This window comes from Salvelinus sp. IW2-2015, linkage group LG9 (genome assembly GCF_002910315.2).
Source record: "Salvelinus sp. IW2-2015 linkage group LG9, ASM291031v2, whole genome shotgun sequence".
Classification (NCBI taxonomy): domain Eukaryota; kingdom Metazoa; phylum Chordata; class Actinopteri; order Salmoniformes; family Salmonidae; genus Salvelinus; species Salvelinus sp. IW2-2015.
Genome location: NC_036849.1, coordinates 27982601 through 28054661, shown reverse-complemented (window position 1 = coordinate 28054661; position 72061 = coordinate 27982601). Strand labels below are relative to the sequence as shown.

The window sequence follows — 72061 nt, the reverse complement described above, 5'->3', positions numbered from 1 at the left end:
GAGAAAAAGAGGGAAAGAGGGAAACCTAGAAAGAAAGAGAGAAAAAGCGAAAAAAGAGAGAGGGGTAACAACACTCCCTCCTTTTACATGGGGATGGATGAGTGCTGGCCGCTCCTATAGAAAGAGAGCGAGAGAGAGAGAGGGGGGGGCATCAGTGGAGGCACCCCTCCTCAGGAAAACTGTCTTGTTTTTACTTGAAACTATGTGCTAAGAATAATACGGACGGGGACAAATGTTGGTACGGACACGCACCGCTCCCTCGTCATCTTTTTATGTTGGCAAAGTTTCTAACTCTCCCCCTCGACTTGGACAGATTCTCCCTTTGTTTAATGGTGTAGATGAAAGAGGATTATGAATACCTACGTTATGGACAAGTGCCGTAGTTCCCCCACCGCAGTGCCAAAACACTTTGATGAAAGACGTTTGTGGTGAGGAACTTGCTGCAGGTATTTTGCCGTTTTCATTTCTGCTCTGAGACGGAATTCAGGCTCACATCTTTCGCCTTGGCAGGGAAACGGAGGGGAACCAAGTTACTCAGCTGAGGAGCGCCAAACCTTTGATTTCACTGAGAAGTGTAAAAAGTTACAGCGCACCAGCTGAACTTGTATTTTGGCAGAGCCCCGTTTCTCTCCAACAACGCCATATGTTTCAAATGTTCTACTGAAGCAAGAGGAACAGGTGCCTGGGTTCTTGCTCACGCTGTCTTCTGCCTGTCTGGAAATGTTTGCATGTTGAACACTTCTCATCTGTCTTCCATCTCTTCCTTTATAAGACAGGGCTCTCTGGTTCACTGCCTCTCTGCCCATTTTACAGCCACTGGAGTCAGTAATGGACACCTTCAGCATGGAAAGAAAACACAGGCCTATCCTCTGTACTGCTTCTCCCTGATAGGACATCAGTGAATCAACTCCACGTTTTTTCAGCAGGTCATTTCGGAAGATTCTGTTACCTTTCAAAAATCAGAGAGGCCCAGGCCAAAGAGAGGACAGAGAGAGAGAGAGAGAGAGAGAGAGAGAGAGAGAGAGCGAGCAAGTAAGATTGAAGGAGAGGGAGGGAGGGAGAGCAAGCAAGATTGAAGGAGAGGGAGGGAGGGAGAGAGCAAGCAAGCAAGATTGAAGGAGAGGAAGGGAGAGAGAGAGAAAGAGGGTGAGAGATAAAGAAAGAGAGCGAGGAGAGCTGTCTCTCTAGAACGAAGGGATCTAGAGAAAAGAGGAGAGGGAGAAAAAAAGAGGAGAGAGAAATAAGGAGGAGGAAGTAAGTGTACAGCTCAGTGGATAACACAGGGATCATACCGTGTCCATATCAAACTCCATTGACCTCGTAGGCCTGTGACCAATATAACACAGCTGGCTTGCATGTGATTCAATTAACACAGCTGGCTTGCATGTGATTCAATTTACACCAGGCTGGCTTGCATGTGATTCAATTAACACAGCTGGCTTGCATGTGATTCAATTAACACAGCTGGCTTGCATGTGATTCAATTAACACAGCTGGCTTACATGTGATTCAAGCAGCATGACAGATATCTTTCTGATGGGCATTATTTTATTTGCATATGAGTCGGATCAACCCCTCACGATGGCATATACTGTAGACTATAGTATGCATAGCATTTTTTTCTGTGTGAAAACTTTGGGAATTAAGTACATATGACAAACTCACGGAGGAACTGTTGAAGCCCATATATATTTCACAATTCAGGAAAACATATCTTATCCAATTCAACATATCCTGAGTCCTGATTCGTTAAGTATTAAGTCAGAATCCAGTGTCAAAGGATTGAAAATTTTGAAAGAACAACTGAAACATTTACTCACACTTGTCTATTTATAAAGACTGGCCACTTCAGTGCTCTGAAATAGACACAGATAATGAGTCAGTCAGTGCTATTTCTAAACCATTCCACCCGTTATGTAACATTGATTAGACTTGTCTCCCATTACCACCACCTGCACTCAAATTGTTAATATCTTGAACGCTTTCACATGTTACGGCTCAAGTAGGTAAAGGTCAATCACATTTTTTGGAAACAGGCCCGGGGACAGTTGATACACTCCTAAAGCCTCGTGGATGGATTAAGATGGAGACGAGGCAGCTTCAGACTAAGGGTATTTCCAAAATGGCACTCTATTCCATATGTAAGGCACTACCTTTAACCTATGAGCCCTGGTCAAAAGTAGTGCACTAAGCAGGGAATTTGGGACGCATCTTAACTGTGTGACTGGTAGAGTGAGCACTAAGCCAGAAGTGAACATCAGAGGCACCCTGCTATAATTTAATGTGCACTGCAGACCAAACATGTATATGTTGCTGGAGAGGAGCAGAGTCTCCTGGGGCATTGGTCTGTTGGCGTTTCATTTTAAGTCCCTTTCATATGGTCAAACTAATCGCAGAGACAGACGAAAGGTGAGGGGGGCGAGGGCCAGAGGAAGGGTCACAGATACTCAGTGATGGCCGTCGTATTTCGGATGGCTGGGCGCCCTTTGACCCACCCACCAGAGTATCATGGGTAGAGTAAACCATGTGTAATGGAACTACAAATATTAGCTCTGAGAGGCGAGACGAGACGAGGCTTAAGGTACTTGTGTTGTGATAAATTCCAATGTTACCACACAATCATTCTTTACTCTCAATCGATATGTCATAACATTGTTATTTAATTGCCTTTTCCCCAGGGCAACACGTTGTGGAACATTTATTTCCCTTGAATTTGCAATGAAAAGCTATTCAGAACTAAAGGGCCCGGTCAAAGAATAGAAGTTGGTACAGCATCCACATTTTTTATTGCCAATGATGTTATATAGAGCATGTGAACCCTGAACTTTAAAGTAGTCTGCAAGGTTGTGATATAATCATAGATTCATAATTGGCAGTGGGTTACATAAGTTAAATTCCTGTGCTCAATGCCTCCTATAATGGCAGACCGAACCAGACGTCTTCTCACTCTTGCCCCGTCAGCCGACTATCATGTTCGGATAGGTTCCTACTTGAAAACCTATTGTTATGCAATGGATTAGATGGTAATGTATACTGTAGCAAACAACAGGAGTTGAGGACATGAGGTGAAGCACCATGGTCCAGTTACGGTCGGCTGCCATTACCGTCTCTCGTGTTGGTCAAGAGGCTGAAGGGTTATTTGTTCAACCACAGAGTAGAGTTGTAAAGTTAAATAAACTCCCCGCGAATGAGGGCCCCTCTGCCTTTCTTCTCAGTGTAGAAACGGTATGAAACAAATGCGCCGTTGAGAAGACATTAGGCTGTTTATGGTTTATTAATGGTTTCTGAGGAAGAGGCAGTTCAAGCGTGACTGCCCGTTAACTACCGTATAAAACTTCCACATGTTTAGAACATCTGGAGAATTGAAAGTAAACAATGGGAGACAAAATACTTTCAACATTTATTATGTTTTCGGTCCAAGCCTGTGAAAGCGGGAGTCATGAGCCTCCATGAGCATGCATGCAGCTGCCCTCCTGCTCACCATGTCCGCACATGGTACACCGGAAAGCTCTGCCAAAATAGCCACTGTATTAAATTATGTCGCCATAATTCTAAATGGTACACATGAATCTAACTTGATAATCATTTTCTGTGTGACATATGGTCAGTGGAGTGCTATTCAGTGCAATATTTAGAGAATACAGCCTCAAATGTCAATGTTTATGGCTTAGGTAAGGACATGGTTGAGTTATTATTCATTAGTGCAAATAATAACACACAGGTCATTCAGGTAATGGTTTCTAAGAACCACACAATAGAATACATGGGAGTCAACATGCAAGATGTCCATCCCTCACGAGTTCTTGGAATAACCCTCATGACCGTCATGTGGAATGGACAATAAAATATTTACACTAACATAATTATAGAAAGTGATGCAAAATGTGGTGGCTGAGCATCGTAGGTTTTTCCTCTAGTCTCATCACAATATGTCAAAATAGTTATGTAAAACCACTTCCCTATTTGTCTCTTTGGTGATGGTGACATATTACTGTACTTATAGTATGTCAATATAATCACATATTAGTTATATGATGTGCACGAGACATCCCAGTAGAGTAAATACTGCACATTTTCAAGACTGAATTTGACCAACAAAATTTGACTAACAAGTGTCTGACATTATTGTTTAGGTGGTATACATTTCCCAATCTAGGTCTAGGGTCAGAGTCAAGAAAACACTGCATTTGTATACTAATGTACATTATAAACTGGGTTGTTGGAGCTCTGAATGCAGATTGGCTGATAGCCGTGGTATATACCATGGGTATGACAAAAAAATGACTTTTTACTGTTCTAATTATTTTGGTAACCTTTTATAATAGCAATAATCGGGGTGCCAGGTATACGGCCAATATAACAAACCTCCTCGGGCCTTATTGCTTAATTGCACAATAATGTTGTGGCTGTTCTGATGCATTCAGAATGCCGTTTACATCTATTGTTGAATTAACAAATCAGGAAATAGAACTATAACTCAGGCTCAGAGAGACACACCAGCACCATATCCAAGAAATGCTTCAGATCTGATATGATTTAGCTGTAAGTCATATTTACTTACAGCACATGACGTAACCTTGGGCACTTTCTCTGCCAGTACCTGTCATTCACACGGTCTCCGTCTGTCCTGGTTATACACCAAGGTACAGCGGCACACCACCAAGACCTGACCCTATTGACGGGCTGGATGGAATGCTGAAACCCACCCTCAGCTGTCAACTCAGCTCCTTCCTATGGGGAAATGGTAGCACTGTAGTGTCATTTCTACCTAGTTTGGTTCACACACAACTGGGAACATTTCCACATGAAAAGGAAGTCAAAGAAAAAGCCTCAGTATTAGAGAATGAGGAAAGTCATAAAACTGTTCTACATCTAAATGAATCGAATTTACAAATACATGTGTACGATCCTAGTTCTGTTATTAAATTCACATTCAAATTAAGCTATGAATTAAAATTTGAAGGGTAACAATATTTCACAGAAATACATGGTGTTTGATGTGGTCAAGTCATTAAAACAGGGATATTCATGCCCACAAATGTTTTCTGCCAACTAAAATATCATGACAATATTTCCATCAAATGACTGTGGCTCCTTTCCATTCAGAGCTACCAAAGCATTTAAGAATTGACTGAGACTTCATCTGTTTTGTCTTTGATGTTTTTCTCATTCTTCGCTCCCTGTATTTTTCTTTCCCCTTTCTCACTACTTATATCCTTTTATCTTAAATACCTTCCTATACAATGGGATTCTTCAATGAAAACACCTGTGCAGACTGAGAAAACAAGCAGGTCTACGCTATCTGATGCTTCTACCATCCCGGCAGTGTCCCTGCACATACTCTGTTCCAAAACAATCAAACCGGGTGCACTACAGTCTGTAGTTCCCATGGTTGGGAAGGTAACCAGCAATATCCAATGTCTATATCGATGAATCTCAGACTTCTGTAACCTATGTGAAGTCTACAGTCTATGGCCTTGTTGGAATACTCTTCAATTGCATAATTTTTTATTCCCTTCCTTGAAGTAATCACTGATCTCACAAAACTAGAACAAGAAAATACCATCATTTTGGGGATAGGAGGAAGGATTGTTGACAAATAAATAACATTTTTGCATAATTGAGAAATAATTAATTGAAGTTGTATTTGTAAAAACATTAGTGACATTTTGGCCTTACCCAGGACTCCTTTAAGACTCCATAATGTTTCATCTGTAGGTGCTACAAATGTGTGTCGTTGTAAGGGGTGCGTACCGACGGCAGAGAAGTCAGACGCAGGAGAGCAAAAACTGTGTTTTCTGTTTCCAAAACAGAACAATCAATAAATGGGTACATAACCCGACGCACACCAGGACAGACGTACACATACACTTACAATAAACAATACCGGACAAGGACATGGGGGGGAACAGAGGGTTAAATACACAACATGTAATTGATGGAATTGAAACCAGGTGTGATGGAAGACAAGACAAAACCAATGGAAAATGAAAGGTGGGTCGGCGATGGCTAGAAGGCCGGTGACGTCGACCGCCGAACGCCGAATGCCGAACGCCGCCCGAACTAGGAGAGGGACCGACTTTGGCGGAAGTCGTGACAGTCATATTAAGCTTTACTGCTTGCTCTGTAATATGAGTAATATTTTGATTTCAATAAAACAAATCTTACATTCATAAATGCATATTGAAAAATATAATTTTTTATTTGGCAAATGTTTCTATATATTGTTGAACATAATATACTCTATGGCAGTGGTCACCAACCWTTTCTGAGTCAAGATCACTTCGCAGTCAAAAAACATGGCGAAATCTACTGCTCAGATTTTGTTTTTAACATGTAACATTAACCTAATAAAAACAGTTCTGTGGGAATGATGTTTCAGCAGTAGGCCTAATACATTATCACAGAATATTGGCTATATGCCTGGCCTGACAATATTGTTTATATCAGACCATATTATATCTCAAAACTCGAGCTTTGATAACATAATAGATCAGTTGGTGTAGCACTTACAAGGCACTGCAGACCACAAATTGAAACAATTAGCTTTTTTATTTTATGGGACTGATGGTACCTGCATCTGATGGTCATGGTGCTTTGAAGTTTACTCGGGGGAAAAAAAAGAAACGAGGTCAAATCATGACATCAGTGATCTTCTGGATGGAAAAACTCGGAGCTCTAGAAAGATGCCAGAATTTCCGACTTGGAATTCCGAGTTGGATAACCTTTCAAAAATATTTTTCTCAGTCGGATTTCATTTTTTTCAGAGTTCCCAATTGTTTTGAACAGGGGGACATTATTATTATTATTTTTTATCCATTCGCATAAACGCTCCAAACAGCCTACCCGACCGCTCGGAGGCGTCCGCATGGTCCTAAAGCACACTTTTGCTTCRTTTTGTATCACATTCCAATGTAAACGGTTGCCAACCACTGCTCTACAGGCATATCAAAGTTCAAGAGTGGGATCTCTTCTACTTTTAGAATATGATCAAATGTGTAAGCATTACCAACAGAGTGAATGTGAAAATGGATTCAAAACACGGTGAACCAACAGATCCTCCCATCTCAGGGCTGGGTGTCTCAAGCACTGCACACTGTTGGATTGCATCCTACCTTGCAGTTCGCTCCTACCAGGTGAATTGGAGATGATCTGAGTTTGCACCACACGCTCTCACTACTGATATTCCCCAGGGCTTGGTTCTAGGCCCTCTCCTCTTTTCTCTATACATCAAGTCAGCTTCGTCATATCCTCACATGGTCTCTCTTATCATTGCTATGCAGATGACACTCAGGTGGCGAGATGCATCTCTGTGTGGCTGGCAGACCTCAAGCTCAACAAAGCTGCTCTTCCTCTCAGGGAAGGCCTGCACGCTCCAAGACCTTTCCATCGCGGTTGACAACTGCACAGTGTCCCCCTACCAGAGTGCAAAGAACTTTGGCATGACCGTGGACAACACCCTGTCATTCTCTGCAAACATCAAAGCAGTGATTCACTCTTGCAAGCTCATGCACTACAACATCCTTAAAGTATGACCCTTCCTCACAGAGGAAGCGGCGCAGGTCCTAATCAAGGTTCTCTGTTGGCTGGACTCCCTGCTTGTGCCAGTAGATCCCTGCAACTTATCCAGAACGCTGCAGCAAGCCTGGTGTTCAACCTTCCCAAGTTCTCCCATGTCACATCGCTCCTCCTCACACTCCTCTGGCTTATAGTCGAAGCTTACATCCAATACAAGACCATGGTGCTTGCCTACGAAGCATCAAGAGGAACTGTCCATCCCTATATTCAGGCTATGCTCAAACTCTATACCCCAGTCCGAGCACTCCGTTCTGCCACCTCTGGTCTCTGGCCGTCCCACCCCTACACGGGGTCAGCACCCACTCAGCCCAGTCAAAGCTCTTCTCTGTCCTGGTACCTCAATAGTGGAACCAGCTTCCCCCTGAACAGTCCCTGCCCATCTTCCGAAAACATCTGAAACCCTACCCCCTCCAAGAGTATCTTAAATGATCCCCTCCACATAGAAAACCGAGCACTGATATTGAGGGAAAATTGACTTACTATGACTGTGATATGTGGTTGTCTCACCCAGCTATCTTAAGATAAATGCACTAATTGTCGCTCTGGATAAGAACATCTGCCAAAATACTAAAATGTCAATGTAAATAGTTTCCCTCTGCTGGTGATTTGCAGGATATGCAATGATACAAGTAAAAGGAGGGCTGGGATTAGTTGGATTGCATATTATGACAATTGCTCTTCATAACACGGGCAATAACTTTAAAACTAGAGACTCTGGAAACGTAAAATGCCAGTATAGTATATTATGTTCAACCATATATTCAACAATTAGCCAAATTAACATTTTATATTTTCAATATTCATGTTTATATTTTTCAATATTCATACATTAATGTAAGATTATTTTTTAAATCAAAATACTACTCATTTTACAGAGCAAGCAGTAATCCTTCATATTACACCAATTTTTTGCATTGTTCACACCTAGAGATTAAACATTATGGAGTCTTAAAGTAGTCCTGGGTATGGCTAAAATGTCACAAATGTTCCACCTTCAATTAATTATTTCTCAATTATGTTTTAAAATGCAAATGTCAAATATATGTCAACAATCATTCCTCCAAAGGACCCTTTGATTACATTTTTGGGGAAATCCCACAAATCATAGTCTTTTCTTGTTCTAGTTTCGTGAGGAATAACCCAATAGGTGTAAGCAAGCGTTTCACTGCAATGCTTTTACCAATTGTTTGTTGTCATATTAGTGATTACTTCAAGGAAGGAAGGATGGAAGGAAGGAAGGATGGAAAGATGCATTTTATGAGTAATAGAACAGGGCTTGTATGTGCAGTCTTTCATTGAGAGAGTGTTAGGTTTGTTGAGACTCCAAGCACTCCCTTGATCCACTCATGAAGGCTGGAAGTCTCATGTTGGTTCACATTGTGTTTCCATCGTGAGTGAAAGAGCTAACTGTGTGGTGCAATTACAGTGTGACGTGATGGCTGACTAAGGGATTAGCCATCTCTTGTTTGATAGAGCAGTCGCCGCAGCGTCTGTGCTCAGGCACGCGCTCGACGTGCACACAGGCATACATGCACCCACACAAACACACCAACACACATGCACGCACACACACACACACCTCGCCCCCGGTGATATTGAGGAGCCAGGTCGCGGGCTGTTCACATGTTTTGAGGAGGAGGGTCTGTGTCATGACTGCTTCACTGTCCAGTGAGCTGACACAGATACAGCTGGCCAGGGTGGAGCTGAGAGGGGGCACACAGGGAGTTGAAGGACATGGATCACTGCCAACGCATTTCATACATAGCACATATCTTACAAGTGCAGCTGAGAACTAGAGATAGGGGGCCCTCGCCCCACCACCACTGCCCACCCATCCATCTACCTGCCTAGGGCTCCCTGTCTCTGGCTTACCCTCCACATTGCCAGCCATCTAACTGGCTGTCTGGCCTTGCTACCTCCCCTTTCCCCCTGCTACCTCTCCTCTTCGCTCCCCCTTTCTCCTCTCTTCTCCTCTCCCCTCTTCTCTCCGGCTTTCTCCTCTCTCCTCCTCTACCCTCCTCTCTCCTCTCCTCCTCTCCCCTACTCTCCTTTCCTATTCTCTCCCCCTTTCTACGCTCTCCTCCTCTCTCCTCTTCTCTCCCCTTTCTCCTCTCTTCACTCCTCTCCTCTTCTCTCCCCCTTTCTCCTCTCCCCTCCTCTTCTCCGCTCATCTCTTCTCCTCTCCACCCCTCTCTCCTCCCTCTCTCCTCCTTTTTCCTCATCTCATCGCCTCTCCCCTCCAGCAGGAGTGATCACTTATGGTAAAATGACAGGACAAGGCACAGTGTATTTCATAGGGATGTCAAAGTAATGAGAGATCACCAGGCTTTTACAATCGCTGAGGGGAAGACATACAGCACCTTCAGGAAGTATTCACAACACTTGACTTTTCCCACATTTTGTTGTGTTATAGATGGAATTTAAAATGGATTACATTTAGATTTTCTGTCACTGAACCTCATAATGTCAAAGTGGAATTGTTTTTAGAAATGTTTACAAATTAATAAAAAATGAAAAGCTGAAATGTCTTGAGTCAGTAAGTATTCAACCCTTTTGTTATGGCAAGCATAAATAAGTTCAGGAGTAAAAATGTGCTTAACAAGTCAGATAATAAGTTGCATGGACTCACTCTGTGTGCAATAATAGTGTTTAACATGATTTTTTAAATGACTACCCCATTTCTGTACTCCACTCATACAATTATCTGTAAGGTCCCTCGGTCAAGCAGTGAATTTCAATTACAAATTCAACAACAAATACCTGTTTTCCAATGCCTCGCAAAGAAGGGCACCTACTGGTAGGTGGGTAAAAAAAATTAAGCAGACATTTTAATATCCCTTTGAGCATGGTGAAGTTATTAATTACACTTTGGATAGTGTATCAATACACCCAGTCACTACAAAGATACAGGCGTTCTTCCTAACTCAGTTGACGGAAAGGAAGGATACCACTCAGTGATTTCACCATAAAGCCAATGGTGACTTTAAAACAGTTACAGTGTTAAATGGCTGTGATAGGAGAAAACGGAGGATGGATCAACAACATTGTAGTTATTCCCCAATACTAACCTAAATGACAGTGAAAAGAAGAAAGCCTGTACAGAATAAAAATATTTCAAAACATGCATTAAGATTACATTACGATTACACCAAATTGTTAATCTAGCTCTATGCTGTTTGGCTGTAATGCTACATCTCACAGCTGTAATCGTTGCCAAAGGTGATTATATGTCACGATCGTCATAAGGAGTGGAGCAAAATGCAGCGTGGTATGTTTCCATCCTTTTTATTAGGAAGAGAAAACTCAAATAACAAAAACAATAAAGCGAACAAACGAAACGTGAAGCTCAGAGTAGTGCTGACAGGCAACTATACCTAGACAAGATCCCACAAAGCACACTGGGGAAATGGCTACCTAAATATGATCCCCAATCAGAGACAACGATAAACAGTTGCCTCTGATTGGGCACCACACCAGGCCAACACAGACATACAATTCCCATAGATAACCCACCCTTAATCACACCCCGACCTAACCAACATAGAGAATAAACAGCTCTCTATGGTCAGGGCGTGACATTATAACATGTATTGACTCAAGGAGTTGAATACTTATCCAATCAAAATATTTGTTTTATTTTCCATTAATATATATTTTAAAATAGCCAAATACAGAGTATTTTGTGTAGATTGTTGACAGCAAAATGACAAAGAAATCCATTTTAATCCCATTTTGTAAAACAACAACATTTTGAAAAAGTCAAGGGGTGTGAAAACTTTCTGAAGGCACTGTATTTTCTTTGGGTGTCTAATTTAGTTCCTATTCAGAAAGGGAGGAAAAGGACCCAGGAGAGGTCACAGGTCTCACTGTGGTTATAGTTAGTAACTTCCTCTCTCTGCGTTAGTGTTTACAAAAATACTTAGCTTCCACTCGCTTGTTTTTCTTTGCCGTTTATCTCTGTCTATATTGTAGACAGAGATAGACATGTTTTGGGAGTTAACAACAACTTTGGAATCGGGCGTCAGTCTTAACTCGCCCCTCATTCTACTCTCTGTCCAGTTGGTAAATCATACATCCTGTTTCTTCCCAGCCAAATCGATGAACAGGAATGCATAAGCAGCGCCCAAAACGAATACAGCGCCACGTTAGCTTCATCGCCTTCTTTAATCTGAACAGGTCTCAATGTAAAAACTAATGTCGGCCCCGGTCAGGTATCACTACTTTATCTGAACAGGTCTCAATGTAAAATAATATAGCCGGTCCGGTATCACTACTTTATCTGAACAGTCTCAATGTAAAAACTAATATCAGCCGGTCAGGTATCACTACTTTATCTGAAAGGTTCAATGTAAAAACTAATGTCGGCCGCCGGTCAGGTATACTACTTTATCTGAATAGGTCTCAATGTAAAAACTAATGTCAGCCCGGTCAGGTATCACTACTTATCTGAAGGTCTCAATGTAAAAACTAATGTCGGCCCGGTCAGGTATCATCTTTTTATCTGAACAGGTCTCAATGTAAAAACTATATAGGTGCCCGTCAGGTATCACTACTTTATCTGAACAGGTCTCAATGTAAAAACTAATGTCGGCCCGGTCAGGTATCACTACTTATTCTGAACAGGTCTCAATGTAAAAACTAATATCAGCCCGGTCAGGTATCACTACTTTATCTGAACAGGTCTCAATGTAAAAACTAATATCAGCCCCGGTCAGGTATCACTACTTTATCTGAAGGTTCAATGTAAAACTAATATCAGCCCGGTCAGGTATCACTACTTTATCTGAACAGGTCTCAATGTAAAAATAATATCAGCCCCGGTCAGGTATCACTACTTTATCTGAACAGGTCTCAATGTAAAAACTAATATCAGCCCGGTCAGGTATCATACTTTATCTGAACAGGTCTCAATGTAAAAACTAATGTCGGCCCGGTCAGGTATCACTACTTTATCTGAAAAGGTCTCAATGTAAAACTAATATAGGCCGGTCAGGTATCATATTTATCTGAACAGGTCTCAATGTAAAAACTATATCAGCCTGTCAGGTATCACTACTTTATCTGAATGGTTTCAATGTAAAAACTAATATCAGCCCCGGTCAGGTATCACTATTTTATCTGAACAGGTTCAATGTAAAAACTAATGTCGGCCCGGTCAGGTATCACTACTTTATCTGAACAGGTCTCAATGTAAAAACTAATATCGCCGGTCAGGTATCACTACTTTATCTGAACAGGTCTCAATGTAAAAACTAATATAGGCCGGTCAGGTATCACATTTATCTGAAAGGTCTCAATGTAAAAAACTAATATCAGGCCGTCAGGTATCACTACTTTTCTGAACAGGTTCTCAATGTAAAAACTAATATGCCCCGTCAGTATCACTACTTTATCTGAACAGGTCTCAATGTAAAAACTAATATCAGCCCGTCAGGTAATCACTACTTTATCTGAACAGGTTCAATGTAAAAACTAATATCAGCCCGGTCAGGTCTACTATTTATCTGAACAGGTTCAAGTGTAAAAACTAATATAGGCCGGTCAGGTATCACTACTTTATCTGAACAGGTCTCAATTGTAAAAACTAATGTAGCCCCGGTCAGGTTATACTTTTATCTGAACAGGTCTCAATGTAAAACTAATTCGCCCCTGTCAGGTATCACTACTTTATCTGAACAGGTCTCAATGTAAAAACTAATGTCGCGCCGGTCAGGTATCACTTTTTATCTGAACAGGTCTCAATGTAAAAACTAATGTCAGCGTCAGGTATCACTACTTTATCTGAACAGGTCTCAATGTAAAAACTAATATCAGCCCCGTCAGGTATCACTACTTTATCTGAACAGGTCTCAATGTAAAAACTAATATCAGCCCCGGTCAGGTATCACTACTTTTTCTGAACAGGTCTCAATGTAAAAACTAATATCAGCCCGGTCAGGTATCACTACTTTATCTGAACAGGTCTCAATGTAAAAACTAATATCAGCCCCGGTCAGTATCACTACTTTATCTGAACAGGTCTCAATGTAAAAACTAATATCAGCCCCGGTCAGGTATCACTACTTTATCTGAACAGGTCTCAATGTAAAAACTAATGTCAGCCCGGTCAGGTATCACTACTTTATCTGAACAGGTCTCAATGTAAAAACTAATATAGCCCCGGTCAGTATCACTACTTATCTGAAAGGTCTCAATGTAAAAACTAATATCAGCCCCGGTCAGGTATCACTACTTATCTGAACAGGTCTCAATGTAAAAACTAATGTCAGCCGGTCAGGTATCACTACTTTATCTGAACAGGTCTCAATGTAAACTAATATCAGCCCCTGTCAGGTATCACTACTTTATCTGAAAGGTCCAATGTAAAAACGATGTCAGCCCCGTCAGGTTACTACTTTATCTGAACAGGTCTCAATGTAAAAACTAATGTCAGCCCCGGTCAGGTATCACTATTTATCTGAACAGGTCTCAATGTAAAACTAATTGTACCGGTCGGTATCACTAAGCCCTGAGGTGATAACATCAGCGGAGTCCTCCTGCGCCCCTTTCATCTCCTCAAGAGCCACTCTGAATAACACCCGGTTACCACGGATGGGCTGACTGACGACTGACTCATACATACTCTCCGTGCTGCGATGGCCTAGCTTCCTTATAGCTGCATAAAAATCCCTTTAAATCATCCTAGCGTGCCGCAGAGAGCTACAGGAGTTACTGCTACAAACATCCTAGTCAGTTGCACAGTAATATCTATGATAGCCATGGATCCTGTATGGGGAAACGGTGGCGGGTCGTGAGTGGTGAGTGTTGTGTGGTGGGTGGTGAACGGAGGGAGGTGATTGGTGGGTGGTGGTTGGTGATTGGTGGTGGTGGTTGGTGAGTGGTGGTTGGTGGTTGGTGAGGGGCGGGTGTGGTTTAGTGGGTGGTGGTTGGTGAGTGGGGTGGTGGTTTAGTGGGTGGTGGTTGGTGAGGGGGGGTGTGGTGGGGTGGTGGTTGGTGAGGGGCGGGTGGTGGTTTAGTGGGTGGTGGTTGGTGGTTGGTGAGGGCGGGTGGGGTTTAGTGGGTGGTGGTTGGTGTGGTGGGGGCGGGTGGTGGTTTAGTGGGTGGGTGTTGGTGAGGGGCGGTGGTTGGTTTAGTGGGTGGTGGTTGGTGAGGGGCGGGGGTGGTTTAGTGGGTGTGGTTGGTGGTTGGTGAGGGCGGGTGGGGTTTAGTGGGTGGTGGTTGGTGGTTGGTGAGGGGCGGGTGGTGGTTTAGTGGTGGTGGTTGGTGAGTGGCGGGTGGTGTGGTGGTTAGTGGGTGGTGGTTGGTGAGGGGGGGTGGTGGTTTAGTGGGTGGTGGTGGTGAGGGGGGGGGTGTTTAGTGGGTGGTGGTTGGTGAGGGGCGGGTGGTGGTTTAGTGGGTGGTGGTTGGTGAGTGGTGGGTGGTGGTTTAGTGGTGGTGGTTGGTGAGGGGCGGATGGTGGTTTAGTGGGTGGTGGTTGGTGAGGGGCGGGTGGTGGTTTAGTGGTGTGGTGGTTGGTAAGAGGTGGCTGGTGAGTGGTGGGTGTGTGGTGTGAGTTGTAGTTGGTGATTGGTGAATGGTGGTTGGTGGGTGGTGGTTGGTGGGTGATGGGGGTGTTGTAGTTGGTGGGTGGTGATTGGTGGGTGCTGGGTGATGGGTGATGGGAGTGAGTTGTAGTTGGTGATTGGTGGGTGCTGGGTGATGGGTGGTTGAGTTGTGGGTGGTGGGAGAGTTCCAAACCGTTCTGCCAAGAACAGGTTGTTTTCACTTTTCCCCTTCCCACTCAGTCTAAGCAAAATTCTTGCATGAGAAATGGAACTTCACTAAGAAGCTATTTTTGTAATTGTTTTCAATTTTTATTGAAAATAATCACATGGTTGTTGGGTGGTAGGTGGTGGGTGGTAAATGGTGGGTGGTGAGTGGTCATTAGTGGGTGGTGGGTAGTGGGTGGTGAGTGGTGGTTGGTGAGCAGTGGTTGGTGGGTGCTGGGCGGTGAGTGGTGGGTGGCAGGGAGAGTTCCAAACCTCTCTGCCAATAACAGCTAGTTTTCAGTTTTCCCCTCCCCACTCAGATTACTCCAAGACAGTCCTAGCAAAATTCTTGCTTGAGAAGCAATTTTTAATATTTTAATTGAAAACAATCACAGTTTGGTACTTAATTGTTATTAAAGAAAAATTATTTGATATTGAGATAAAAACGGCTGCATTAGACCTTTAATACGGCTAATTAAATGTTTTAATTAAATGTTTTAATCAAGGATTGTGTCAGTATTGATCCCTATCTGTGGCTGGGGAGAGAGTTAGCCCTCTCCTGATTATTCCTGCTCCGCCAGAGCTGTCACTCTCCACTCTCTCAACGCAGTCATCCCATCAGCCCCTGCTGCTGCTGCCGCAYGCCGCCGGGTGGGAGGACCAGTAAAAATAGCGAGCTGAAGTCATCCTCCGACTTAGTCACTTGCCGACTTCTATTGACACATCCATTCTTTGATTAAATAATTACCTAAGTGCCATAAGCAGCTCTGATTGAGACATTGGCTGTTGAATGCGGTGGTCACCTCCTTGGGTATGATTAGCTCAGTTTTGCATGCCAGGCAGACCTGCTCTCTCTCCATCTGTCTGTCCTGATTTCTTGTTGATCTATATGCCTCCTCTAGATCTGACTTGACTGGGGGGGGGGGGGTTGTGTGTGGATGCAGACAGACACACACATACATACACACAAACACACACCCACACACATTCCGGATCCTGTCACTGGGGTCACATACCCACCTCTCGCACCGAGCCTCCTCTGCCCTCCTGACCCCTTGACAGGTACATGGTGGAAGGAGAGAGTGGAAGGAGAGACCGTGAGAGCAGGTCTACATCTCAGAGATGTGGCTTCTCCATACTGTAGATACCTGTCTACTCCTCCTGATTCCTCCTGGCTCCTGGGGACGTCTCCGCCTCCAGCCTGCCTCTCCCAGGAAGGCATAACTCTCTTTTGTTTAGGAAGTGAGGTGTGTCTGGAGAGCTCTCTGCATCTGTCTGGGATGGAAACAGGAGACCAAAAGGTCAAGCCTGGGACCACTTCTATCATGCATTATGGATGACGACTGGCATGTGATTGAATATTTACATTTGTCTGAAGGTGATGCAAATAGAGAAAGAAACTCAAGTTGAGACAGCGAGATCTGTGTTTGTCCATCAAGAAAGGCTCCCTCACAAACAGTTAGGCATCGTGCCAATCCTGAACATTAAAATAATCATGATTAGTACACTAAGTGAATCATTTGCATGGAAGCACTGATTTGATCAAGATCCCAAAATATGTCACAAGTGTAGTAGTTGATCATATTCATGGTTTAATCACAATATTGTTGAACATTCGTTTTAGGACAGATGCCCGACTAAGTGTTCTTCTCTATGCATTGTCAGTGGGCGCTGATGAAGATTTGATCTAAAGTGCATTACATTGGCTTGGAAACACAATGACATTTCTAAAGGAGGCAGATAGATGTATAGATGCTGTTTATAGATGTTTGTTTATTGTCACATACTCCGGATAGCTGCAGTGAAATGTGTTGTTTTACAGGGTCAGCCATAGTAGTACAGCACCCTTGGAGAAAATTAGGGCTAAGTGCTTTGCTCAAGGGCACATCTTTTTCACCTTGTCAGCCCAGGTATTCGCACCAGTGACCTAACCACTAGGCTAATTAATAGGTAGGAAAACCTTTTCACAGGAAAACCTGTGATGTCACCACATTGACATTAGATGCAGTATAATCTTTAATTATTTGTTATTCTCATCTTTTATTTATTCTTTGGTATTTTCTTAAAAATGCATTGTCAGTTAAGGGCTTGTAAGTAAGCCTTTGACTGTAAGGTCTACACCTGTTTTTGATTTTATTTGAATTTTAGCTAGCTAGTGTTAACATTGCTAGCTATTTTTGACAAACTTTGCAAGTTAATGGCAACATTAAACCTGACCACATCATAATATGGCAAAGTTGTTTCCTACTAATTATTTGCCTACTTTATCAGTGTCATCTTATTTCCAAGCCACTATTGTTTAATTTAGACGAAACAGTCAGCCTCCATTCAGAATGACTGGACATCTGTCTACTTTTGGCCATCAATATGACTGCGGTGTGTGTAGAATGTTGATAACAAGAGGTGCAACTCATAAATACTATGACTACAAACACCAGGATGCTTTGTCCTTCACAATAGTCATACAACCTTCTGCTTTTCAGCCAGATCAACATGTTTTTCTTCTCACCCCTCCCAGATGGATCCTATATGGATCCTAGGCCTACACTATACCTCCTCTCCTCTCCAGTGTCTGTTGGAGCTTTGAAGTAGCCCTGAAACAACATGTCATAGAGGAATATTAACAATCTGCTCTCACAAAGCAGCGTTAAAAGCTTTGGGGGGCGATCCCCGTGAACTCTTCCAACACTTCCAGGTATATAATTAAAAGGTTGTTTCTAATTTCTATGAGAGTAAATTGCTGCGGGTGAATCCATTGTTAAATCATGGCCGGTGGCGTTGCCCCTGGAGATAGAGATGAATTAGAGTGGGTTGGACAGTCACTTGATAATTTTGACAATGGGGTTCAGGCGATCGTCCATCACTCAAGCAGCATACATGAAAGTTTTGACAGGTAGAGGTCAAGGCAATGTGGCAGAAGCCAAAGGAGATGGATGCTTTAATTTGGGTAATGAAGAGTTAACCGTCTTGGGAGTGCGAAGAGGAGCGGTAAATGGACGAGCCATCCCATATTAAAAACAGTCTGATTTAAATCCTCTCTGTCTAAATGGGGAGCCATCGGAACACAATTCAGTGATTGACAACGAAGCCCTTCGACATAATTCCCAGCAGACAGTTCACTTAAGTTCCATCCCTTGTTAATCTCAAATATAATGAATTGCAAAACTAAGGTTAAACGTGCCAGCGTGAATTCATTATCGCTAATAGATTAGTCCGTAAGATGATTTACTGTAACTCTTTTTCATTAACGGTGAATGGGCTCTTTGATTTAACGGAGATCCTCCAGGCCTGTCCGTTCCAACCATCAATCTCTCGGCTGTGGTCATAGTCCTCCTTTATGTGACCCATCTTCGCTTCACTACAGAGATGAAGAATGAATATATGTTGGAGCCCATGACCCTGCTGGAAAAATTACTATTCTGTTTGGAGTGCGCTGAACAAAAACCTCAGAAAATTATATTCATCCTGGCCTGTCATTCAAGTTCATCCTTGACCCCAGTCTTATTGTTCTGGGCTTAATGGTTAGCCGCTAGCCAAGATAGCGCTTAATGCCTTCTGTCAACCAGCAAAGAACCTCACTGTCTTTAAACACCAGGGGGATGATATCTGCATACCGTATTGATAGACATACTAACATTTAAATGCATGTACATACCTATATCTTCGTACCTTGTTCATTACTGAAAGTATAGGCACCTTGGCGTTTTATTCTTTATTCTTTTCAGTAAGAATCCCCCAAAATATAGCTCTGAGTGCTTCGCTGTATAACATTACTGGTACTTTATGGCTGAGGCTTGGAGAGGAATACTTAGAGGAATGTCATACATATGTCAGCCTATTAACGGTATACAGCTCCAAGCACTGTGGCTTATACCCAATTTGCTTGACTGAAAATTGCATATAGAAATTGCATTAACTTATCGCCATTTGCACTCTGTGTGTGTACCAGTGTGCATACAGTATGAATGTGTACGTTGTGCTTATATGTGAGCTTTGTAAGGCTGCCAGCGAAAGGAGACGGCTGCTGTCTCCATGTGATGTGATGACTGACAGTTTGGTCACATGGTCTAATGACAGGTTTTAAAGCTGGGGCTACTACTAATTGGGGTGATGTGTCCATCCCATGTCCCCCCAAGACGTGACTAGCAGGATTATGCATGATTAAGGTATCGGCTGTCCAGTGGCTTTAAGATCTCCCAGCATTTAGTCTCAAAGGCTATACCCAGTGATAGACAGATATAGATCATTTAGATATGACAATTAGAAGCTGTTGAAAGCTTTAAATGTAACTACCTCTCTTGCTGTGAGGTGGTTTGTGGTTGAATCCCAAGCACAGTCTTGAAAGTTATAGATCTCCAGACTCTCAGTCGGTGAGGCTGTGTGTTGAGTCTAAGAGAAAATATAATATTTATGCAATCAGCTTGTTATATCAAACAGGTCAGGAACGATTCCTGGGTATATTTTTCACGTTCTTCTGCTCCAATCTGTTTGGATAAGCTTTGTTAAACAGGTGCCAATTATGTGTTCTTCCTCTTCAAGTTTAACAGAAGGTCAAAGTCAAAATGTAATTATTAATTTATTAGCATACAAGTGTTAAATAGCTATATTTTGTCACAGCGTTTGTATTAATCTTCAAGGGATAGGAATTCCTAAGTGTGGGGGTTTGTGTGACTTGTTTGGGGCTAAGCATCATCAACTGTGATCCATAACAGTACTTCACTGGAAAGAGTAATATGTTGAACCCTAGAAAATAATAAACTCAAAATGTGAATATTTATTGAACTCAGATGTTTATTGCTACTATTCGTGAGGAAATCCCTGAGCACCAACAACGAGCCTCTTGGGACATTACACCATTAAACAGTGCTGTGGTCACATTGAACACATTTGCTAGGAAAACACATTCACATTTAAACATTTTCCGTTGTCAGGAGTTGAAATGATTAAAGGCGGACAAAGCTGATCCCCTTTTTTCCCTTGTTAGAAAATATTGGTTCCACAAAACTCGCATGTGTTTTCATTTGTGAAGAGAGAGAGGGAGAGAGAGAGAGAGAAAGAAGAGAGAGCGAGAGAGAGTGAGAGAGAGCGAGAGAGAGAGGGGGGAGAGAGTGTGTGAGAGAGAAAGAGAGAGAGAGAGAGAGAGAGAGAGAGAGAGAGGGGAGAGAGAGGAGGGGGGAGAGAGAGGGGGAGAGAGAGTGAGAGAGAGTGAGAGAGAGAGGGGGAGAGAGAGAGAGGGCAGAGAGAGAGAGGCAGAGAGAGGAGGGGAGAGAGAGAGAGGGGAGAGAGAGAGAGAGAGAGGAGAGGAGAGCAGAGAGAAGAGAGAGAGAGAGAGAGAGAGAGAGAGAGAGAGAGAGAGAGAGAGAGAGAGAGAGAGAGAGAGAGAAGAGAGAGAGAGAGAGAGAGGAGAGAGAGAGAGAGAGAGAGGGGGGGGAGAGTGAGAGAGAGTGAGAGAGAGAGGAAGAGAGAGGGGGAGAGAAAGAGTGAGAGAGAAGGGGAGAGAGAGAGGGGGAGAGAGAGTGAGAAAGATAGAGAGCTAGGTGAGAAGCTAAAGGAACAAGAAGCAGTATCATGTTTAACTGAATTGTCATGTCTGCCTGACAGACACTTATAATGAGATTAGCACGCAGATATCAAAGAGAAAGTCTCTGGAATACGAAAGGTGATAATCCACTCCCACTTTTATGACAAATCCATATCTTGTTTTTTCTCAGAAACGGTGCATCCCTTCTTCATTAGCTAACTTTGTAACACCTGTCTTGTATTCTCAAGCATTTCCATCGACACCAAAACTTTTCTTGTTAAAGTTCCTGAAGTGGGAAGTGACATTAGAAAAGGGGTATTTCTGATTTCAGGAAGAACATTGAAAAGTTATTGCCTTCAAACAGGGATGATGTCACCAGCTAACAACAGCTAGCTAGCGTTTTAGGGTATGTTATGCTACATTTCGGTGTTATCATAAAACTGTTCACCCGTGACCTACTGCAAATTCACCCTCCACACATCTTTCCTCCCCAGCCAATCTCATCCTCTCGATAAAATTACCCAGAATGAGGTCTTGCAACTGGAGGCATTTCTCTTGTCTGGAACACTCATTACCAAACTCTATAGATTTTTTTGTGGTTGATAGTTTTGAAATGCTCTCGCACAGAGACAGATTAGCCTTTTCCTTCCTTAGCTTTCCTCCAATGACCTTTACTGTTCTGATAGAGATAGCTGTCATAACATATGGAGGTGTGTGGATGGATTTGCAAAAGTCTTGAAGGCTGCCTGAAAAATCCTTCAGAGACATGAAGTAAAGGGCAATGGATCCTCCTATGGAGAGAGTGAAGACCTCTGATATGGAAAGGTGAAAATACCAGTCTATATGTGCATATGTCATACCAAGTAGAAAGGAACTGACCCTATAACTATTTAAGTTTATTTTTTAAAGTGGTCATGTTCTCTTTAAAAGTGAAGTGATGAAGTGCTTTGAAAGGCTGGTAATGGCTCATATTAACACTATTATCCCAGAAACCCTAGACCCACTACAATTTGCATACTGCTCAAACAGATCCACAGATGATGCAATCTCTATTGCACTCCACACTGCCCTTTCCCACCTGGACAAAAGGAACACCTACGTGAGAATGCTATTCATTGACTACAGCTCAGCGTTGAAAACCATAGTGCCCTCAAAGCTCATCACTAAGCTAAGGATCCTGGGACTAAACACCTCCCTCTGCAACTGGATCCTGGACTTCCTGACGGGCTGCCCACAGGTGGTGAGGGTAGGTAGCAACACATCTGCCACGCTGATCCTCAACACTGGAGCCCCTCATGGGTGCGTGCTCAGTCCCCTCCTGTACTCCCTGTTCACCCACGACTGCATGGCCAGGCACGACTCCAACACCATCATTAAGTTTGCAGACGACACCGACGACAACGACGAGACAGCCTATAGGGAGGAGGTCAGAGACCTGGCTGGGTGGTGCCAGAATAATCTATCCCTCAACGTAATCAAGACAAAGGAGATGATTGTGGACTACAGGAAAAGGAGGACCGAGCACGCCCCCATTCTCATCGACTGGGCTGTAGTGGAGCAAGTTGAGAGCTTCAAGTTCCTTGGTGTCCACATCACCAACAAACTAGAATGGTCCAAACACACCAAGACAGTCGTGAAGAGGGCACGACAAAACCTATTCCCCCTCAGGAAACTGAAAAGATTTATCATGGGTCCTCAGATCCTCAAAAGGTTCTACAGCTGCAACATCGAGAGCATCCTGACTGGTTGCATCACTGCCTGGTACTGCAATTGCTCGGCCTCTGACCGCAAGGCACTACAGAGGGTAGTGCGTACGGCCCAGTACATCACTGGGGCTTAGCTGCCTGCCATCCAGGACCTCTACACCAGGCGGTGTCAGAGGAAGGCCCTAAAAATTGTCAAAGACCCCAGCCACCCCAGTCATAGATTGTTCTCTCTACTACCGCATGGCAAGCGGTACCGGAGTGCTAAGTCTAGGACCAAAAGGCTTCACAACAGCTTTTACCCCCAAGCCATAAGACTCCTGAACAGGTAATCAAATGGCTATTTGGACTATTTGCATTGTATCCCACCACTCTACCCCCCCTCCACCAACCCCTCTTTTATGCTGCTGCTACTCTCTATTTATCATCACTTTAACTATACATTCACGTACATATTACCTCAATTAGCCCGGCTAACCGGTGCCCACGCACATTGACTCTGTACACAACCTGTATATAGCCTTACTATTGTTGTTTTCACTGTCAATTTACAGTTTTTTTTTTTTTTAACTTATCTATTGTTTACCTTATACCTATTTTTTACTTAAAAATTGCACCGTTGGTTAGGGCTTCAAAGTAAAGATTTCACTGCAAGGTGAAATACCTGTTGTATTCGGCGCACGTGACAAATAAATTTGATTTGATTTGGTCCGAAATTATTGACACCCTTGATAAAGATGAGTAAAAATGACTGTATAAAATTAGTATTTCAAAATACTGAGCTTTATTGTATGCTAAAAAAAATGGGGAAATGATATTAAGCACACATCAAAATCCACAAAGAAATAGTTAATTTGCCACAACATCAACATTTTGCAATGGCCATCTCAGTCTCCGGACTTAAAATYCATTGAAAACCTGTGGTTTGAATTGAAGATGGTAGTCAATAAGCGCAGATGAGGGATATCAAGGATCTGGAAGGTATCTGTATGGTGCAATGGTCTAAGATCCCTCCCAATGTATTTTACAAATCATAAAACATTTTAGAAAGTGAGGTATTGAAAAGTACTGAAAACAATAACTTTGACCCATACCTTTTTGAGAAAAAAAAGCATTACATGTTAAWTAAACAAACTCTCATTCTCTGAGCAATTGTATTAGTAGAAAATAATATAATTTCAATATACTTTATTAAAATATTTATTTTACACAGTCATTTTTGCTCATCTTTATCAAGTGTTTCAATAATTTTGGACCCCACTATATCATGGTAAAAAGTGTAGATACTTATTTGACATCAGATGATATCCAGCATTAAAAGCAAATCCACACGGAGAGCCTTAACCAACAGAATTGCACATCCATCTACTATGAAAAAATAGCTTTATGCACCCTATTATGTTTATGTTGTTATGTTTAGAATTTAATATCTTTACAGTGTAAAACCAATATAAACTTTTGACTGATATCCTGAAAATCCAGTTATTGGTTTCGCTACACTCGCATTAAAATCTGCTAACCATGTGTATGTGAACAATAAAATTTGATTTGGTTGAACAGCAACCTTTCAGTGACGTCAGGCATTTCAGTTGAGCTGTTGGTGGGTTGTATGTCTTGGCAGGGGCTGGAGGCATTGATTCTCTTTCCCTCTCAGCACATTGATGAAACTCCTCTCTGGTGCTCCCCTGGGAATGCATCTTGTGCTGATAACTTTGAGCAATCTTATCTGGTCACTGTTTAAACAAGASTGAAGGCTCAGATTGTCCTTACAGGTGTTTGTCTCTCTTTTAAGTCTGTTTCATTGTTTTTGTTCTCAAGGTTACAGCCTAAAGCTTTACTGAATTAGGTTCATGTTATTTCCCCATACATTTTTGGTGTTTTAGGCCTGGATTCAATTCGAAGATCTGCGCTAATGTAAAGTTAATTAACAATTGAGCAGACATATGCAGCGTTTACTGTGAATGCAGTTTCGCGATCGCGGGAACATTGCAATTACATTTCAATCGAGCTAAAACGTGGATCTTCAACGCTACGGACTGAACAGTTGAAGTCGGAAGTTAGCCAAATACATTTAAACTCAGCTTTTCCAATTGACTCAAATGATGTCAATAAGCCTATCAGAAGCTTCTAAAGCAGTTTAAAGGCACAGTCAACTTAATGTATGTAAACTTCTGACCAACTGGAATTGTGATACAGTGAATTATAAATGAAATAATCTGTCTGTGAACAATTGTTGGAAAAATTACTTGTGAAGTCAGAAGTTTACATACACCTTAGCCAAAAACATTCAAACTCAGTTTTTCACAATTCTTGACATTTAATCCTAGTAAAAATTCCCTGTCTTAGGTCAGTTAGGATCACCACTTTATTTTAAGAAAGTGAAATGTCCGAATAACAGTAGAGAGAATGATTTATTTCAGCTTTTATTTCTTTCATCACATTCCCAGTGGGTCAGAAGTTTACATACACTCAATTAGTATTTGGTAGCATTGCCTTTAAATTGTTTAACTTGGGTCAAACATTTCGGGTAGACTTCCACATGCTTCCCACAATAAGTTGGGTGAATTTTGGCCCATTCCTCCTGACAGAGGTGGTGTAACTGAGTCGGGTTTGTAGGCCTCCTTGCTCACACACGCTGTTTCAGTTCTGCACACAAATTTTCTATAGGATTGAGGTCAGGGCTTTGTGATGGCCACTCCAATACCTTGACTTTGTTGTCCTTAAGCCATTTAGCCACAACTTTGAAAGTATGCTTGGGGTCATTGTCCATTTGGAAGACCCATTTGCGACTAAGCTTTAACTTCCTGACTGGTGTCTTGAGATGTTGCTTCAATATATCAACATAATTTTCCTACCTCATGATGCCATCTATTTTGTGAAGTGCACCAGTCCCTCCTGCAGCAAAGCACCCCCACAACATGATGCCGCCACTCCCGTGATTCAAGGTTGGGATAATGATCTTCGACTTGCAAGCCTCCCCCTTTTTCTTCCAAACATAATGATGGTCATTATGGCCAAACAGTTCTATTTTTGTTTCATCAGACCAGAGGACATTTCTCCAAAAAGTATGATCTTTGTCCCCATGTGCAGTTGCAAACCGTAGTCTGGCTTTTTTATGGCGGTTTTGGAGCAGTGGCTTCTTCCTTGCTGAGCGGCCGTTCAGGTTATGTCAATATAGGACTTGTTTTAGTGTGGATATAGATACTTTTGTACCTGTTTCCTCCAGCATCTTCACAAGGTCCTTTGCTGTTGTTCTGGGATTGATTTTCACTTTTTGCACCAAAGTTTGTTCATCTCTAGGAGACAGAATGCGTCTCCTTCCTGAGCGGTGTGACGGTTTATACTTGCGTACTATTGTTTGTACAGATGAACGTGGTACCTTCAAGCGTTTGGAAATTGCTCCCAAGGATGAACCAGACTTGTGGAGGTCTACAATTTTTTTCTGAGGTCTTGGCTGATTTCTTTTGATTTTCTCAAGATGTCAAGCAAAGAGGCACTGAGTTTGAAGGTAGGCCTTGAAATACATCCACAGGTACACCTCCAATTGACTCAAATTATGTCAATTAGCCCATCAGAAGCTTCTAAAGCCATGACATCATTTTCTGGAATTTTCCAAGCTTGTTAATGGCACGGGCAACTTAGTGTATGTTAACTTCTGACCCCCTGGAATTGTGATACAGTGAATTAATAGTGAAATAATCTGTCTGTAAACAATTGTTGGAAATTACTCGTGTCATGCACAAAGTAGAGATGTCCTAACCGACTTGCCAAAACTATAGTTTGTTAACAAGAAATTTGTGGAGTGGTTGAAAAACAAGTTTTAATGACTCCAACCTAAGTGTATGTAAACTTCCCGACTTCAACTGTATCTCAACACCATCCATATTGGATTTCTATTTGCCATACAGTGGGGCAAAACAGTATTTAGTCAGCCACCAATTGTGCAAGTTCTCTCACTTAAAAAGATGAGAGAGGCCTGTAATTTTCATCATAGGTACACTTCAACTATGACAGACAAATTGAGAAAAAAAATCCAGAAAATCACATTGTAGGATTTTTAATGATTTTATTTGCAAATCATGGTGGAAATAAGTCTGTTCTGGTGGTTTAAATTGAAATTGCAACAACTTTCTATTGCTTGTTTTAAAAATAGCGATATTTCGGAGATCATTTTATTTTCAAATAACTGAATGTGACAGGTTGTAATCTGAATAAAGGGAAAAAGGCCATTCTTTAACAAAAGGGGAGACATTCTTACTAACTTGCTAGAGAACCAGTTTGGATTTATGTATAACTTTTGTATGACTGAAGCCTTTAATGAGGCTTTAATATTTAATAATTTCTGCCCCCCCCCCCCCCGAAATTCCATATTCATTAAATAAATAGGCCCGTTTAATTTGGTCTGGCTTTCCGTTCCAAATATAATTGAATATTTGCTAAGTGTAGGCAAGACCATAAGCAAACAGGTAAACTAGGATATGACTAATGAGTTAATCAGGGTGATTTTTCCACAAATAGACAGGTATTTACCTTTCCATGGTAGCAAGATAATATCTATTTTTGCTAATGTTCTAATAAAATGTTTTGGAATGAGATAATTTCTTTCTCTCTGGATATGTATACCRAGTATATCTACATCCCCGTCCGACCATTTTATTGGTAAACTACACAGCAATGTAAAAACTGTATTTTTTTGTGATCCAATACGTAATATAGTACACTAATCATAATTTGGTTTTAATCAGAGGAGACTGTGGAGGCTGTGAAGGCTTCGGAGGCTGTGGAGGGATTCTAATTGTGGATTTTAAAGAAAACATGAATCATCAGTGTACAATGACACCTGGATTTCCAATCCCTTGAAATTATTGTTGGATATGATTTTAATAGCTAAAATTTCGTAACCATAATAAAYAGATATGCCTATAGTGGACAACCTTGTTTTACTCCTCTTGACAGTTTAAAACATTCTGTAAAGTAGCCATTATTTACAATTTTACACCTAGGGTTACTATACATGATTTTAACCCATTTTATAAGAGATTCTCCAAAACTGAAATGTTCCAGGCATTTGTATATAAACCCCAGTCGTATATAAACCCCAGTCGTTAATTTTACAGTATTAATAGAAAAAAAATCCATCAAATTGGCTTCGGTTAGAGGAGATGGAGGAGACTGAAATGAAAACAAATCCTTAAGGTACTTTGCTTCCTCCTTCAAAACATAATTTGGTGAATCATGGGTGACTCCATCATTTGTAAGTTTCATAAAACATTTTTGGGTAGCATTTATTTCTATGTTAAAGATTWAAAAAATTATTTGGTGTATTTTTCCCCATATTCCATCCAGTTTGCTTTATTTATAATATTATATTGTACTTGATCTTTCGTGAATAAGTTCCTAGGTCAGGATTTTTAAGCCTCCATATATCCAATACTTCCAATATGTCCATGACATTCATGATTTCCTTAAGAGCATGAGGGTGATAGTTTGTAGTGTGATTTCCTTTATGATACATTGAAGTATTTAAAACAGTATTATAATCTCCCACCATAATAATAGAGTATTGTATTGCTTGTAGGGTTGATAATGTATTATATATATTTTCAAAGAAACTTGGATCATCATTATTTCGTCCGTAAAGGTTAATGAGCCATATCTGTTTATGGTCCAATAACATAATTTAAAATCATCCATCTTGAATCTAGCTATTAGTTTGTCTATCCTTACTCTAATCCCATGTCATTATTTTGTTTAAATTTTATTTTTCGTTATTGTTAATGACACCAGCTTTAAATGTGCCTCTCTTCTTATGATTTAGCATGGCAAGTTAAGTCAATCATTAATGTGTGGGGATGTACCTCAAACGCATGATTGTTGCAACCAGTAAAATGTCTCATTAAAGAATTGAATAAATAAGTAAATTGTTTTATAACTGATTACAAGCGACATATCTCATGTTTTTGTGCTGAGTTGAGGGTTTGATCCAAGTCCCATGCGGTAGTTTGTATATTTCATGCTTTTTATTTTATTGTTTGTTTGGTTTCTACAACAACTCTTATAGCACCAAGCAATAACAACACTATAAAAACTGCATTCAGAATTGTACTTTCTTGTTTTAAGTACAGCGGTCATTGTGGGCTCATATAAAGCGTAATCAAATGGTTCACGTACAATGTCGGTACATGGGTGAAATGAAAGACATTGTGGGTGGAACAGAGTGTGTATGCTAGGCCTCAGCTGCAGGCAGCCAAATACCCCATTGCATCGTGGGGGCCAACAGTAGTCATGTGACCTCAATACTTTGTCATTGCTTGTGTGCAAAGCTGAATCAACAGATATAGAAGAACAAGAAAATGAACAATGTCAAACAATGTATGATCCATGACATTTCAAGAACCAGCAGCATCTGCATATAATAACAAAAAAAAGTGTGATAAAAACCCAACGTTTGACGTACACCATATCAATAATAATATCCCAACAGAAAAAACATAAATGCATATTGCTACCAAAATCTGAAGTCTAATTTGGGGTTATCTAGAACCGCTAATGACTGGGGGTAGAGGGCCTAACATAGTGTTGCCTGAGCTTAGCCTGAAGCCTGTGGATTCTGTGGGGCTGCTTTGAACTGTCACAATTGAGCTTGTGGTGCAAAGATCATAAACCAGTAAAACATCAGAGTACAGGATGTCTGAGAGTGACTAACCACATTGGAGCCCCCCTCTTCTTCTCTCCTCTCCACACTGACTGGCCTGTATTGAACACAATCTTATCTAACTGAGGAGGACATGCCTGGGCTGGTCAGGCTCATGGCTTGACTAAAAACAGTCTTGCACTTCTTATAAATCATGATTTGCAGCCACCAGGTTAAAATGTAATAAACAAATTGCATATCACACTCTCTCAGTATTGGTCAAATAAATCTTACACAACAATCATCTTATAGGCAATTCAAACTCATTTTCCTAACTGAAAATCAACTAAAACACATGAAAAAAAAATTATTATGATGAGGTAACATAGTTGTTTTGTGCATACTCTCCACACAAGTGAAAGTTCTCCTAAACTTTTAATAGTCTATTCAATGCTCAAGTGAGACTTTACCTAAACTTTCCTTACTAATCCAAGAGAGAGAGAGAGAAAGAGAGAGAGAGCGGGAGAGAGAGAGAGAGAGAGAGAGAGAGAGAGAGAGAGGAGTCTGACCTGCAGCCATATAATCCATCAACATTTGTCCCAGTCTGTAGACTAAACACGCTATCATTACACACAGCCTTACACAGAGCTTAGGGGCCCTGGAGGGATTCTCAATACATGTTTATTAGCCCAAGAAACAGTGTACACAAGTCGTCGGTTGTACATTACAGTAAACATCATTTTTAATGCTGATTTATAATTAGGGAACTCAGCAGGCACAGCTTAGGGGGAAGACAACAGGTGACGTGACAATGTGCTTAGGACATGACTGCTCTCCGATGATCTTACCACCTCCCACTTCCCTCTCTGGATTCCCCTCCTCTGGCTAGAGCTGAAGGCTGTACACAGGAACAGGAACCTCAGTATGTTTTCTTTGTGAATTCCAACAGTGGCTCACTGTACGAGTGGTGATGCAGGCCTACTACTCTAGCGCAATTCCCTCAAGGGTATGGGTGTGTTAAGTCTTTGTGATTTTACATTTGACAGTGTAGGTTGCCTCTGTGACATTATATGTTAAGAAATATATGGGTGACTCCTGAGTGGCTGGCCTCTGAGCTGAGAGAGTGTTTTGCAAGGACAAGTGAAAACAGGATGCAAGCCGAGCTTGGCCCTTGATTGTGCTTGTGTGCTCCGTGCGACAAACATTCCAGGGAGTGCTTAGCGTCAGCTGTTTACATTCATGACAAGATACTCCGGTCTCAAGTATCTGCTAAGCATCAGGACCTTGAGAGAGGGGCAACATCAAGGAGGTCAACAAAGAATCGGACACCCTGGAGATACATTTGCATTGAGTCGAGAATGTTAGACAACAACATGGCAAAAATGAGTCTCTGTTCTTGGGCCAAACCAATCCTTCTAATTGTGAGAGGTTCCTCTGTTATTTGGAGTGAGAGGAAAACACTGTCTACTGGTTTGTGAGTAATTCAACCACAGGTAGTGACAAACACTACAATTAATGTTCGGCAGCTGGTATGGCCTGTTTTAGAACCATCTTACATATTGAAAGAACTAAATGGGACAAAGTAATGTGAAGAACCCCTTATTTCTGTAAAAGTAAGGCCTTTTGYTTAGTAGTTGTTTATACGGAGTCAATGAATAAAATAAAGTGTCACTTGAAGCCACTAACACTATGAAAAGGGTCTGAATTGTCTGAACTGAGGCAGCATGGGTAACTTACGACAGTAATAACACTGTCCCTATCGGTGCATATCAGCAGTTTCCATAGGCATGAATACCCGAAGAGAACTATCTCCCTGAGACTCATTCAAACCATCAGATTACCATTAAATGACTCCACTGTATTGGCCTGAAAACAAACCATTCACAAAACACACAGCAATAAACACTCCGCTCTTTGAATAATATAGGATAATTTGCGTCTGTATGTGCCACCGAAACGACTGTTTTCTCTCCCACCTCCACCCCGTCCATTGTGAACCCATCAGATAGAGGCTGACAGAAGCACCCACCTGTCTGGATGCTATGCAGAGGAGATGGATCCTGTGCATTTTGAGCAACAGATAACCCCTAGTGAGGGTTCGTATTGATCCAACGCTCCACTGCTCCTTTGTGAGAGCAGCAGCTCTTTCAGATAAGAATGGSGGCATTATTTTTCTCTTGAAAAAAAAAATTGCTTTCACTGTTCCTACACGAAAAACATTCACTTAATTTAACACYCCATTGCTTTTGAATACAAATCATTGTGGTTGTCTCCCTCCTGTACACGAAAGCGACATATAAACATTATCATCTGACTTTAGGCATTAGAAATCATGTAGTGAGAAAACAGCTTGATACATTTCCTAACTATTTTTTTCCTCAACATTTTAAATCATCTATGGAAAAAAAAACACTAACAGCACACTTTAGGATGTATACCTGTCCTTTCCCTATAGCTTTTACGGATCATTATGCTATTTGTCACTGTTACCAGGTAGAAGTCGCTGGCACCAGTCTCCCTGCCTATACAGTATCTCACTGAGCCACGCATGGCGCTCCCAGGGATCTAGGATAGCCCCAGGCTGGGCTGACTGACTCTGCATTGTTGGAAAATGACCAGTAAGTAAGCATCTCACTGTTAGTCAACACCTGTTGTTTATGAAGCATGTGACAAATACAATTTTATTTGATTGATTTGATCTCATTCACAGCCAATAATGAGCCACGCTAATGAGCAGGCCGGCCGGCCGCCCAGCATGCTTCCATTAAGCAGTGCTGTGATTCATGCTCTGTTCTGCAGGAAATCATCATGCCCAATGCATTGTGGGTCCAGAGATAAACTGATGAAGTCTTTTTATAGTATCAGGGAGATTTGATCTATCTCTCCCATTGTAAAGTACATGTGGTCTACTTGAATTCATATTGAACATGTTATATCATATTTAAAACCTTGTTTTTGTGTGGGTTTTCACAACCTCTGTTATTCATTTATTCAGCTGTATACTAATCAATTGGAAGTGTATCTGCTGATCACTACCAAATACTATTTAATAATGTATACTAATCAATTGGAAGTACATCTGCTGATCACTAACAAATACTATTTAATAATAGGCCTAGCCCACAGATTGTACTGGATAAGGCTGTTTTTATGGCTATACGTCAATATCATGCTCCTAATTCATTCAAAACATCAGGGTAAGATTCAATGTTGTGTATATAACCAAAAGTTCAAATGAATACATCCTGGAAAGAACACCTGTGATACATCCATGTGCGTCAGCCTCTTGAGGCTCTACCCAGTAGTGTATATCTGATAAGGCTTAATCAGCACAGGGTTGTCATGATAAAGCATTTCATCAGTATCTCTGTCTCGAAGAAGAGCCTCACTGTCTGCTCCAAGGATGGGAAATGAAGACTCGCTCTCTCTGTCTCGCTCTCTCTCTCTCTTTCTCTCTCTCAAGTCTGAATCAGTAGACACTTCATAAGTCTCAGGCAAAGGCACGGGTGGGGGAGGGTCTCAAAAGGGTAAGTGATTGCCCTCTAGGGGATGAGGGAAAAAAGCAGTCGAGCCTTATCGTCCCCAGCCTCCAATAGCACTGCTGGCTGCCACCCAGAGCCCAGAGCCCGACGACGGGGGTGCAGCCTTAGCCGAGCACTAGCAGGGAGGGAGACCCACGCTGTAGTACTTCTGCCTCTTGTCACAGCAAACTCAGCAGGGAGGGAGGGTGGGAGCCCATGAGCTGCACATCCTAATGTTGGTGTCAGAGAATGGTGTTGGTGCATGCATGCTCCTAGACGGGCCTTAAGACAGACCACATCAACAAAATGCTGAAGATAAATAGGGTCCACTGGATACTGTTTATAGCACTATAATAGGTACAGTTGGTTGATTGAACTATTATCCTAATAAGTCAATTTTTTTTAATCATGGTTATAAATTGATAAATATGAGATGATGAAACAGTGTTTACAAAAGTATTGTTATTGTAAAATCAACAGAAGGTGCCTGGCTCATCCTATTATAAATTATATGTATTAATTAATGAGATTAAAGGCAATTCATTTAATTTAATAAACAGCTAAGAGACAAGAAACACTTAATACAGACTGTAAAGGTGTGATACTGTTGTTGCCTTGTAATAACTGCCATGTAATAACTGTGAATTACAGTACAGTAGCCTAATGCTAATCAAGGCTACTGATATCCAAGTGCCACCGAGGACACAATGTATCCAGTCCGCGCGCTGGCTGTAACAGTGTCCAAGCGCCACCTTCAGTGTATCCAATAAAGCGCCACCTTCAGTGTATCCAATAAAGAAAAGAAGAAAGAAAAACGACCGTTAACTGATACATGTTTGTGAGTCAGATACATTATTACTAGGCTACTGCGCGCCTCTCCTAGTCTTTCCATTCTGATACTCTGACTGAATTATTTTAGCACAGCTAAAACATAAAATAAAGAGAGTTTTATCATTTGCTCTTCTCATTGCTCGTTCATCTTCAGAGGATTGTGAGCTAAGTGTATGTTTAATATGCCTGTTTCGCGCAGCATGCGTCCGGCCCATAGACATTAAGGTCCAGACAACCTACCACACGACCCACCTCCAAATCCTACCTCCAATGAGAGCTAGGGAGGGCGGAATAACGGGTTAAGGGACTGTATGGAGTCTTTTGGGCGGAGTGGAGGGGACGTGATTGGATACTTATCAATGACGTAATGGACATGAAAAAGCTAATAACTAGTTAAGAAGGCAGTTTGTAACTCTGGAAAAGAGACCAGAGCTTGGGACACGAAGGACGTGGACACATTGGCGAAGCGAATACAGAGATTTGGCAGTGGGCTGTTAGACACTGCAACGTCTGGGGGAAGATAACTTTTTAAACAGGACCATGGTGCAGCACACCGACAACAGCGAGACGGAGGGCACCATGTCCAGGGAGGCTACCGATTCAGAGGAGAGTGAATTTATTGCTTGCAGCCCCGTGCAGATAAACCCAGACTGGTGCAAGACAGCAACCGGCCACATAAAGAGACCAATGAATGCATTCATGGTTTGGTCCAAAATTGAAAGGAGAAAGATCATGGAGCAGTCCCCGGACATGCATAACGCCGAGATTTCCAAAAGGCTGGGGAAAAGATGGAAGATGCTAAAGGACAGTGAAAAGATTCCCTTCATCAGGGAAGCGGAGAGGCTCCGGTTAAAACACATGGCTGATTATCCTGATTACAAGTATAGACCCAAGAAAAAACCAAAGCTCGACAGTTCAAAACCATCAGCACCATCTCCGGAGAAATCTTGCAGCAAAATGGCAAAGACTTCCGGTAAGAAATGCTCCAAAATAAAGACTAAGACCCATTCTAAATTGTCTCACCGCTACGGGGATGACTGTGTGTTCCCAAAAGTTACAAAGACAATTAAAAGTGAACTCACAGATGATGATGACGATGATGAATACGAGGAGGACTATCGTATGCGGATTAAACAGGAGGACGAGGAGCAGATGAGGCCGTATAATGTAGCAAAAGTTCCCACGAGCCCAACATTGAGCTCCTCTGCTGAGTCCGAGGGAACCAGCATGTATGAAGACATACGGAATGCGGCTCCGAACAGACTGTTTTACAATTTCAAAAACAGTACTAAACAGAGCACAATGTACCCAGCATCCGCCTCACCAGCATCTTCTAGGTCAGTTTCAACATCTTCCAGCTCCAGTGAGGACGCGGACGACTTGCTTTTTGACTTCAGTTTAAATTTCGCCCCGAACGCTCAAGGGCCGGAGGTGGGCAACCCGAATTCAGGAAATCTCTCCCTCTCTCTTGTGGATAAAGATTTGGACTCATTCAGCGAGGGCAGTCTGGGCTCTCACTTTGAATTTCCAGACTATTGCACACCAGAGCTCAGTGAAATGATAGCTGGGGACTGGTTGGAGGCGAACTTTTCTGACTTRGTGTTCACATAYTAAATTKAAARKATCCGASTWRTAACAGAGAAKGATAAATKAAMTKATGTCCTGTTCAAGTTGTTCCTATAGCCCTGCCTCCTCTGGTTTCTAGAGGTCGGGGGAGGAGGCGAGGTGAGGTTTGAGGAATTAGATGCTTATGAAGCTGGTACTGTAGCAAAAAAAGTCTGCAAATGTTTTTCTGGCAGAATGACAGGGTTTTATGGATTTTTCTGTTGGTCTAAAATTACTGTTCAACTAAAACGGACCACAAAGGGAAAAATCTGTGAACTTCTATGCATCTTATCCTCTTTAAACTGCAGGGAACTGAAAACGTAGGACTGGACTGACTCAAAGCAAATCCGTGAACTGACAATGTTCAGGATGTTACTTTACAATGGTTTTATGTAATTTCTATATGCCGCAAACATTTTTTTTTTGTAACTGATTCCGTTTACCTCCTGATTTGAAAATGAAGCAGTCTAAACCTCTTCAGAATACAGGTGCGGAGGAAACATTTTGATACATAACAGACCTCATCTTTTTAAAAGAAAAGTAAAATATTTTCAGGCATATTTTTGTACAGTTAAAAGGGAATGTTCTTACTGTGCTTTCAGTGAGTTTCAGGCACTTCTTCCCATTATCATTTGTTTTCGCATGCAAGGAAGTCCTGGTTTTAAGGATTAAGTTAAATTACAACTTGCATCAAAATGCCTTGTGGATTTTAAGATTTTGTACAGTTGTAGAGCAGATTTGTTAAGTATTTGTAGACGATAGGCTACAATGGCATCATGGGGACAACATACCTCAGTGATGGGATTAGTTTCAAGATTGTATATGTACTGTAATATAGTAAAGTTAGGAGTTTATGTATATCATACTCGTGATATGTGGATGGGTCCCAAATCGCAGGTGTGAAACTGGATTTTGGTATTTTTTATGGCACATACTGTTTTTTTCCCCCCTCATTTTTTGTGCAATATATACTTTTAAAATACAGGCCATCTGCATTTTGTAGCAAGTGATGTAAAAACAGCCTTGTGCACTGTCAATATCATTATCTGTCATGATGCTGAACTTTGCCTCGACAGAATATAGACAAATCAGCTGGAACTGATACAAAATGACTTAATATGGCCATGTGGTGTGATGCATTTAAAAGGCAAAACAAAGATACCAATTTGAGTGTTATTTGACTCAGTTTGGATATTGGGCATATCCAAAACATATCTCAACCAAACTGTGTAAAACTGACCCCAAAATTCTGGGGGAAAAAAGAGAAGTACTGCAAGGGGCATACTTTAATGTGGGTGGTCTGGCATAAGTCAAGCAAGCAAGCAAAAAATAACATTCCGTAGTCCTGTTTCATGAAATGAAATGTTTTATTTCAAACTGAAGACTGCCTTCTTTTCTTAAACATTAACCATAAACCTGTATTTTTGTTTCTTGCACTTAAGACAGATATTGTTTATTTTTATGTGGGTCTTACATATGAAGTCTGTTTGAGTACAAGGTTTGGAACATGACCTAATTATATGCCAGGAAAATGTTAAAAGGTTCATGGCAGTAGTTATTTCACATTCCAAGTGCGAATCTCTCTTTGACTCATCTTTTAATAAACAAGTACATACCACCATCAACTGTCCTTTCAGTTTGTGAATAATACAGTATGTATTGTTGATCTTGAAAAGGGGTCATGACAGAAAATGTTGGATGCATATTTTTGTCAGAACAGACAGCTTTATGGCCATAGAAAAACATCTTAATTGTATTGCATGGGATCACTTTTGCTTATAATGTGCATATTGCATAGGAATAATGATGATGAGTAAATAACATTGCATATTGGCTGAACTCAACTGAATTGGCCTCAAACTGATATGTGAAATCGCATTGAATAAAACCAACAGGTATACATGCACACTACAGTGTTGAAATATATTGCATATAAAAGTGTGTACTCCAGTTCTCCCGTTACTTGCATAATGTGGCTGTAAGGACACCGTAGCTTTAAGAAATTGAAAAGTGCGCTCCAACATGCTGAGCAATGTGATTGGTGAGATTGTGCTTCCTCATAAACGGTGTTGGTAACCAGAGACGCCACTCACAAGCCCCTTTATACATCAGTACTCTCAGCATGTGTGCTTGCCTACTGGCTCCCTGTCTATGCCTGATTCGGAGTTACCCCTCTGAGCTAAAACACAACATCTCATCCTAGACCTAGAATAGAAATGATTACATTCCAAGAGGTGAGTATGAACAGAATGCTCGCCACTGCTGTGTCAATTCAACAGGTGTTTATCATTGCTTGTTTACCAGACAAACTGAACTAGGTTCTAAAGCATTGACGTATCTGTCATAGACTTGTCATGTTATCTTCACAATTTAATTGGTAAACAAATATAGAAGGATGAGGGAAAGCTGCATATCAGTTATTTATAGGCCTTACGTCAAATATGGATATGGATTTCCGAGTGTGTAATAATAGCAACTACATAATAACAAGCCTCACTGATGACTGACTCCCCATCTGTAAGGAGAGAAGTAACGATATTCAGAAATACTTGAAGGTCGAGCAGTATGATCAATAACAGGCTGTTTGTTGGCAGTAACAGAGATTAAGAATAAAGTTCTGATTCAACTAAAACTCCACATGAAATATACTCTGTTGGATTTCTTCAATATAAACAGAAACATTTACTGTCAGTCTGGCATGAAATAGTGTGTGGCTGACAATAAGGGTAGCAAATACATAGCATGATTGCGCTGTCGGTTGATGAATAAGTGATCACAAATAAGAGCGGGACTGTCGTTTTACTGCATAGGTTACTTCAATTGAAACCAAGGGGGAAAATGCTGACTCTTTCTAAACAGTGTATGCAATGTGTACCTAAACCATAATTCAAATGTTATTGGTCACATAAGAAAAGAAGGCGGTCTTCACTATCCATACACATAGCGCACAACACGATATGAACGGTGAAAGATATTATGATCAATATTTTTGAAATATCAAAACGAATTTGTGATGACATTTGTTGGTTTCTCACTTTCACAATGTTAACTGGCGTCTGACATGGCTGATTGTTAAACCATGGAGATGCTGCCTTTGTCACCACTGAGAACAAGTGGGGACAAGTCGTCACCGGTAACCTATCAGAAGTCAGGATGAGCCCTGCATGGCTAGAAATGGTCTGTGCTCATCACACCAATAGAATTGAATGATTAATATTTGCCATGCGTGACTGCACAGGTTTATCCCTGCCGTTAAGTCAGTTTGCAAATTTGTAATAAAACATTGATCTATTACTTTACCTGACCTATTGGTCAATGTTACTAATGGATTCCGGGGCAATTCCCAATAGAATATGCATATTGATTTCGTGTTCCTCTGAAATATCCGCTCTGGGCTAATGCCATTGGTACAAGGTGAAATTAAATTAGAGACTGTTGATATTGTCCTTCTATTTCCTCCTTAAATAAATACATGGAAATCTACCCTAGTCAAAACATCCTATAGGATTAGTGATTTGTCCCATAGAATCCTTTAGGAAGCTCACAATCCTATAGGGTTTTGTGTCACCTCTATCAGAACCCTATTGGAATCCAATTGTACTAATTTACTCCTATTTTGCTTAATTGAACTCATTCAATTATAGCTTGTTGTCATTTGTTCCAGTACAATACAAGAACATGAATTACAACATTTTCGTTGATCGGAAACAACATTTTGGTTTTATTCACCAGCTCAATATGGGAGTGATTCAAGGCTGCAAGTTCATTTGCAGTAAGACCACCTGTAATATATATATTTTTTTTAACAAAACAATCACTTTAGTTATTTTATTTTATTCCGATTCATGCAACTTCTTGTCTTTGAAAAAGACATTACAATATGACATACAATACTATATACAATGTCACAATAAAAAAATGTTTGGGGGGTTTTCCCAGAATACACAGCATCTTTACATTGCTTATATGCAAATAAAAAGTACTACGCTATATGGAATTGTTTTAAGAAGGTCATACCAAGGATCGTATTGCTATTTGATTTAGAATTTTAAGACCCCTTGAAGTATCAAAAAAACAAACGCATTGAATAACAGATTCACAACATGGAAAAACAGATAGTCCCCCAAAAAGTCTAAGATAAGTTTGTTCTGAAGTGTATGTCCTATATCTTGAGAGATATAAGATGAGGGAAAATGTGCTTTTTTTAGTTTTTAGTTTTTTACATGTATTGAACCCCTTATTTCTGTCACTAAAGAGTCTCTATATATACTTCCATAACTGTTTTCAACTGGTACTGGGGACCTTCATACGAGTCGTGTGAGTCCTACATGTTCGAGAGGGGTCATATTAGTGTGCAGCCCAAACTGTTCTGACGCTACAGACAGAAGTTGGCAGGTCGGCTGTACCGACTTCAGACGAGTCCCAAGGCGCTTGCTCTTGTGGGGGTCGTAGAGCAACACAGAGAACACCATCGTGTTCGTGAGAGTCTCATATTTCCATAGAAGGGTCATAGTAGTTCTGTAAGCCAAACTGTTCAGACTTTACAGATGATTTTGTGAGAATACCGATTTTCAGGATGTCTCATGGTCTGACCAACACGGTGGATTGTGTAGCATTCAATGCAACAAAAAAAAACAGATACTGCATCTCTAGCTTAAATTGACAGATTTTTATGGGAATTTTTGTATTATGTTAGATTTCTGGGAGGGTGCAGACATCGACCTCAGAGGGTTAATATAGTATGGTCAGCTATACATATAAAAAAGACAATGTTCCTTTTACCCTCTTTATGTTGATATAGGGAGAGGAAAAGAAAAACCTAAAGATAATCAGACCCCCTCTCCCCATACCTCCCTTCCTCCCAGGGGTGTACCACCCCCTCTCCCTCCCTACCTGCCTCCCTCCCCCTCTCTCCCCTAGAGCTGTCCCCCCTACCCTCTCTCCATCCCTAAAAGGTGCTCCCTCCCCATCTTCCATCTCTCCCTCCTGGATGTAACTACCAGTGCCCATCTAGTGACCTCCTGGCACATGTGATTCTGGTGTTGTAATATGTTTTAATTACCTGTGTCACATTAAGATTACATCTAGTTATTAATCTAKCCCTGTTTGGCTGTAATGCTACATCTCGCAGCTGTAATCGCTGCCAAAAGTGATTCTAACATGTATTGACTCAGGGAGTTGAATACTTATCTAATCAAAATATATTTGTGTTTTATTTTCAATTAATACTTTCTGAAGGCACTGTATACAATTCAAATCAACAAAACGTATAGAAATCCTATAGGAGAAAAAAACATTGAAATCCTATAGGATCCTATAGGATTCCAATAAAATAATTCAACTAGAAACCAATTAGAATCCAACAGAAAAATCCTATCAGATTTTGGAACCAGTCCTATTGGATTATAATCTATATGGTTTTATGTTAGAGGATCCTATAAGATTCCAATTCAAGAATCAAATAGAAAAATTCAATCAGTGTGCTGGAGTCTAAGGTCCCAATTTGGGACCACATATGTCCCCTCAGTGGCAGGGGTTCGAGCCCCGGCTCGGCCGACTACCTGTGCCCTTAACCACCTTCTATACATTTTCGTCTGTCCAGTCCCCTCTAGTCTCCTTGAAAAAAATGTTTTACTAGCATGAGTGCTACCCAAGTAAATAAAATCCCATARGATTATAATTAGTAAAAATCCTAATAGAATCAGATTTTGGAACCAGTCCTATTGGACTCATATTTGATACAATCCTATAGCATAGGTTCCAAAATCTGATAGGATTTTCTTTTGGATTCTTAGGATTTTTTTTTACTAGGGTTGAATGCTCAGGAGACATCGAATGAGATACCATCCAAGGCAAAATCCAGCCAGGGGGAAATGGCGGTGACAAAATAAAGTAATTTCCAATCCCTTGAGCGCTTAAATCATTCATATAACCCAGGATGTCATGGCCAAACGCTGTACGTGACACCTCTACAAAGGCCTCTGCAAAAGAACTGAGGGGCTGATGGGTGATTTTCCGATTTGCCAAGTTACTTAAAGCRGACATTTGAAAAATGTCACAGCTGTCTCGGCCCCGAGGCTCAGTCAAAGCCTAGGTGGCTGATCTCTGTCATACTCTGTTGCTGTCGAATTCGGTAATTATGAGGTATATTTTATGATTTGCACAGATCTCAGAGTCTTTTCTCCTCTCCTTTATGCTGTCCACGATGCTGTAGCAGCAAAGTGCATTACGTCACCTCACTGGCAGGCTAGCTCAGAGACCCAGCAGGACCCCTGTTGTGCTGTGGCTTCACATGTCCCCTTCTCTCAGTGGGGAACCTCTAATACAACATGGCTGTGGGAATAGCTAGCGTTGCCTCCACAGCTAAAAGTCTCAGAACAACACAGCGCTGTTTGCCTACAGATAAACATGTCTGGTGTCGGTAGAATTGATGAGTGGGTAGGATACACGCCTCCTTCAAATCTGCTGTCTTAATGAGGATGACACCCCTCCAGGCATCTCTACATTATAATACTGTAGGTAGGCTCACCATGCTCTCGGCTGTGCTTCCCTTTGTAGTCTGTAATAGTTTGCAAGCCTTGCCACGTCCTACGAGCTTCGGAGCCGGTGTAGTTGAGATGTGTATAAGCTGAACTACCTGGTCACTCCCTAGTCACACCCATAGTCACTTCAGGTTTTGAGGTGTGTGTTAGGAAGCTGGCAGCCATCTTGACTGTATTTCACAGCCAGAAATGTTAGATACAACTAGGAAACTGTTTATAGGTTTGTCACTCCACAAGAGAACATTCTCAAAGACTTGCGTTAATAAGGGATTTGTATTTCTTCTCCAGRTAATTTTCCTCTGTGGACTGTTGCTTCTAGGACTAAAGTTTGGAAGGCTATTTCTGAGGCCTATTTATATTTTGGGGTTTTCTTCTGTGGACTACTTTCCTTTCGATTGCTACAGAGATGACTATTCATCATTATTTCATTACTTGTGGTGTGATTTTTTGTGTTTCTTGCTGGCATTTTGGACTTTGATTCAGAGACTGGGCCTAAACGTTCAAGTTAATTTGGGGGGAATTTGGGTTTGATGCTGATTCATTTGTGAATACACATTATTCATTGCATGATGTTTGTGTCCTGTCTTGTTCAGAGGTGTTGTGTTTAACTAATTGATTGTTATAAATAAGTAGCAGGAAGGAAATATGCTGTTTGTCATACAGGGCACACAAATAGCAGTTCAATCACAGCTGTAAGAATCCACTTTGACAGGTGGTAAAATCTCATTGGTAAAGGTCACTTTCATTTTCGTGGAGGTCATTCATCAGTCATTTTAATTATCCATTGATATGACATGAGCTCACTGTAGTAACTATAACTTCTTCTTCTTCTTCTTCTTCTTCTCTCGGTTAGATTGAATCAAGTCACACACATCATGTCCCTTCACATAGAATCTGGGACTCCGCTATGTTGAAGTTAGCTGCACTTTGTGTGATAAGAACGTTTTTTAACTCCCCATAACAAGAAGCATTGGAGTCATTAGTGTTCACTACATACTGATTAATCTCCACGTTTACTATGTAATCTAGTCACAAGCTGGTTGGTTTGATTGTGGTCGGTTTGGGGTTTGTGGAACCTTGTTTGGAATTAATTGTAACATTGTGCTCGATGTTTATTTTTACAGCTTTACTGACACCCCCCACAGCCTGTTGCTCTTTCTAACACAATGCTGTGTATACATTTATCTCCATTGTTAGTCCAATATCGGATTGCTGATGTTATGTACGGTATATAACTCAGATTTAATGTTATATTTTAATCCAGATTACAATTTTATTGAGTTACATTTTGATGGGCCATGTATTGCTTTAGGTATTTCAGCAGTATGTTTACTGTTAACGCTTGAACTAAAAATATACATAAAACTCRACCAAATTAAATCCACAGATAATACTGGCTCTCTCAAATCAAATTGAGTGGAATATTAGTATTTTAGAGCACACTACACTCTTGGATGCGTTTATCTGCTTGCTGAGGGAAAGTTGCCAGATGTATGGATTTAAGACCACATGCCCTGCTTTTGGGTGAGAAGGGAATATGAAGCGTGAGGAGCGAAGGAACTTGTATTACTCAGCTAAAGTAACCGACTAGAGCTTTGACAGAATACCTTCAGTTAGATTCCTGAGTAAATGTTTAAGTGCTTTTTCACAATTCTGTTTCTTCAGCAATGGTGTTGCATGATCACAGCGTTTGTAGGCCTGTGTTGAAATTCCCCTCTCATGGTATTCCACTACTTTCACCCCTGAGTTCCCTGATTCAGATCTCTAACTATTAATAATGACTAAAAACATCTAGGACCCCTCGCTCCTTCCTCTCAATCAGGCTTAAGCCATGCAGACTGGAACAAAAAGTTAAATGCAATCAGTTTTTGCCCTAAGCCTGTAGCACCACCAGCCAGTTGGCCATTCATATTCATTTGCAATCTAATACTGTGCTATGGCCCCTGGTGGCCCCTTCCAGAGGTGTGGACTCGAGTTACATGACTTGGACTAGAGCCTGACACCAGTCACAAATTTAATGACTTGAGACTCGACTTGACAGAAAATAAAATAACTTGAGACTTGACTTGGACTTGGAGCCTCAAGACTGGGGACTCAACTTTGACTTAAGAGTGATGACTTGAAATCATCCGGTCAGGTTTTGTAACCTTTTTGTCAGTAATTTTGTGGTACTCGGATTCGGCTGCTCTCCACGCAGCCCAACCTGGTCTCAAAGAATTTTGTATTATTCACTATATAAATCCAAGACACTTCCTTTAGTATGATATGTTAAATTTCATATGGTATGTATTAACTTGTGGATGTCCATCATCCATTTCTTATTAATATGTTTCAAATTAAAATTGGTATGATATGTTACAAAATTGCAATTCCTACAATGTTACAAATTTAAATTCATACAATATGTTACAAATTGCAATTCATACATTTTTTTAATGAATTTGCTAAATGTACAATATGCTGTTGCCAACGTTAGCTAGGTGGCCAGGTTGTTAATGCGAAGGTTTGCTAGGTTAGTTGTTAAGGTTAGGAGCTAGTGTCACGACTTCCGCCGAAGTTGGTCCCTCTCCTTGTTCGGGCGGTGTTCGGCAGTCGAAGTCACCGACCTTCTAGCCATCACTGATCCATTTTTCATTTTCCATTGGTTTTGTCTTGTCTTCCATCACACCTGGTTCCAAACCCATCAATTACATGTTGTGTATTTAACCCTCTGTTTCCCCTCATGTCCTTGTCGATGATTGTTTATTGTAAGTGTATGTGTACGTCTGTACTGGTGTGCGTCGGGTTATGTTACCCATAGATTTTTATTATTATGTTTTCCGGTTGTTGTTTTTTTGTAAATGAACTGCGCCGTTGGAAACAGTTATTTCTCTCCTGCGTCTGACTTCTCTGCCGCCAGTTCGCACCACTTTCAGAATCACTGACCCGAAACTATGGAGTCAGCAGGAGAAGGTACCCCGGCAATAGGGGTGGAGGAGCGCGTCCAGGAGTATGCAACAATATTACACCATCTTGGCACCACCATGGATCGTGTTGTCCAGACAATGGACTGCTGGGAGAGACAGGGAGTTCTTCCAGCGCCTCCACCAGCACAACCGGGGTCTCCCCTGAGCGCCCCTTTCCCGCCTGAACCCAGTGGGGTCCGTCTCTCCTTACCCCAGGAGGACGACGGAAGGGCTGCGAACTGCCGGGGGTTCCTGTTACAATTAGACCTCTACCTAGCCACCGTCCACCCGGCTCCATCGGGCCGTGAGAGGGTGGCCGCCCTCGTCTCGTGCCTCACCGGGAAAGCCCTGGAGTGGGCCAACGCCGTGTGGAGAGAGGGAGATGCGGCGTTGGACCAGTTTGAGGAGTTCACCCGCAGTTTCCGGGCAGTCTTCGATCACCCGCCCCAGGGTAGAGCGGCGGGTGAACGCCTCTACCATCTGAGGCAGGAGACGAGGAGCGCCCAGGAGTTCGCCCTGGAGTTTAAGACCCTGGCAGCCGGCGCGGGATGGAGCGACAGGGCCCTGATCGACCATTACGGCTGCAGTCTGCGCTAGGACGTCCGTCGGGAGCTGGCCTGCAGACACCACCCTCACGTTCGACCAGCTGGTGGACCTGTCCATCCGGCTGGACAACCTGCTGGCTACTCGCGGACGTTCAGATCAGGGTCTGGTGGTTCCATCCTCCCGATACCCATGGAGCTGGGAGGGTCGGTGCGCAGGGAGACTGGAGGGGGTACCCGCTCGTGCACCATCTGTGGCCGCAGAGGTCACACTGCCGGTCGGTGCCGGGTTGGTTCCTCTGGGAATCGAGGCAGCAGGCAGGGCGCTCTGGCGTCACCCCAGGTGAGCCGGCACCATTCTCACCCAGAGCCCTCTGTTGCACTTATGTTTGTGTTTGTCACTTTTCCTGAGTTTCCCCCGCATTCCCAGCATAAGGCGCTCGTCGATTCAGGCGCAGCTGGGAATTTCATTGATAGAGCGTTAGCTCATAGTTTAGGGATCCCCATTGTTCCCGTGGATGTGCCCTTCCCCGTTCACGCCTAAGATAGCAAACCATTAGGGTTAGGGTTGATTAGGGAGGTCACCGCTCCTTTGGGCATGATGACGCAGGGGGATCATACGGAGAGAACTAGTCTTTTCCTTATTGACTCTCCTGCGTTTCCCGTGGTGCTGGACCTACCCTGGTTAGCTTGTAATAACCCCATTTTGCCTTGGCCACAGAGGGCTCTCACGGGGTGATCGCGAGAGTGCTCAGGTAGGTGTTTAGGGGTTTCTGTTGGTGCTACTACGGTGGAGAGTCCAGACCAGGTCTCCACCATGCACATTCCCCCTGAATATGCCGATTTGGCTCTCACCTTCTCCAAAAAGAAGGCGACTCAATTACCACCTCATCGACGGGGCGATTGTGCGATAGATCTCCTGGTAGACGCTGCACTTCCCAGGAGTCACATATATCCCCTCTCACAGGCGGAGACAGAGGCTATGGAAACATATGTCTCCAAATCCCTGCGTCAGGGGTACATTCGGTCCTCCACTTCACCAGCCTCCTCAAGTTTATTTTTTGTGGAGAAAAAGAAGAGAGGTCTGCGCCCGTGCATTGACTATCGGGGTCTGAATCAGATCACTGTGAGGTATAGCTACCCGCTACCGCTCATAGGCACAGCGATAGAGTCAGTGCACGGGGCGCGCTATTTCACTAAACTAGATCTTAGGAGCGCATACAACCTGGTGCGTATCCGAGAGGGAGACCAGTGGAAGACGGCTTTCAGTACCACCTTCAGTACCACACTATGAGTACCTCGTCATGCCGTACGGGTTGATGAATGCGCCATCAGTCTTCCAAGCCTTTGTAGATTAGATTTTCAGGGACCTGCACGGGCAGGGTGTGGTGGTGTATATTGATGACATTTTGATATACTCCGCTACACGCGCCGAGCATGTGTCCCTGGTGCGCAGAGTGCTTGGTCGACTGTTGGAGCATAACCTGTACGTCAAGGCTGAGAAATGCCTGTTCTTCCAACAGTCCGTCTCCTTCCTAGGGTATCGCATTTCCACATCAGGGGTGGAGATGGAGAGTGACCGCATTTCAGCCGTGCGTAATTGGCCGACTCCCACCACAGTAAAGGAGGTGCAGCGGTTCTGAGGGTTTGCCAACTACTACCCGGAGGTTTATCCGGGGTTTTGGTCAGGTAGCGGTTCCCATTACCTCACTGCTGAAGGGGGGCCCGGTGCACCTGCAGTGGACAGCTGAGGCGGACAGGGCTTTTAGTCACCTGAGGGCTCTGTTTACCTCGGCTCCTGTGCTGGCCCATCCGGATCCCTCTTTGGCGTTCATAGTGGAGGTGGACGCTTCCAAGGCTGGGATAGGAGCTGTGCTTTCTCAGCGCTCGGGTACGCCACCGAAGCTCCGCCCCTGTGCCTTCTTCTCTAAGAAAATCAGCCCGGCGGAGCTAAACTATGATGTGGGGGACCGGGAGCTGTTGGCTTTTGTCAAGGCCTTGAAGGCGTGGAGACATTGGCTTGAGGGGGCTAGACACCCTTTTCTCATCGGACTGACCACCGCAATCTGGAGTACATCCGGGCAGCAAGGAGACTGAACCCTCGCCAGGCAAGGTGAGCCATGTTTTTCACCCGTTTTGTGTCTACCCTTTCCTACATACCAGGCTCCCAGAACGTTAAGGCAGACGCATTGTCTTGGCTGTATGACACAGAGGAGCGACCCATGGATCCCACTCCAATACTCCCCGCCTCCTGCCTGGTGGCGCCGGTAGTGTGGGAGCTGGATGCGGACATTAAGCAGGCGTTACGTGCAGAGCCCGCTCCCCTCCAGTGTCCAGCTGGGCGTCTGTACATTCCGTCTGCAGTCCGCGACCGGSTGATCTATTGGGCCCACACGTCACCCTACTCTGGTCATCCTGGGATCGGTCGGACAGTGCGCTGCCTTAGTGGGAAGTACTGGTGGCCCACTCTGGCTAAGGATGTGAGGGTTTATGTTTCCTCCTGCTCGGTGTGCGCCCAGTGTAAGGATCCTAGGCACCTGCCCAGAGGTAAGTTACCACCCTTACCCATTCCACAACGGCCATGGTCACACCTGTCGATCGATTTCCTGACCGATCTCCCTCCCGCACAGGGTAACACCACGATCCTGGTCGTTGTGGATCGTTTTTCTAAGTCCTGTCGTCTCCTCCCTTTGCCTGGTCTCCCTACGGCCCTACAGACTGCGGAGGCCTTGTTTACACACGTCTTCCGGCACTACGGGATGCCTGAGGATAGAGTGTCTGATCGGGTTCCCCAGTTCACGTCGAGGGTCTGGAGGGCGTTCATGGAACGTCTGGGGGTCTCGGTCAGCCTTACCTCAGGTTTTCACCCCGAGAGTAACGGGCAGGTGGAGAGAGTTAAGGTTAGGGTTAGGGAAGGGTTAGGTAAAATGGTTACTGTTAGAGTTAGGGTTAGGAGAGGGTTAGCTAACATGATAATTAGTTGCAAAGTGGCGAAAAAGTAGTAAGTATTTGTAAAGTTGCTAAATAGCTAAAATGTTAAAGTTGTCCTTGATGACATTCTGTCTTATGTAACCATAYGAAACGTAACATATTGTAATGACCTGACTAGATCATAAAGGAACAATTGTCCAGACAGAGGATTGAGTTTACGAATTGACGGTTTATTAACCCAACTTTACACAGGCTACTGTTTGGCCGTAGCCCACGCCAAATAAATGACAGATAACCCACAAGCCAAACGTGACCTTCTCTTGTGAAGGCCAGACGTAAGAGAGAGAACAAAGGCTAAACCTGGTCTTAACTTCCAATGCTCCATCCCCCTGCCCAACCCCCCTCCACGCCACTCCGCCAACCGCCAGGATGCCCGGCATCAGAACATTCCAGGCATTCCCGTGATTGGCAGATAGCAGGTTGAWTGGCATGTCGGACCCCGCGAACACTGGGTACTGGTAAGTACAACACAACCACCTCCTAGCCTAACACATAACACACAGCTGTCTGTGCGGGTCGCTACAATATCAAACTAATTTACTATGTTACGTCTAGTCTATGAGACCAGTTTGGGGAGAGAGGATTGCCATAAATGCTCCAAAAATTGTTTGGTGATCAATAATATGAACYGTTTACTTTGCAAGCTCACCAGCAATGGGGCATCAAGCAACAATTACTAGAATAGGTCTGCTGGTATTTTGGTATGTCAAAATTACTGGAAATTGATCATTTACTTACAAAGCTTGCATTTGGAATTTGTTGTTAAAATGTATTATTACATAATCAAAATGTGTTTTGGACAAAATAATAAAAATGGCTGTCTGGTAGCCTCAATAAATAGATTTAGATTTGTAGTTGAACTAGTCATTGCCTGTATACATTTTTATTAACTTTACTTGAGACTTGACTTGAAAAAGTTGTGACTTGACTTGCTCTTAGAATTAACGACTTGGACTTGACTTGTGACTCGACGGGTTCTACTTGGGACTCAACTTGAGACTATGACCTTGTGACTTGAGACTTGCTTGTGACTTGAATAATAGTAATTTGTTCCCACCTCTGGCCTCTCCCCTCTGTGTTCACCACCACACAACCCCTCTCTCCAGACACCCCTCTCTGCACAGTGAACATTGTAATCCGTCCCTCTTCTTTCTCCTTTATTAATTCATGTGTTACCCCGTTAGGGTACCCCCTTCACAGTGAGCATCAGCACGGGATCTCATTGGAAACATCTTTGCTGCTTCAGGAAAATAACTAGCACACCGAATCCGCCGGGGCACTTTACAGGAAGCATGGGTTACTAGAAGGGCTGGGTTTTTAATGAATGCAATGCTACAATGTTTTTGATAGCACCCCCCATGTTTCTGAAAAAACCCATGTCCCATCTAGGTCTGTCTCTCTCTGTCTCTCTCTCTCTCTCTCTCTCTCTCTCGTTCTCGTTCTCTCTCGCTCTCATTCTCTCTCTCGTTCTCTCTCTCGTTATCATTTTATGCTGTCGCTGTGTAAGGCTATTGTTGGTTCAACAGATTCTCCTCATTATAGGTGTATGCTTCTGATTTCTTGTTGATTTGTACAATTAAAAGGGAGTGGCCTAAAATCTAAATAGCTAGCAATATTTCAGTCGTTGGCAAAATTTAATTGAGTGAGCCAGGCTAGTTCAAGTGATGCCACATGCAGATTGTCATTCGTCACCAATTATGCCAACGTGTCCTATTGTTAAAGTAATCCAATTTCCACTAAACAAGTGAAAAGGGCCTCTCCATCTGTCTCTGTGTTATTAGCTAAGGCAAAGCCTTCTACTATGGTAATACCCTCTTTAATTATTGCAGGGTTTCCCAGACTCGGTCCTCGGGACCCCCAAGGTGTGCACRWTTAGTTTTTTGCCTAGCACTACACAGCTGATTCAAATAATCAATTCATCATCAAGCTTTGATCATTTGAATCAGCTGTGTAGTGTTAGGGCAAAAAACAAGACGTGCACCCCTTTGGGTCCCGAGGACCAAGTTTGGGAAAAGATGTACCATTGCATCATCAAAGTGACAATGGTTGCCAAAAAGTCCATTAACTGCTTGTATATGCTAATGTTCTTTGTGCATCTAGTTATGCGCGTATAACTTCCGGTGTTATTTTGAAACGATGGGGAAACGATGAAACACTGCCAATATATAAGTGGCAACTAGACCATCTTCCTCTCCTGTTTCTAGCCCTGGATCTCCCCACTGCCTCCTTCAGCTCCAAATACATCCCCAACGTTGCGTTTTGGTGGACAATTTAAGAAAATGTATCACTAAATAATGCATGGCTGCCAATGAACAATTCATATGCAGTATGGCAAATCTAGATCCATTATGGAAGAAATGTAATATTCATCAAAAATACATTTCAGCCCATGAGTTACACCTTTAAGATGCACAGGAAAACAAACAAGCAAATCTGTCGGTATTTGTAGTTGAGAGCGCAGTCGGCGGCTCCCATCTCCTCTTAACAGCATTTGCGATATGATTTTATTGGCTCCCCCGAGTTCCCATCACTGCTTGAGCTTTACAGACTAGACTAGAATAACATGCAGTCTGGTCATACTGACAGTAGACAGGACTCTGCAGAGAGTAAACAGAGCACTGGCACAAATGTAGTAGTGTAGTGTGGCAGGGGCAGCTGGAGGCCTGCAGGTGATCTAGGGGGGGTGGTTTAGATTGTCTCGAGCCGGTTGGGACCGCTGTTCTAGGGCCTGTGGAGTTGGGACATGCTGCATGGACCCAGCTGGTCCGGGTTGTTCATTTGCTTGGTTGAGCACCTCGCTGAGGCTGGTTCCAACAACAAAAATACTGTCACATTGTGCCATTACAAATTCCCAAAGGCCCCCCAGACCCACACTATAGCAAGAAATGGGCACCGCTGTAAGATAGGGTTTTGAATGGCCTATTTTATCTAACACGTTCCAAAACAGTTTCACAGAACATTACCAGAGGGATAAGAATATATCTTCTCATATTGCAGAGTGTTTCTCATATTGTAGCACGCATATAACCTAGGAATTGTGGGCTTTGGATTGTGTTTCTGACATCAAGCTTAGTGGGAATTGGAATAGTATCCCATCTTAGAGGAGGAAGTGAAATAGCCCATTTAAAACCTGTTCATAAGGCCAGTGGACTGTCTCTACTTCACGTTATGTGGCCTCAGGTCCCTCACCTCGGTGACAGGATGCTTGGCGGTTATTTTCAGTGCATGGCGAGACGGCGGAAAGAGGCAACTGTGATCAAACGAGGGCCGCTCATTGATTTTCAAACCCAACCACATTATGCCACAAATATATCAAAGGCAAGGACCCGCATGGCCTCCCTGATAAGCTCAGCGTGACTTTAACATGCTAAAGCTACGTTTGAGACTCCAGTAACACATTTGAACTCTAAAAATGAACAACGAGAAGGTGCGTTCACCGGCGGCCTCGGCCACTGCTCCCTTGGAAGAAGAAAAATGGAAATAGGGAGAATGTAATATAAAGAAAGCAGAGCCCACCACTGTGATTCCATGCATTATTAACATACCCCTTCCAGATTGGTTAATTAGAAAAAGGTAATCTAGTCATTAACATGTGGGCCAACTGGTTAGATACAATATATCATTAGGAAACTAATCCCCTACCACTAACAGAGAGCTCCTTCTTCAACGCGACTCACCATTAATCCCATTACAAAGGTTCGTACTACAGAAACTATACTTCCCTCATCCTTTAAGCACTGGCCTGGACCGTGTAATTGCTATGCATTTAAAGCAATTTGGTCAGTGGCGACAGAAACCTGCTTACTGCTGAAAAGTTAATGACACTGAAAGCCAATACTATACCCCGGGCACTTAGCGAGACGCTCCATTTTGCAAAGTTCCTCCCTCCTCCTGGCCTTACATACCCTCTCGTACAGTTCACCACTCCAAAAAACCTGACTGGTTATTACCTACCACTTTTTTGTTTGGGGAGGAATGTAAGGGTGATGGGGAATCCTCTATTCAACACAAAGGCCTGAATACAACATATAGTATSAGATCTGGTCATCGGTGCACTGTGCCCTAACTTGTACTGTATAGTAGCAGTGACAATACAGTAGGGTAGGGAAGACATTCAAGGTGTGATGAAGTTGTTGCTTGAATAAAAGACTGAAAGCTAGTGAGCTAGAAGTTATATAGATCATACATATGCCGTATCTTAATTTGATCATCCTGAGATTGCAGAAATACAAACTTGTAGTGTATTCAATGTTTAAAAAGGAGGATAAGGTTTGTAATTTCCACTTTAACATCTGACTAGATTTGCCCTAGCCCAAAAAAAATTAACCCCTACACAAAATGTCCATTAATTATAATCCACACAATAATTCATATTTCCTGTTGCTGGAGAATTATTTTCCTACTTGTGAGAAACTTGGTCAAATCAAGGTACGACATCTGTACACACAGTTGAAGTCGGAAGTTTACATACACTTAGGTTGGAGTCATTAAAACTAATTTTTCAACAATTCCACAAATTACTTGTTAACAAAATATAGTTTTGGCAAGTCGGTTAGGACATCTACTTCGTGCATGACACAAGTCATTTTTCCAACAATTGTTTACAGAAATATTATTTCAATTATAATTCACTGTATCACAATTCCAGTGGGTCAGAAGTTTACATACACTACGTTGACTATGCCTTTATTAAACAGCTTGGAAATTCCAGAAAATGTTGTCATGGCTTTAGAAGCTTCTGATTGGCTTATTGACATAATTTGAGTCAATTGGAGGTGGATGTATTTCAAGGCCTACCTTCAAACTCAGTGCCTCTTTGCTTGACATCATGTGAAAATCTAAAGAAATCAGCCAAGACCTCCGAAATAAAATTGCATACCTTCACAAGTCTGGTTTATCCTTGGGAGCAATTTCCAAATGCCTGAAGGTACCACGTTCATCTGTACAAACAATAGTACGCAAGTATAAAACACCATGGGACCACACAGCCGTCATACCACTCAGGAAGGAGACGCGTTCTGTCTCCTAGACATGAACGTACTTTGGTGCGAAAAGTGCAAATCAATCCCAGAACAACAGCAAAGGACCTTGTGAAGATGCTGGAGGAAACAGGTACAAAAGTATCTAAATCCACAGTCAAATGAGTCCTACCTGTATATCGATATAACCTGAAAGGCCACTCAGCAAGGAAGAAGCCATTGCTCCAAAACCACCATAAAAAAGCCAGACTATGGTTTGCAACTGCACATAGGGACAAAGATCGTACTTTTTGGAGAAATGTCCTCTGGTCTGATGAAACAAAACCAGAACTGTTTGGCCATAATGACGTCATTATGTTTGGAGGAAAAAGGGGGATGCTTGCAAGCCGAAGAATACCATCCCAACCGTGAAGCAAGGGGGTGGCAGCATCATGTTGTGGTTGTGCTTTGCTGCAGGAGAGACTGGTGCACATCACAAAATAGATGGCATCATCAGGAGGGAAAATGATGTGGACATATTGAACAAACATCTCAAGACATCAGTCAGGAAGTTAAAGCTTGGTCGCAAATGGGTCTTCCAAATGGACAATGACCCCAAGCATACTTCCAAAGTTGTGGCTAAATGGCTTAAGGACAACAAAGTCAAGGTATTGGAGTGGCCATCACAAAGCCCTGACCTCAATCCTATAGATAATTTGTGGGCAAAACTGAAAAAKCATGTGCGAGCAAGGAGGCCTACAAACCTGATACAGTTACACCAGCTCTGTCAGGAGGAATGGGCCAAAATTCCCCCAACTTATTGTGGAAGCTTGCGGAAGGCTACCCGAAACGTTTGACCCAAGTTAAACAATTTAAAGGCAATGCTACCAAATACTAATTGAGTGTTTGTAAACTTCTGATCCACAGGGAATGTTATGAAAGAAATAAAAGCTTAAATAAATCAATCTCTCTACTATTATTCTGACATTTCACATTCTTAAAATAAAGTGGTGATCCTAACTGACCTAAAACAGGGGATTTTTACTAGGATTAAATGTCAGGAATTGTGAAAAACTGAGTTTAAATGTATTTGGCTAAGGTCTATGTAAACTTCCAACTTCAACTGTATCATGTAGATCATATAGACTGATCACATTAGCAAATGCCGTTGTCTTTGACACTTTTCAATCAGGAAGCATCCTCTTTTGCATTTGAATGGCACATGGGTATATTATATTGTGTACCACAAGCCCTACTCCAGTGACCCTAGACCCCAGCTGCTCAACACACACCCACTACCACCTCAGTCCAAATCAGACCACGTTCATGACTACTTTTCAGTAGTATGACCAGTCTTTCACCTATATTAATTTAGCAGTGGCGTACCGCTCTGTTAAATACATTTTTTATAATGTAAATGTATAGATGTATGCCCCAGGAAGACCCCAAGAAGACCTCCCCTCCCCCGCTACCTCTGCCACCGCTGCTGAAATAAATCCTAGGTGAAACACTGAGAAGGACCCATGGTTACTTTTCAGCAACAGTGTATGCTGGAACAATTAATCTACCAGAAGGCCCCTGCCTCCTGACAAGTGATCAACAAACCATGATTTATGAGGGCATCATGGGATGACCATTGATTACAACACACAGGCTGCTTGTGGTGTCAGTGGACACATACACTGTATCTGAAATAGCTTTTTCGCATGGGGTTGGTTGATGCTGCCTATCCTCCTAGCTACCTGTCATCTATATCAATCAGCTTTCACAGTCCTATTATTATACTATTCATCACAGTGGTGGGTGTTTATGCTATGATAACTGATTATGCTAAGCTGTAGTACACTATTAGAAGAATAATAAGCGATCTAGAATGTAAATCGGTTATTCGGCTGTCCTCATAAAATAACCCTTTATAGAACCTTTTTGGTTCTAGGTAGAACCCTTTTGGTTCCACGTAGAACCCTTTTGGGTTCCATGAAGGACCCTTTCCACAAAGGGCTCTACATGGAACCCAAAAGGGTTCTAAGTGGAACCAAAAAAGGTTCTCCAATGGGTGCTTCTGAAGAACTCTTTTGGAATGCTTTTTTCTAAGAATGTAGAGTGATAGTGTGGATAGCATAACATGCTTGAAAGGATTAACAAAATCCAAATTGATTATATTGTTTACATGTGTCCAGGGGCCAGTGGTGTAAAGTACTTAAGTAAAAATACATTAAAGTACTACTGAAGTAGTTTTTTGGGGTATCTGTACTTTACTATTTATATTTTTGACAACTTTTACTTTTACTTCACTACATTCCTGAAGAAAATAATGTACTTTTTACTCCATACATTTCCCCTGACACCCAAAAGTGCTCATTACATTTTGACAGGAAAATGGTCCAATTCACAAACTTATCAARAGAACATCCCTGGTCATCCCTACCTACTGATCTGGCGAACTCACTAAACACAAATTCTTTGTTTGTAGTGTTGGAGTGTGCCCCTGGCTATCTGTCAATAAAGATGAAAATTGTTCCGTCTGGTTTGCTTAATATAAGGAATTTGAAATGATTTAGACTTTTACTTAAGTAGTATTTTACTGGGTTACATTCACTTTTACTTGAGTCATTTTGTATTAAGGTATTTTTACTTTTACTTAAGTATGACAATTGGGTACTTTTTCCACCACTGCCAGGGGCCGTGGTATCACATACAGTATCTCAGAGTAGCAGTACTGATCTAGGATCAGGTTCCTCCCTGTTCATGTAATCTTATTCATTGTAATCTAAGATGTGAAATTGATCCTAGAGCAGCACTCCTACTCTGAGAAGCTTGATGTACACGGCCCCTGATCTACAAACGCCTGGGCCCTGTAAAAGTGATTTGGTTAGATGCCGCTTTTTGGGGGAATTGAGCTTTTACAGTCTGTCCCTGTTTCTCAATTGTATGTTATTAGGTCGGGTTTCTTATCAGACAACATGTATATCATATTTTATGACTTTACCAGCTGTGGATCATTATTATATCGTGCTTCCTGTTGAATGGCAGGATCATATTTTTGTTCATGCTGGAAAGCAGCACCTTGAAATTATGATTAATGACTTGTGAAAAATAGCTTTTAATAAATACTATAATTGATTGGACTTATATAGTGCTTTTCTAGACACCGAAAGTGCTTTACATGGTAATGTTTTAGTTAAGTATTGTATGAAGAAAATGTTAATATCACACCTCTAGAGTGAGAGAAATGATCTTCTATAGTATTAACTGTCTATTCCTAAATCTCATAGATCAGTTTTATGTTAATCTCCGAGGCACTGAATTGTTGTCACACAGGTCAAATAAAGCTTAGCTGTCCTTGGTTATACTATACAGGCCAAGTGTCATCACCATCTAAGTGGCTTAGGGAAATTATATTTCTCTTATACCATTCTTAGTGTGTTGAGACTAGGAGTCTGGGACATTAAATTGTAGGAAACATGAGTTTTTACTTACCAATGTAAAAACACAGTGTTGTCAAAGACTTAGTAACTTAGTTGTAGTCACAATCTGGTTACCTATAAGTATGTTCTTGAGTTATTACATATTTACTAACTTATTTCCAGATAGCTTGAAAACGATCCACTATGCACTATTTCTCAACGTCATATGGGGTATCTAATCTGTGCTACTGAGTTCGTAGGCTAGCTCGGTAGCTAGCTCATGCTGGCTAACGTTAGCCACGCCTCATGCTCTTCACAGACTTTGTGGCTTTTTTATCTCGTGGGAAGTCATTAGTACGGCAGGCTTTGGTGCCTTCTTGCATTGGGCTCAAAACTAAAGAGAAAATCATACCTAATTGTGTAAAACCTAGTCTGTTCTCCATTTTGTTTTGTCGACCTTTCAGCACATTCTCTGTGAAGTATGCTACGGGAGGTTTGTAACTTTTTCGACATTGCCTTAGTGCTAGCGTGCTAGCTGACTGACCCTCGACCCTCTTTACCACTTGCCTCCCCCTCGCTTTGGTAGCTAACTCAGCCTGCACTCCTTTTAAAAWTTTTACCATAGGGATGGGCCCCAGCCGTCTCTGCTCTCTCTTTGCTTTTGATCTGAGGTTATGTTTTAGTTAGTTGGGCTTCAGTAGTTGGGCTCTAGCTTGCTGACCATAACCGTGGTGGTTGGCTAGGCTGGCTAGGGTAATAGCTAGTTGGCTAAATGGCTAACGTTAGCTGACTGGCTGGCTTTCTGGCTAAGATAAATTCATATAGCTAACATTATTTGACAACTGGTTAGATGGCATTACGTATTTCCAAAACATTGGTTTACTTTAATGTAGCTGTAAGCTAGATGCTGATAGCAACTGGCGGACTCATTCAGTGTTAACGTACTGTTTTTTTTTATTTTTAAATTATTTTTATTATTATTATATATATTTTTTTCACCTTTATTTAACCAGGTAGGCAAGTTGAGAAGACGTTCTCATTTACAATTGCGACTTGGCCAAGATAAAGCAAAGCAGTTCGACACATACAACAACACAGTTACACATGGAGTAAAACAAACATACAGTCAATAATACAGTAGAAAAATAAGTCTATATACAATGTGAGCAAGTGAGGTGAGATAAGGGAGGTAAAGGCAAAAAAAGGCCATGGTGACAAAGTAAATACAATATAGCAAGTAAAACACTGGAATGGTTGATTTGCAGTGGAAGAATGTGCAAAGTAGAGATAGAAATAATGGGGTACAAAGGAGCAAAATAAATAAATAAATACAGTAGGGAAAGAGGTAGTTGTTTGGGCTAAATTAGGACTAACGTTAGCACGCTAGCGACCTTGCAAGTTGATTTGTAACAATCATTTCATAAAGTATTTGCTTGTAAGTTGGCTGAAATTTTATTCAAAACAGCAGTCATGAGTGCAAACGATTTGGTTTAATTTAAAGTTATACAAGTTATTTTGGTTGGAGTTTACATTATAGGGAATAGGCTGGCTTGCCTTGTCCTTCATATTACATCACATCCTGGGAAAACATTTTCCGACATGGCTTCGGCATTCTTCAGAAGTTTTATGTAATAACTCGAAAAATGGAAAAGTGTGGTTTAGCTTTGCATTGGGACTATTGCTGAGTATACTAATGCAAATCCATATGTTACATGTGCTTACGTTTGTGCTACCTACCCTTTAACTAGATGATGTGGGAAATTAATGAACTCTACATCATTGTCTTAGCTGACCACAGATTGATCATCACTGCAGTCTGTCTAAACATGATGTTAATAAGCAGAGTGAGGAGGTTGTGCACAGTAAAGCATGATGCAGCAGAAGTGTGTGTACTTCTAGGGGCTCTGTCTATGTTGTGTATGGTAAGTCATGAAGATGACGAGGATGATGAAGATGATGGTGGTGGTGATGATGATTATAGTGTTGAAGATTGTTGATCCGAAGAACATTGAGGGAGGATGTTGATATTGATTACATTCTATTATATAAGTGAGTTGTCTATTGAAATCCCAAATCCACATTCTCCATGTATACGGCAGGACCTGTTCTCTGTATAGCTGCTGGAGATTAACCAGCCTACATTTCAGGTAGCCTAGCGGATAGAGTGTTGGACAAGTAACCGGAAAGTCACTGGTTCAAATACCTGAACTGACAAGGCACTCAACCTTAATTTGCTCAAGAGGTGCCGTACTACTATGGCTGACCCTGTAAAACAACAGATTTCACTGCACCTATCTGATGTATGTGACAATAAATCATACATATTCTTCCTATACTGTACCTTACTTTGACTCACATTGTTGGGATTGATCATGTAGTGGTAAAKATGTGTAACCTCACTTCTCCTCACTGTTGTCCCGTTCAACCAGTAGATGATTGGAGGGGCTCTGTTGTTTTCACTGCCCTGCGAGGATTAGCAGCTGTCATAACAGCATCAATACTTGAATGGATGGACAGTTTAATCCATTGATTAAACACTGTGTGAATGTGCAAGTACTAACCTTTGCCGAGCCGTCGTCCCATACCTAGTAATGCAACACTTGCCGTTTGGTGATTTAGTGTACATTTACGCAATGATGTGTAAGTGGTGTGTTATTCCATACAACACCATTTTGCCTTAGCCCCCTTATCAATATCTTAATCTATATGGAGAATCATGGACAATCACGCAGATGGACAGAAGAAATGTCTCATAGTGTTGCATGAGGTCAAACCTATGTTTCTCCTGTTCAAAGTTAAAGCTAAAATAGCCCCATCAAAATTGATGAAGCAATGAAGAATGTGAATTATCCTTTGACAGGTCAGAAATGGCCACTTGGCATATTTCATGAATCAGCTACAGTGTTACACACATGGCACTGAGTGAAAAGTGAGCTGTCTTGACTTTATGGCACAAGAAATATGTTATTTCAAAGGACAACATCTTTCATCTTTGAATCTTTAATTAATTTATTAACAGAAATGAACTCAAAATACTGTAAAATGACCATGATTCTTATTTGAGAGTTAGGCCTACACACTGTATAGGACTGATAGATTACACTGAGTAAAATCCACATGATCTGTAGGAACAATCAGCCAATGACTGGGTGTTTATATAGTCCTCTACATGCGGCACCAAAGTGGTGCCCTAAAGTGGTAATAAGCCCAGTCATTCTGGACGGAGGCTAACTACTATTTCTTCTAAATTACACAATAGTGCCTGGAAATACGACGACATTGCTAAAGTAGTCAAATAATTAGTAGGACACTACTTTGCCAGCAATATTATGTCGTCAAATTTACTTTAGACAGATGGCAATGTTGTCAATACCTAGCAAAGTCAGTCASAAATAGCTAGCAATGMTAACATTAGCTATCTAAAATCCGTTGGCCTCCCCTAAATCTTAGCTAGCTAGCTAACGTTATATAGCATCTAAAGTCAATCTGGCGACATCAAAATGAGGGCAAAAGGTTTTCCTAATAATTATTTGCCTCCTTTTAAATGTCATTGTATATCCAAGCCACTGTAATGCACCTTTGATGAAATCTTCATCAGCGCTGATTGACGATACATTGAGTAGAATGCTCAGTCGAGCATCAGTCCGAAAATAACATTCAAAACAATATTGTGACGAAACTTGCAACCCATGAATAATGTATGTAGGACACTTACTGCATGAGAAGGCAGGAAGTGACTGACATGCAGGCTTCTGTAGTGTCTGGTCAAACGGGACTCATTACTGGAGGAATCCCATTCAGCTGCTCTCTAGGCAATCAGATGAGGATAATCGGCCTGGATCTCCATTATCTCCATGACGACAGAGGCTTAGGGTGCGTCCCAAATGGCACCCTGTTCCCTTTATAGTGCACTAATTTTGACCAGGGCCCATTATTCTCCTGCTGGGCCATTGGCCTTTTACTCAGAGAGAACAGAGTGGAGCGCCGGGTCTTGCCAGGTGTGTTTCTCCTATCTCTGATTGCTCATAATGGCGCCGGAAGAGATGGCTGCCGTTTTACCTTCCCCTAACCAATTGTGCTATTTTGTGTGTTTTTTCACGTTATTTGTAACTTATTTTGCACATAATGTTTCTGCCACAGTCTCTTATGACCGAAAAGAGCAAAATGGCAGGGACGACCATTGTCCAGTCCCCAGTGTTAAACATGGTGGTTCCCGAAAGGTTATAACCTGGCTTCATTTACAATGGCCAGAGGACACTGACCATTAAAAATATGTACATTTGGGGGCCGCACAGAGAGGAGCATGGCCCTGCTGACAGACCACCTACTCTCTCGCCCCAAACACGGCCTCTCCACAAATCAGAAGAGAGCTTTCATTTAGGGAAGGTCACCTTTTTATTATCTCTTTAAGACACCCTTTGGAGCAATCTCTCATCTTAAACAACACCGGTGTGTGTGTGTGTGTGTGTGTGTGTGTGTGTGTGTGTGTGTGTGTGGGTTGTGTGTGTGAGTGAGAATGAGTGAGTGTGTGGAACCACCACCCCAGAAAAACAATCACAGTGGGTGTTTGTTTTCTAGATTGAGTAGAATCTCACCTGGATGTGCCTTTCAATGTGACGAGAAAGAAGGTCTTGTTGAAGTTATATGGCACGAGGATTGTTTTTTTCTAGAAGAATTCACAGATCCTTTCCTCAAAAGTGAAGTTAAATCATTTCGGGTTGGTTTTATTGCTCCCTCTCATGTTTTTTGAATATTATTGACGTCCACCTTTTTGGGTTCTATTTGATAGATGGGATTGGATGTCACACATGCCCTGGGTGTTTGTTCTCTCAGATTTTCGTGTTGTTTCTGTCTGTCTCCCGTACTTGGCTTCTCCTGCCGCTGATGTGTCTGCTGGATCCTGCGGCATTTGGCACCCTATCAAGTCCCCTGCCGCCCATCCCCTACACCTCCTGTAAACCTCTCACCCTCTCACTTTCCTCCTCCCCCAACCCCTACCCCTTTAGCAAGCGGCAACGCACGCCACACACACGCAAACACACACGCAAACAACAACTTACTACAAACCCACACACACATTCACACACACACACACATCACACACACACACAAACACACACTACACACACAACACACACACACACACACACACACACACACACACACACACACACCAACACATTCACACACACACACACACTTCCTGCTGACACTTCCTCTCAGATAGGGGGGAACTATTCTAAAACGGCCTAGCTACACAGGCAGAGGACTAATAGCACTGTCTTTAGGAGGCACCCAGGAGGAAACTGTCATGCTACAGTAGCTATAGAGTATATTCAGTAGTGAATCACGATCTAAGTCTTTTATCACATAGCCAGTGGTTAGTGTGGTCACTCACTCATATTAGTGGTTGATGGCATGTTTGGAGATGTTCTTGACCTTTGTAACGCCTGTCACAATGCTTGACTGACAATCTGACTGCTGTTTGTTGGATGGATGTGTTTGATATAGTATGGAAAATCAATATTTATTTTTTATTAGTAATTTTAATTTCATCGCTTTAATTTAACCAAAGGTAAGTCGACCATTTGAGAACAAGTTCTCATTTACAACTGCGACCTGGCCAAGATAAAGCAAAGCAGTGCGACACAATACACAACACGGGAGTTACACATGGAATAAAAACGTATCAGTCAATAAACAAATAGAAAAGTCTATATACAAGTGTGCGCAAATGAGGTAAGATTAGGGAGGTAAGGCAATAATAGGCCGTAGTGGCAAAGTATATTACAATTTAGCAATTAAACACTGGAGTGAGTAGATATGTGCAGAGAAATGATATGTGCAAGTAGAGGAGATACTGGGTGCAAAAAGAGCAAAAATAAATAAATAACAATGATGGGGATGAGGGTATTTTGGATGGGCTATTTACAGGTGGGCTTAGTTACATGTTGGTCAATGATCCTGTAAGCTGCTCTGACAGCTGATGTCTTAAAGTTAGTGAGGGAGATATTGAGTCTCCAGCTTCAGAGATTTTTTGCAATTCGTTCCAGTCATTGGCAGCAGAGAATGGAAGAAAGGCGCGCAAAGAAGAATTGGCTTTGGGGTGACCAGTGAAATACTACCTGCTGGAGCGCGTGCTACGGAGGTGCTACGGGTCTGGTGTGCTATGGTGAACAGTGAGCTGAGATATCTCCCGGGTGGCGCTAGTGGTCTAGGGCACTGCATCGCAGTGCTAGCTGCGCCACCAGAGTCTCTGGGTTTGCGCCAGCTGGCTGGTTTCGCGCCCAGGCTCTGTCGCAGCCGCCGCAACGGAGATCGTGGGCGACGCCAATTGGCTAGCGTCGTCCGGAGTTAGGCGAGGGTTTGGCCGTAATGGAATTACGGGAAGGGTTGGGCCGTAGGGATATCCTTGTTACAGTACTGAGTAAATAAAAATAAAATAATAAAAAATGTATGCACTCTACTGTAAGTCGCTCTGGATAAGAGCGTCTGCTCTTGGCCGGTAGGGATATCCTTGTCTCAGTATGTAAAAATGTAATAAAATGTATGCACTCTACTGTAAGTCGCTCTGGATAAGAGCGTCTGCTAAATGACTAAAATGTAAATGTAATAAGGTGGGGCTTTACCTAGCAAGGACTTATAGATGACCTGGAGCCAGTGGGTTTGGCGACGAATATGAAGCAAGGGCCAGCCAACGAGAGCATACAGGTCGCAGTGGTAGGTAGTATATGGGTCTTTGGTGACAAAATGGATGGCAGTGTGATTGACTGCATCCAATTTGTTGAGTAGAGTGTTGGAGGCTATTTTGTAAATGACATCGCCGAAGTTAAGGATCGGTAGGATAGTCAGTTTTACGAGGGTATGTTGGCAGCATGAGTGAAGGATGTTTTGTTGCGAAATAGAGAGCCGATTCTAGATTTAATTTTGGATTGGAGATGCTTAATGTGAGTCTGGAAGGAGAGTTTACAGTCTAACCAGACACCTAGGCATTTGTAGTTGTCCACATATTCTAAGTCAGAACCGTCCAGAGTAGTGATGCTAGACAGGCAGGCAGGTGCGGGCAGCGATTGGTTGAAGAGCATGCATTTTTTTAACTTGCATTTTAAGAGCAGGTTGGAGGCCACGGCAGGAGAGTTGTATGGCATTGAAGCTCGTCTGGAGGTTAGTTAACACAGTGTCCAAAGAAGGGCCAGAAGTATACAGAATGGTGTAGTCTGTGTAGAGGTGGATCAGAGAATCACCAGCAGCAAGAGCGACATCATTGATGTATACAGAGAAAAGAGTCGGCCAGAGAATTGAACCATGTGGCACCCCCATAGAGACTGCCAGAGGTCCGGTGTGGGCCTGTTCCCTCCGATATGACACACTGAACTCTGTCTGAGAAGTAGTTGGTGAACCAGGCAAGGCAGTCATTTGAGAAACCAAGGCTGTTGAGTCTGCCGATAAGAATGTGGTGATAGACAGAGTCGAAAGCCTTGGCAAGGTCGATGAATTCGGCTGCACATTGTCTTTTATTGTCTTTTATAAAACTACATTATGATTAGCAGCAAGGAGATGATTTTGAGCTATCTGCATTTTAGTGATTCCTGGAGAATTTCCTCCAATAGGCTACTGCAGGAGGTAATGTCCAACTGTGTGTGTGCGCATCTGTATGTGTGCGTGTAAGTGTGAATACCCTGTGTGCACATGAGAAACACCTCTTTTATCACCTAGTTATGGGGATTGCTGTTATTTTCAAAAGTAATTTTCCCCTTGTCCTCGTCTGGCAACTCAATTGAACAATCTATAACTACATTCCTGGTGTCCCAAGTTGTTCACTTCCCCTCAGAGAAAGTTATTATCTCCTTGTACGAAGCATGAGGACTAGGGACTTCTACCTTTTGCTATCATTAGGCGCTGATTAAAATTAGCTTTTTCAGTCGACCCTTTAAAACCCAGGAGGTGCAGTTCTGTCATGAACTAGCTAGGTCATTATAAAGGGTTATGTTTTAAAAAAAGGTATCGTTAAAGMAAATTTTCCACGTGTTGTTGTAATGCATTTTCCACTTCCACAAATTGCTGGGTACACCAACCGTCCTGCTCTTTGGCTTTGTGTTTTCTTTTCAAGACAATGGATGGATAATATGAAGCAATGTATCAGACTTAAAGCCAATAACAGGTTGAGTTTTGCCATTTGAAACCCACAGTGTTGTGTTGCTACCCAGCAGAGTGGAGTTTCAGTTTGTCCCTCTCATACGCACATTACCTCTTCTCCTCATCTCCCTTACTGCTGCCTGGAGTGCTACAGTATGACAACATAAGTGAGAATAGATTTAATCTCTCCAAACCTTCTAATAATTTGTTCAATGGGCTCAGGGCCAAAACATGCACAAAAAGGCCTAATCACGTCGGATGTGTAAGCCTTTTCCCACACATTCTCCCTCCAGTTCTCAGAACTTTCATCAGTTAGAGAGATACGAATTCGTCCCGGACAAGTGAGCGTCATCTGCCACTAGTGTCATCAACACCCAGTGGTGTTAGGTGTGAGGTGGGAGAGAGGATGGGGCTCATAGCACGAGGAATGTGATTGCAAACCCAAGGTTCCTGATACAACCTGTTATTATTTTTGACACAAGCCATTTACAATAGCTACGAAGGTGGCAATGGAAAATGTAATATTGATTGTATGGCCTCAAGGCTCTGCTCTCCTGACTTTCCCAGTTTCATGCCTCTCACACATGTTGTCGTGATTTTTTCTTTTTTCATTTCTCTCCCCTCACAAATCCTGTTTTTAGGGCTTTCTTGATGGTTTATTTGATGAGGTAATTATGTTGTTAGATTAGGGAGGATAAGGTAGAGTTTTAGAAGAATGATAGAAAGCTATAACAAAGGGAATAGAATGTGAACCACAGATGATGTGACAAGTGTTGCTATACCTAACAAAATTCTGTGTTGCACTTCTTTTTCATCAGGGTCAACACATTATTTACCATAAAAACATTTACAAAAAAATTAAAATTAATAAAACAATGTTGTTTTCTTTGTCATTATTTAGACACATACTCACACACCCAAGACTCGTGGGAAAGTCCACTCCTAAACACTAATGTGCAACGTCCTCAGACACTGTTAGCCATGTTTGTTCAGGTAAACTGCACAAAGACAGGCATTAGAATGTAAAGGAAGCTAATAAATCCCTTTTACAAGGCGAGGAAACAAACACTGGGAAGGAGACTAGAGCATTTGGGCTCTGTCTCTATCTACAGTRACAGAGACATGCCAGACCATAGACAAACACGTTAAACAGGGCCTTCAAAGGGACCACAGCCAATTGGACAAGTCTGGGAGAGCTAGAGCTCAAGCGTCAGTAGTATCTGGGTAGATTGCAGGGGTTATCTCCCAATCCAGTAATTAGAGCGTTTCTTTCTGGTGCACGAGCCAACACTTCTGCTCATTTCTCAAATGAATGTGTGAGCTGCAGAAAACCCCTCTATGTACCAAACCACTAATTGCTACAGTTAAAAGCTGTCCCCGTGAAAAGTAGCCATCTAATGGTCCCTTCCCCATGTAACACATTGTTAGGGACCTCCATGCTAATTTGCGGTTCGCTAGTCCTGTGAACTCAGACATAAAAAATGACAAGCTAAGCTCAAAACCCTTCGCTAACATTTTCCATTCGCTCCGTTCCAGCCATTATTAAGACCTGTGCTCCCCTCAGCAGCCTTCACTGATCTATCCTGATTGCCTAGTCATTTTTACCCCTACCTACATGTACATATTACCTCAACTACCTCGTACCCCTGCACACTGACTCGGTACTGGTACTCCTTGTTACACGTTTTTCACACCTGTAACTTTTTCACACAGAAGAAAATGACTAGTCCGTTTATTTCACTGAATCTCAAGTGGTCAGAACTGGATGTCCTCCATAATAGTGACTTCGCCAAAGTTTTCATAGATTTGTTTTTTCAGCCTTCATAACTTCATTACTACAGTGCGCTAAATCAGGGTCACCCAGAGTGTTTCTAGGTAGTCTTCATACATTTACTTTGAAACACCTCACACACATGGTTATGGGCTTAAAAAAAACAAGACACCTGTACCATGTCAGATATACGCTTTATATCCATCACAGAAGACTGAAATATAACAAAACCATTTGACATACAAACAGTGAATTTTGGGCATTATTTAAAAAAAAAAAGAATTACATGAAGAAATTATGAAAAATATTAACATTCCACCCATGAGGCCACTAGGTCATTTGACTGCAGGAAAGAGCTACCTGTCTGACTCAGACCTGGTATTAACTGAAGATGTTATCTATTCACATATAGTACCAGTCAAATGTTTGGACACACCTATTCATTCAAGGATTTKTCTTTATTTGTACTATTTTATACATTGTAGAATAATAGTGAAGACATAAAAACTATGAAATAACATATAGTTAACCCAAAAAGTGTTAAACAAATCWAAATATATTTTATATTTGAGATTCTTCAAAGTATCCACCCTTGGCCTTGATGACAGCTTTGCACACGCTTGGCATTCTCTCAACCAGCTTCATGAGTGCAAAAAGTACAAATAAAGAAAAAGCTTGAATGAGTAAGTGTGTCCAAACTTTTGACTGGTACTGTTCATTTCCTCGTATATATGCTAGTAGATTGTCTTGTTATCATGGGGCGGCAGGTAGCCTAGTGGTTAGAGCGTTGGTCATGTAACCGAAAGATTGCTAGATCAAATCCTGAGCCGACAAGGTAAAAATCTATCGTTCTGCCCCCGAACAAGGGAGTTTACCCACTGTTCCTAGGCCATCATTGTAAATAAGTATTTGTTCTTAACTGACTTGCCTATTTAAAAAATGAGGTACTCACCTTGAATGTAATCCAATTAACTGGTGTGCCTTGTAAAAAGTTAATTTGTGGAATTTCTATGAGTATTAAGCCAATCAGTTCTGTTGTGACAAGGTAGAAGTGGTATACAGAAGATAACCCTATTTGGTAAAAGACCAAGTCCATATGATGACAAGAACAGCTCAAATAAGCAAAGAGAAATGACAGTCCATCATTACTTTAAGACATGAAGGTCAGTCAATTCAGAACATTTCAAGAATTTTGAAAGTTTCTTCAAATGCAATAGCAAAAACCATCAAGCGCTATGATGAAACTGGCTCTCATGAGGACACCCACAGGAAAGGAAGACCCGGAGTTCATTAGAGTTAACTGCACATCAGATTGCAGCCCAAAGTTCAGSTAACAAACACATCTCAACATCAACTGTTCAGAGGAGACTGCTTGAATCATGTCTTCATGGTTGAATTGCTGCAAAAAAACACTACTAAAGGACACAAATAAKAAGAAGAGACTTGCTTGGGCTAAGAAACAAGAGCAATGGACATTAGACCGGTGGAAATCTGTTCTTTGGTCTGATGAGTCCAAATGTGAGATTTTTGGTTCCAACCATGTTTCTGTGAGACGCAAAGTAGGTGAACGGAGGATCTCCGCATGTGTGGTTCCCACCGTGAAGCATGGAGGGGGAGGTTTGATGATGTGGGGGTGCTTTGCTGGTTACACTGTCAGTGATTTATTTAGAATTCACGCCACACTTAACCAGCATGGATGCTACACAACTCTGCAGCGATACACCATCCCGTCTGGTTTGCGCTTAGTGGGACTATCATTTGTTTTTCAACAGGACAATGACCCAACACACCTCCAGGATGTGTAAGGGTTATTTTACCAAGAGGGAGAGTGATGGAGTGCTGTAACAGATGACCTGGCCTCCACAATCACCTGACCTCAACCCAATTGAGATGGTGCTCAACATACTCCTTCAAGAATGTTGGAAAAGCATTCCAGGTGAAACTGGTTGAGAGAATACCCAGAGTGTGCAAAGCTGTCATCAAGGCAAAGGGTGGCTACTTTGAAGAATCTAAAATATATTTTGATTTGTTTAACACTTTTTTGGTTACTACGTGATTCCATTTGCGTTATTTCATAGTTTTGATGTCTTCACTATTGTTCTACATTGTAGAAAAAAGTTCAAACAAAGAAAAACCCTTGAATGAGTAAGTGTGTCCAAATTTTTGACTCGTACTGTAACGGTGTTCCTCTCTCTCTTCATACGAAGAGGAGGAGTAGTGATTCGACCAAGGCGCAGCGGGTTGTGAATACATAATGATTTATTTACAAGAACAAAACGAACTATACTTGAAACGATACAAAATAACAAAACGAAAGTAGACAGACTTAGAACGACGAACTTACATGAAACACGAAGAACGAACGAACAAGTACTTACTACAAAACAAACGAACGAACGAACGAACGAAACAGTCCCGTATGGTGCAGACATATACACAGACACAGGAGACAATCACCCACAAACAAACAGTGTGAACAGCCAACCTATATATGGTTCTCAATCAGAGGAAAACGTCAAACACCTGTCTCTGATTGAGAACCATATAAGGCTAATTACAAGTGACCTAAACAATGAAACACAAAACATATAATGCCCACCCCAACTCAACGCCTGACCCTCTAAACATATACAAAAATAACATAAAATAGTCAGGAACGTGACATAACCCCCCTCCAAGGTGCGTACTCCGGACGCACTACCAAAAGTCTAGGGGAGGGTTGGGTGGGCATCTGACCACGGTGGTGGCTCAGGCTCTGGGCGAATTCCCATCCCCTCTTAGTCACTACCCGCTTTTTGTAGCCTCCTCAAATGACCACCCTCCATATAACCCCACTAATAAGGGGCATCAAGGATGAGGGGCAACACCAGAATGGGGGGCAACACCAAGACTGGTGGCGGATCCTGGCTAGCGGAAGCTCTGGCGGATCCTGGCTGGCTGGCGGGTCCTGGCTGGCTGGCTCTGGCGGATCTGGCTGGCGGAAGGCTCTGCGTGGTCTGGCTGATGAGCTCTGGTGCATTGCTGGCTTGATGGTCATGGCTGGATGACGGCTCTGGCTGGTCATGGCTCGCTGACGCCTCTGGCTGGCATGGCTCGCTGACGGCTCTGGCTGGTCATGGCTCGCTGACGGCTCTGGACGGTCATGGCTGCTGACGGCTCTGGACGGCTCATGGCTCGCTGACGGTTCTGGACGCTCATGGCTCGCTGACGGCTCTGGACGCTCATGGCTGGCTGACGGCTCTGGACGCTCATGGCTGGCTGACGGCTCTGGACGCTCAATGGCTGGCTGACGGCTCTGGACGCTCATGGCTCACTGGGCGGTTCTGGACGCTCATGGCTCACTGGCGGTTCTGGACGCTCATGGCTCACATGTCGGCTCTGGCAGATCTCTTTCTGGTTGCGGCTCGGCAGATCCTGTCTGGTTAGCGGCTCTGGCAGATCCTGTCTGGTTGGCGGCTCTGGCAGATACAGTCTGGTTGCGGCTCTGGCAGATCTGTCTGGTGGCGGCTCTGGAGATCTGTTGGTTGCGGCTCTGGCAGATCCTGTCTGGTGTTGCGGCTTGGCAGATCCTGTCTGGTTGGCGGCTCTGGCAGATCCTGTCGAGAGGCTCTAGCGGCTCCTGACTGACTATCGGCTCTGACGGCTCGGGACAGACGGGCGGCTAATGGCTGGGGCAGACGGATGGCTCAGACGGCGCTGGGGACGGAGATGCTCAGAGGCGCTGGGAGACGGATGGCTCAGATGCGGGCGCTGGGGAGCGGATGGGCTCAGATGGCGCTGGGAGACGGATGGCTCTGATGGCCGCTAGGGAGACGGGATGTGCTCTGGCCGGATGAGGGCGCATGTAGGCCTGTGCGTGGTGCCGGACTGGAAGCACGGGCTAAGGACACGCACCTTCATGCTAGTGCGGGGAGCAGGAACAGGGCACACTGACCTCTCGAAGCGCACTCTGTGCCTGGTGCGTGTTACCGGCACTGGTGGCACCGGGCTAGGGCCCGCACATCAGGACTAGTACGGGAGAAGGAACAGTGTGTACAGGCTCTGGAGACGCACAGGTGGCTTAGGTGCGTGGTGCCGGAACTGGAGGCACTGGGCTGGAGACACGCACCACAAGCGGAGAGTGCGTGGAGGAGGAACAGGGCTCTGAAAACGCACTGGAAGCCTGGTGGGTGGTGTACGGCACTGTTGGTACTAGGCTGGGGCGGGGAGTGGCGCCGGAAATACCGGCCGTGCAGGCGTACTGCTCTTCTTCAGCTGAGCCTGCCCAACCTTACCTGGTTGAATGGTCCCCGTCGCCCGCGAGTGCGGGGAGGTGGAATAACCCGCACCGGGCTATGTAGGCGAACCGGGGAAACCATGCGTAAGGCTGGTGATGTAAGCCGGCCCGAGGAGAGCACTGGAGACCAGACGCGTTGACCGGCCTCATGACACCTGGCTCAATGCCAAAATCTAGCCCAGTGCGGGAGGTGGAATAACCCACCGGGCTATGCACACGTACAGGAGACGACCGGCGTGCGCTCTACTGCGTGAAGCACGGTGTCTGCCCGTACTCTCCGCTCTCAGCGTTAGCCTGGGAAGTGGCGCAGGGTCTCCTACCTGCCTTTGACCACTACTCTCTTAGCCCCCCCAAGACATTTTTGGGTAGTACTACAGGCTTTTCTTACCAGCCACGTTCCTTGCTGCCTCTCATACCCCGCTGTTGGGCTCTCGCTGCCTCCATCTCCTCACGAGCGGCGGCGATATTCCCAATGTGTGCGCCAGTGCCTTTTCCCTCCAATACTTCGTCCAAGTCCACGGTCCTTGGTTGCTCTGTTGAGCTCCTCCCCCGCCGCTTGTCCTAGGTTGATGGGTGATTCTGTTAACGGTGTTCCTCTCTCTCTTCATACGAAGAGGAGGAGTAGTGTCGACCAAGGCGCAAGCGGGTGTGAATACATAATGATTTATTTACAAGAACAAAACGAACTATACTTGAAACGATACAAAATAACAAAACGAAAGTAACAGACTTAGAACGACGAATTACATGAAACACGAAGAACGAACGAACAAGTACTTACTACAAAACAACGACGAACGAACGAGACGAAACAGTCCCGTATGGTGCAGACATATACACAGACACAGGAGACAATCACCACAAACAAACAGTGTGAACAGCCAACCTATATATGTTCTCAATCAGAGGAAAACGTCAAACACCTGTCTCTGATTGAGAACCATATAGGGCTAATTACAGTGACTAAACAATGAATACACAGAATTTACATGATATATTATGCCGGGTTTCACCTCCACTCACCCCTGATTACCTCTTTAATTATCTTCATATATAATTTATACTTAATAATAGGTCAGTGAACGTGACACGTACTGTTCATTTCCTCGTTTATACGCTGGTAGATTGTCTAGTTATCATATTCAGTTGTCAGTCCATCATAGTGATGTCACCACTTCTCTCTTCCTGGGTGACACCCCATTGCCGTATGTATACTGAACAAAACTATAAACACAACATGCAACAACTTTAAAAAAACATCTGAGTTACAGTTCATATAAGGAAATCAGTCATTAGAAATAAATGGATTAGACACTGCTCTATGGACTTCACATTACTGGGAATACAGATAT

At 42.6% G+C, this 72061-nt stretch overlaps 1 protein-coding gene across 1 annotated transcript; it reads left to right on the top strand.

The window, feature by feature from the left end:
- The first annotated feature begins 33938 nt into the window (after positions 1 to 33938).
- Positions 33939 to 36762, top strand: LOC111968895 (transcription factor Sox-11). The gene is given in 2 exon segments (XM_023994843.2): positions 33939 to 35045; positions 35047 to 36762. Coding segments are annotated over 2 exon segments (1020 nt in total). The 5' UTR covers positions 33939 to 34076; the 3' UTR covers positions 35098 to 36762.
- Positions 36763 to 72061: the final 35299 nt, after the last annotated feature.